Genomic DNA, 54964 nt, shown 5'->3' on the forward strand with positions numbered 1-54964 from the left:
AATACCATAGTGCACTTTGCTTGGGGTTATGATATAGGTGGCTCAGATATTTTGGGCTGCAAGCTGCCCTGTTTCTATTTTCCTTTCCATTTTGATGTGCATGATACGGTTCCTGTGTGAATCCTGTATTCCTGAGAGCAGCAAGCTGTTGTGTATTTTTATGGAACGCTTCGGAGGTGCTTTATTCCCCCCTGTGAACTGACAGCTCACTGGTACTGATGGCACATAAATTGGAAGTGAAATGATGTCGGTTCCTCTCGATATCACTGAGCCTGAATCAGTTGCAAGCTCTGCGCCTCAGATAACCAGCTAGTCGCTTGCTCATTGTCTTCTATGCTTTGCAGTTCTATTCATTTGTATTTATTTTTTTTCGGTTAGCATGTCCGCCTTTTGTACTATTTAATTTGAATGTCATAACATATCATCATCTATAACATACATTTGGAATCCCCCATCGGTTATTCTGCCTTCAACGTTGCTGTTCAATTTTCTCCAGTCAGAAAATGCATATGTTCCGTAAATGCGCATGTAATTAGTGAGTAACCTAGGGTAAAGAAACATGCTTGTATTTATCATAATACATTAGGCGTGCATGATTTATACATACAACTTGTGCATCCCAAATGAAAGCCGCACACATTTATATACATCAGAACATGGGTTGCCCTGGGTGGTGAGGCTACTGCATCTTTCAGCTTGTCCCCACTAGCAGAGCTCCAGGGGCATGTTGGGAGCGTTACGTCTTCCAAAGACTAATGCTTTTATAGATGTTATTGTAACTACTGCAAATATTTCAACAGAGAATGTATAGAATAGCCTGATCTTGCTATTTATGTAATTACATTATATTCCTATAATTGATCAGAATGTGTCAGCAGTCATTAGAAATGAAAGGCCACAGTCTTCTTTTTCTTCACATTTCCCAGCCCAGTGGTAGTTACCATCTCTGGGGTGGCTGAGGTGCCTTGGAGTTCTGCCACTTCCGTTGGTTCATTTTTGCTCCAACCAATGGAAGGACCACAGCACCATGTTCCCAGCATGACTGGTGGAAGCATCCCTCACTCCTGATCCTTTTGACTCATAAGTATCACTGGGCTGTGGAAAGTTCTATAGAAAAAGAAGTTTATGGTCCTTCATTCTAAAAAATACTGATATATTTGTATAAATAGAATATAAGCACTTAAATATGTACTCCACCCAGACACAACTTAAGTCTGCCCCCTGTTCTCCTGCTGATCTGGATGACTTCTTTAAAAGTAGTCTTCAGCTTGCATCCTCCAAATCCCACAATTCCCTGTACTTGTGATGACAATAAGGAAAGGAACATCACAGTGCAATGCATTGTGGGTTATGTAGTTTCTGCATGCTGTCTGTTAGATGTGGAGAAGTTGTTACAATGTGAAACATCAATGTTTTAGTCCCTCCTCCCCTGCCAGGATTTCAAATCATACATAAAAGGGAAGAACTGTTCTGCAGGTGGATTTCAGCATATAACAGTGGTATTTATTCATACTACTACTTTATTCAATTATTCATACTCCATACAGGGAGTACATACAAGGAGTACATACAGGGAGTACATACAGGGAGTACATACAGGGAGTACATACAGGGAGTACAACTAAGTACATTAGGGGTTTGGTTCGGAAGGCAGAGTTCCTCTTTAATTTTATATGGAGGCTTATCTATATATATACTAGCATTAGATGTGTTATATAGAGAAACTATTCTGCAAGAGTACAAGTAAACATGCAAGTTCGCAGGAAGAAAACTCTCTCACGTTTTGAATAGTTTGGTAACATGGAACATTTAAAAAGCAAAGTCACAGGATCCACTCTGTAGTAGGTAAAAATGAGGCTGCACACCTTGGCCCAGTTAACTGAAACCTTGTTGCATCCCAATATGGAGCCGGGTTTATCCACTGAGAATGCAGAGAGCAGCATAATTTAGCTAGCACTCTTTCTGAAGAATATTCCTGTAGCCAGGTTGCTGTAAGCAGTAGTGGGGTAACATATGCTCACCTGGCCATGCCCCTAACCACCTAGTCCCATGCCTAACCCATCAAAACTCTACCTCCGATATAACTGCTTTCCTACCTGGTACCTGGACTGAGATTCAAAATAGGCCCTGGCATTTCAAGTACACAGAGGCCCAAACAGCCCCCCACCAGCCCAATAAATAGTGACTGTCTATGGCATCTTACAGCAGCCCCTCTGGCATTTGCCAAAACCCACAGATTGCCAGTCCGGGCCTGCCTGTCACCCTTGAGTGAGAAGCACTGTAGAAGCTGAACAAATTAACCCATATCTGTAAAACTGCTGTAACCTTTATGTAAGTCCTAACATGATATATCCAGTATACATTCAGCAATCTGAGAAAGTGTTGCATGCATGACCTAGTTCATCTGGTTATAAAATATTGGTAAACCAGATGATCACAGTATAATTTGTTATATTCATTAAGCAGATATATCTATCCACTCCGTTCTGGCCCGGATTGACAATCTGTGTATTCTGGCAAATGCCAGAGGGGCTGCTGTAAGATGCCATAGACAGTTACTATTTATTGGGCTGGTAGGGGGCTGTTTGGGTCTCTGTGTACTTGAAATGCCAGGGCCTATTTTGAATCCCAGTCCAGGCCTGGCTCAGCTTTAAACCAAGAACATTGGCTCTTCTTCTGGTGTGGAACTACCATTGGTACTGTGTCTGCGATACTTGAATTTGAAGATGAAACAGACCATTTTCATTGGCACATTGTTACTATAGATGCACCTATTCACATATAGCAGGAATTTAGGGTGTACTAATGGTGCATTAAGGTCTGCTTTATTTGTACATTCCATATACTTTCTAGATTAGTAAACATAATAAGGTTAGAGTCTTGGCAAAAGAGTTAAGGTTGGCACTCCCAACCAGGGAGGCTCACAGTGTGGGATCAGTGGCATCTGGGCAAAAGAGAGAGCTGAAGAGGTCAAAACCACATGTGAGATGGTAAAGAATGTGATGAGGGGATCCAATGGGTTTGCCAGCAAGTTTGGCATGGTCTTTTAGTTCTGTTGTGGAATTATATGGCCAATAGTGATGATCTGATGCAGCACATTAGAATGAGTGACATTCACTAAGGGAAATGTGATTATAATCAATATAAATTAAGCTGCATAACTACTAGGAAAACTCAAGTGGCTTACATATCTGGTAATCTGTCTGGGAATCTTGTCTCCTTATTCTCAAGATATTGATACTACAGTCTATAAGATGACAAGTCGAAAGAACAAATAGTGACACAGGATTTAGTCCCTTTGGTAGTTGAGCAAAAATCTAAACATTAAGTCATCTATTGGGGACAATGATTTGAGTCTGAGCAATAATGAATATGCAAGATGTAAGGTTAATTCTTCCCAGGTAATGGATAGTGGTGATCAGATATTACATTTACCTAAATATGAGCTGGATTCAGATGAAATAGCAATTCTTAACAAAGGGTCAAATTTTTGTCCTTCTTAAAAAAATATTTTGCATAAAAAGATATGAAAAATGAAGATAATGGAGGTACTGAAAAAAGGGATCAGTCTGATGAATTATTGAATTCCGGTGAAACAATTTCTAATGTTAATACACAAGAAACTTATAAAGTATAAAAAAGTTGTGGAACAAGATTTGGCCAGAATGTTTGCTGATGGCAATTATATGTTGGTATTGGCAATGCTCAGTGTAACAAAGGGGTTGAACCTTTATTAAAATTAATACTTTGCATCAATTAACATTAATAACAAATATTAATACATGCAGACAGGGGCGGGCCAAGCCGACCGGGCGCCCCAGGCAACCCGGTCGGCCAACTCCGCCCACCTCCCGGCGGTTAGTCGGTCATTGCCTCCGCCTCTAATGACAAGTGGCGGAGGCAATGACAAAGTAGCACTAGGGGTAGGCAGGAGAGGCTCCTGCCTGGTGCCCCTAAATCGTTGCGCCCTAGGCAGCTGCCTCTTCTGCCTACCCCTAGTTCCGGCCCTGCATGCAGAATCAACGATAAAACATTCTGATAAACTGTTAATGAGCAATAACTTATACACACACACACAAATAATAATAGAATCAAATACATTTACTATCTTTGTATGATTATAGTTACAAGCATAGTCAGTTCTGCATCAATTCAGCACAGTTGGGGAGCCCCACAACCTTTGGTGCAAGACCTTCAGGTTTTCAATAACAATGAGTCGAAGCTACTGACACATAGGGGCAGATTTATCAAAACACGAGTTCGAATCCCGAATGGGAAAAATTCAGATTGGAAACTAAAATTTCTGAAGATCGCAAATGCTTACACGAAAATGCTGACGAAAAAATCATATTAGTCACGATAATATCTTATTGGCGATCCGAAAGTCACAAAATTTTCGTACCGAACGATTCTAAACAGCGGCAAAACCAATCCGATTTTTTTCGCGCAAAAAATACGAAAAAGTCGCGCAAGCATGAAAAAAGTCGAGAAAAATATGATTGGACCAATCGAACGAACGCTCGGAGCATTCGTGGATAAGTAAATGTGCCCCATAGTGGAGGCTCCTTTTTATACAAGAGTTCTTAGCAAAACCCCCAACACCAAGTGCTGAGTTGTGCAATATTGTGTGCAAACTTTTGTCATCTAACAAGAAAATTTATTAACTTGCTCAAATAATTTGTATATATATAGTTTATTCTCTATCTTCTGTCTGTCTGTTTATTCCAAGGATATTTGCTGGGTAACAATACCTGTGTTTCCTGTTTACCCAACAATATACCTAGAACAGAGACGTTGTACCTTGAACATTGGACAATCTGCTGCTTTTACTTGACTCAAACCTAAGATTTGATTCATGAAAGCAGATGTACTGTATATACTATAAAGCAAAATAAAATCAATTATAGAAAATCCACTATGCTACACACAGGTTAAATATATGTCTATGAAGATTCTCATTCATCCAGGTCATGATATACAGTATCTAGTAGAATTAAGTCTAAAACAACTGGAATTTTCTGAGTTTTTTTTCTTGAAAACGTTTCACCACTCATCCGAGTGGCTTCTTCAGTTCAAATGACTGGTAAGGAATTCCCCGGTATTTAAAATCTTGATGGTAGTAGAGTCACAGACATCCAATCACAATGGTTCCATTGAACTTGTTCAGTTAGGTGTTAGCTGAAACTGACAGGTGTAAGAAGGTATGATCCAATCACAATGGTACCATGATTCTCATTGATGAAGGTGGTAATCCTTCAAAGTACATGACTGGAAGTGTGAACTGTTGTGAAACTGCCGGGGTAAGGTTAAATATAAGTAAAAGACAAAAGAAAGCACTTAAAAAGTTACAAAGGAACAATCAAATATGTATTAAGAGAGCAGATAATGGTGGGACGTGGTTGTTCTTGATAGGAGTTATTACTGTATATATAAATAGGATGTTTTTGCCATATAAACTCATATTCTGCTTTATCCAATACAGCACTTTCTCTTGCACAAATCAACATAGCTTTCATTTCCTTTTTAAAGGACTCCAGGGGGGGGTTTTAGTTAAACACTCAAATATATATATACTTGTGTCATTAAGAATTTCCTTCACCATGCCTATATACTGTATATATTGAACATACTGTTTGGCAATTGAGAGGAAGAGGATAGTCCGACATATAAACATATTAGAGATGGGCATAATGGTGCAGTATTTCAATATGATTGGGATTGATATGATTTAAGACAAAGCTGCTAATAGTCAAATTGAATCTGTAAGTTGAAAAGGGTGATACCTGGGGGAATGAAGAGTCACTTTAAATTAAAACCTTTCCTCACCCCGTTATGGAAATAAGAGAAATCTGAATATATTATTTTAAATTCATTGTAATTTATAGAGGTCTGTAATATCTGAATCACATGTGAATATATAGTTCGAGGGGGATGTATGGTGCAGATTGGGTTGGAATTCTTATTTCACCTTTACTATTTCTATGAGCTTTATTTCCACTTTTGCCCTTAATGTAAAAAAGGTTTATCTGGGTTATTGTTATCTGGGTAATGCTCCTGTGTAATACTTTGTAATATATTATGTGTTACATTCTGTCTTTTTGTATTAATTCCTGCGTTTGGCCATTATGTTAATTTAATGGCCTGGTGGATATATTTTCAAGAGTATAGGATAAATAGATCATAGATGGGGTTATGTGCATCACCCTATAATAAGCTGTAGGAATAACTAGGGGGCCCAGGCATATGGGTAAATCATATGAAACTGAATTAAGAACCCCTCAGTATGTAGGTGGATGATTTTGTAGGTAAATAAGGGATGTGACCTAGCACAGCCACACCCCCTCTGATGATGCGCCCAATGGCGTTAGAAGGGATTGGCAGACATGAGGTATGCTGACTGAGGGAGGAACACTGCACTGCCGTATGTTTTATAAAGATTTTTTGATGTAATATGCTGTGATTTTTTTTTATTAATAAAACACTTTAAATTAGTTACTGTGCGCAATATATTTATTTCTATGTCCTACAAGACAGTGCTGGTAACCCACAAATTGACAGTGAATATCCAGATTGCTAATTGAGTTATTGACTATGTTACAGTCTTCTGGGAGCTGGACATTCCTAACATGAAAGAATCTCAGAAAATTGCCAATAGGTTTACCAATGGGATTACTGGGAAGAAGCACCTGCTTAGAGCACAATGGTGGTGGGGGGCGGGGGGATGCGCTGGACAGGTACCTCTTCCCCTAGTCCTGGCCCAGGCCTACAGTGAATCTTTGCCAGAACCCACAGATTGCCAGTCTGGGCCTCTCTGGGCTGATGGTCTCTCTGTTCTGTAATAAAATCTGCCCTCCTGCCATAATGACAGAAAAATCCAGTTAACCCAATAGCGAGGCACAGTGTGATGGATTTCACTATTTACTCCTCTGCAGCTGGGAGGGAAAGGGAAGAAGAAAAATGTCACCTTACAAATCCCCGTACAATGCAGATAAAAATAGACTTTTCTGGGGCATCTTCAGATTGCAAAGATGGAGATAAATATAACATGGAGAAAATTTATAATCACTCAATATAGGTCAGCGATCACTAGGGCTAGAATCGCACTGCTCAAAAACAGGACAGGCTACCTAAGGAATGATGATCTTTTTCTTGTATTTACTACCTGAATTGCATTATACCAACATGGCTGATTCAGGCTGCTAATAAATATATATATACTGTATATATATATATATATATATATATATAAATATATATATACACTTATTATAAAATAAAGGGCTGGAAGGGTTATTTATGAAGGTAACTGTGATGGGTACTTATGCCTATCCATGTTCCTTAGTATCTTCTTGTGTGTCCTCGTTCAGCCTGCTCTGAACTGCTTAGCATTTGAATGGGCAAAATCGGTAAAATTAGCTTTAAGTCAGTCCTAAATAGACTCAAGGCACCCAGGTCCAGGGGCAGCAAAGTAGTCCCAAACATCACAAAACCTCCTCAATTCAGGGAAGCACTTCATTGAGGTTGTGCTTTACCAAAATTACTTTAATTTTGTATTCTTTAATTTCTTCTCCTTAGTCCCCAGGACATTCACCCAGAAGGATTTTAGCATGTTCAGGTGTCTTTTGGCAAACTCCAGATGGGCTTTCTTATGTTTCTTTGTCAGCCGTTGAGTATTCGTGGGCCTTCTACCACTGGGTACCTTCTCATTGAATGGCAATGGATATTGACGTTGAAACTATTGAACCTTGTGTCTGAAGGCTTGTATCTGTATGGCAGTTGGTTGAGGTTCACACCCAGGGCTACAGGTCTCTGGAAATGGACTTGTAGTCTTGGGTTAGTACATGCTTTCTTTTATTTTCTTGCATAATCATTTCTCAGCATAATTACTTTTTAAATACCCTAAAGCTTTGGTTTGCTTCGTTGATATAAAATATAGTCAGAATTTCCAAGAGCAAAAGCCATTTCTGAGGACTTGATGCTGATCTCATCGGATAGGGTTATAAGAGCTGTTCTAAAAGCCTGTTACTCTGTGCAGGCACTGTTAGCCTGTAAATGGAGCAAGCCAACAGTGCTAGTGACTCTGCCCAGAAGGGCTCTTTCTGCCAAGATTGCCTTAAGAATAAACAGTAAAAGTGTCCACAAATGTTCAGAGAATCTCTTTGGTTCCTTAGACCTCTTTTCCTGGGGCTGATCAGAGAGTTCATCCATCATTTAGGGAAAAACTGCATTGGATATAAGCTAGGAAGGCACCACAGTTAGGGATAATTTGGCTTACAGCAAAATGTAGGGTGAAGCCTAAGTTTGTTATGGCCATGTCCCTTAATCAGACTCTTCATATAACGTCACTTTTTCTCCTCCCTCTTATAAATCTCCCTATGTGTTGGGATGAACTGGGTGCATCCCTGTATTACAGTCAGACAGCATTTGGGTTCTAGCATTGCCCTGAAGGCCATGGCACACTTGTTTGTGATTTGCTCTGTAGTGGATGGGAAATCATGCAAATCCTTCTGCCACTCTATCCATGCAGTTTCTATCTTTCTGTCTTGTTTCAAACAAGGTATTTAGCGGTAGTAAAGGGGCCATAGGTTTGTGGGGGGAGGGGTTATTCTTCCACTTTACAGAGCGCTGGTAAGGCCCCATCTAGAATATGCTGTTCAGTTTTGGTCTCCAGTGCTCAAACAGGACATTATTGAGTTGGAGAGGGTACAGAGAAGGGCAACTAAGCTGGTAAAGGGTATGGAAAGTCTCAGTTATGGGGAAAGATTAGCCAAGTTGGGTCTGTTTACACTGGAGAAGAGGCGCTTAAGAGGTGACATGATAACTATGTATAAATATATAAGGGGATCACATAATAACCTCTCTAATGTTTTATTTACCAGTAGGTCCTTCCAACGGACACGAGGGCACCCACTCCGTTTAGAAGAAGGGAGATTCTGTCTAAATATCTGGAAAGGGATATTTTACTGTGAGAGCTGTGAAGTTGTGGAATTCCCTCCCCGAATCAGTCGTACTGGCTGATACATTATATAGCTTCAAGAAGGGGCTGGATGGCTTTTTAGCAAGGGAGGGAATACATGAGTTGGAGTTATGCCGCAAATTTCAGAGGCTTCAGATGGAGTGTTTTGCCTTCCTCTGGATCAACTAGCAGTTAGGCAGGTTATATATAGGCATTAAGGTTGAACTTGATGGACGTGTGTCTTTTTTCAACCTAACTACAGTATGTTACTATGTTACATTCTGCCCAATGTCCATTATGCTTATGAATCCACACCAACCCTATTGATTCCTTCCTTTATAGGAGCTGTTACCACACACAGCACAGACAGGAGAATTTCTTTCTTTTTTTCCTAAGGTGCAACACTCACACAAACACACAATCAGAAATGGAGAGCGGTGGCTGGTTGTCATGACAACAACTAGACAGATTTGTAATACTGTGGCTCTCGTACACCCCCTCATACCTCTCCCTCCCCCACACAGACTGTAGCCCCCCTATCCACAAAGTCACTAGCTGCCTACCCGGAGCTGGCAGGAAGAGGCACTGGGAAGCTGCGCTCAATATAATGACACTGGGTACCTCTCAGGTACATGCACTGAGCTGATACATTCATCATGACACTGGGTATTTTTAGTAACCAGTAATGAGCAGGATGCTGTGTATAACAATACTGAGTACCTATGCTGCAGATTAGGAACATACGACACTAGGGCATAGTAGTTCTGCACAATGATAAATATCCAGGCTGTAACATGGTGCAGTGCTGCCGTATACATGTATAAAGCACATGGGAGTTGGTGCAAAGTTGCTGGTTCCTTCGGTATAGAAAATAAACATACTAGCATGTATCTGTGTGTGCCCAGTGCTCACTGTCTCTTATCCCTGGTACTGAGGTAAATTGGAAAAATACCCTGGGAAAGGGAATACAGCACTATAGGCAATGTTGGAGAACACTTTGCACTGGATACCATTCTCAGCATCTATACACAGCGAATCAACCTGCTATATTAGAGCTACACGGTCAGCTTTTTCTGAGTTGAAAGTTTTCTATTACCAAACAACTACCTTATGTTTCCATGGACTCACCTAGGTAATAGTCTGCCAACACAACTGCTACATCTCTGCATTTTCCTGTCAATGACTCCTTCAGGTTATATTCTAACCTTATGGCACACCTAAATAGTTACACAAGGTTGAAAAAAGACCAAAGTCCATCAAGTTAAACCCTTTCAAGTGAACCCAGCACCCACACAAACCTATACTGACCTATCTATCCACTCACTTCCAGACCCATACTGACCTATCTATCCACTCACATACAGACCCATACTGACCTATCTATCCACTCACATACAGACTCACACTGACCTATTTATCCACTCACATACAGACCCATACTGACCTATCTATCCACTCACATACAGACCCACACTGACCTATCTATCCACTCACATACAGACTCACACTGACCTATCTATCCACTCACATACAGACCCATACTGACCTATCTATCCACTCACATACAGACCCATACTGACCTATCTATCCACTCACATACAGACCCATACTGACCTATCTATCCACTCACATACAGACCCATACTGACCTATCTATCCACTCACATACAGACCCATACTGACCTATCTATCCACTCACATACAGACCCATACTGACCTATCTATCCACTCACATACAGACCCATACTGACCTATCTATCCACTCACATACAGACCCATACTGACCTATCTATCCACTCACATACAGACCCACACTGACCTATCTATCCGCTCACATACAGACCCACACTGACCTATCTATCCACTCACACACAAACCCATACTGACCTATCTATCCACTCACATACAGACCCATACTGACCTATCTATCCACTCACATACAGACCCATACTGACCTATCTATCCACTCACATACAGACCCATACTGACCTATCTATATACTCACATACAGACCCATACTGACCTATCTATCCACTCACATACAGACCCATACTGACCTATCTATATACTCACATACAGACCCATACTGACCTATCTATACACTCACATACAGACCCATACTGACCTATCTATACATTCACATACAGACCCACACTGACCTATCTATACATTCACATACAGACCCATACTGACCTATCTATCCACTCACACACAGACCCATACTGACCTATCTATCCACTCACATACAGACCCATACTGACCTATCTATCCACTCACATACAGACCCATACTGACCTATCTATCCACTCACATACAGACCCATACTGACCTATCTATCCACTCACATACAGACCCATACTGACCTATCTATCCACTCACATACAGACCCACACTGACCTATCTATCCACTCACATACAGACCCACACTGACCTATCTATCCACTCACATACAGACCCATACTGACCTATCTATATACTCACATACAGACCCATACTGACCTATCTATCCACTCACATACAGACCCACACTGACCTATCCACTCACATACATAAACCATATATACCAACATCAATACTAACTGTAGATTTTAGTATCACAATAGCTTTGGATACTATGCTTGTTCCCGAACTCCTCTTAATGGGATACTGTCATGTTTTTGTTTTTTTTTATGGTATACTTTTTATTATTTCTACCAAAGTGCATAACTTTGTGCTTGTCAACATTGAACCTCATTTTCCATTTTGCTGCCCAGTTTTGTCAAATCCCTTTGCAAAGTGGCAGCATCCTGCATGGAACGTATAGTTTTGCACAATTTAGTGTTGTCAGCAAAACTAGAAACAGTACTGTCTATGCCCACCTCCAGGTCATTAATAAACAAGTTAAACAGCAAAGGACCAAGGACATCTGGCGATTTATGTCCTGCAATAGGGAAAAACTGCAGCTGTCATAACACTCTTTATGCCTTATTGTTCTATTCAGATCAATAGGGAATATGCTGCCTATGGCAGGAAACAGATCGGGAGCAGTCGGTTCAGTGCTGGGCACCATGGTGGTCACATCTGCTCTAAAAGTGGCCATATACGGGCAGAATGAAAGGAATTGTTCACCTTTAAATGAACTTAGTATGATGTAGAGAGTGCTATTCAGCAACACTTTGCAATTGGCCTTTTTTATTATTTGTGGTTTTTCAATTATTTAGCTTTTTGTTCAGCAGCTCTCCCGTCTGGAATTTTGGAAGCTCTCTGGTTGCTAGGGTCCAATTTAACTTAGGAACCAGGCAGTGGTTTGAATGAGAGACTGGAAAATGAAGGGAGGAAGACCTGAATAGAAATATAAGTAATAAAAATAACAATACAATTGTAGCTTCACAGAGTAATACTTTTTGACCCCCCATTTGAAAGCTGAAGAAGAGTCAGAAGAGAAAGGAAAATAATTCAAAAACAATGAAAAATAAAAAATAATGGCCAATTGAAAAGTTGTTAAGGATAGCCTATTCTATAACTAAAATGTAACTCGTTGGTGAACCACCTTTTAGGGCTCTGGCACACGGGGAGATTAGCCTGAGACTAATCTCCCCGAAATGCCATCCCACTGGCGAAAATGTAAACTTCCGCGATTTACATTTTCGCCGGTGGGATGGCATTTCGGGGAGATTAGTCGCCCGCGAACAGGGAGATTTGTCGCAACTAATCTCCCCGTGTGCTAGAGCCCTTAAGCTGCCGATTTGGCCCTTCAGACCAAGCTTATCTGTCTATGTATGGGCCCCTCTGAGGGGGGTTTTCTTTGTTATTAGATTTTACTGTGTGTGGGTTTCTGTACAGAGATCAATTATATAGCAACGAATGCATTGTTTTCAGCATTTTCTGCCGTCCCAATGGGTACACAGCCGTAGCAATCAATGGTCCCTATTTTATCTCTTTTCAGGAGCTGCAACCTCTGCAACCAAACATTGTTGCTTCTCAGTTTCCTTAGAAAAAGCAGCTGACATTTGTAATTGGTCCCAAACCAGACTTGTAAAGACTATTTCACTGGTGGTGCCAAAATGTTAGGTTCTTTCCTAAAAGAAGCACCAGCCTGGAGGAAAAATTTGCGCTATATTTCACTAGGGGGTGCCTAATATTTTGGCACCCCCCGTGAAGTAGACTTTACATGTCCTATAATGTATTGAAAGTAGGTTATTCCCCAGACCCTGCACCCCTTAGGGCTCTGGCACACGGGGAGATTAGTCGCCCGCAAAATCGCGGAGGTTTCCTCTCAGGGCAACTAGCGTATACCATCCCACCGGCGATTTACATTCTCGCCGGTGGGATGGCATTTTGGGGAGATTTGTCGCGGGCGACTAATCTCCCTGTGTGCCAGAGCCCTTAGATTGTAAGAACCACTTGGCAGGAACTCTTGGGGATGAGTAACAATATAGCTGGCCATACACATGCCTGTTACACTGTATGAAGTGATTTTCAGCAAGGGTATGCTGGGCAATGTTTCCAACAGAAACAAAGATGGTGCTATGGCAGATAAGAAAAACTTCTTCACGTTGGACTAAACCAGTGTTTTTCAACCTTTTTTGGGCAAAGGCACACTTGTTTCATGAAAAAAATCATGAGGCACACCACCATTAGAAAATGTTAAAAAATTTAACTCTGTGCCCAGCAGCAGTGCCCCCCTAGTACATTGGTGCCAAGAGCAGTGCCCCCCTAGTACATTGGTGCCCAGCAGCAGTGCCCCCTAGTACATTGGTGCCCAGCAGCAGTGCCCCCCTAGTACATTGGTGCCCAGCAGCAGTGCCCCCCTAGTACATTGGTGCCCAGCAGCAGTGCCCCCCTAGTACATTGGTGCCCAGCAGCAGTGCCCCCTTAGTACATTGGTGCCAAGAGCAGTGCCCCCCTAGTACATTGGTGCCCAGCAGCAGTGCCCACCTAGTACATTGGTGCCAAGAGCAGTGCCCCCCTAGTACATTGGTGCCAAGAGCAGTGCCCCCCTAGTACATTGGTGCCAAGAGCAGTGCCCCCCTAGTACATTGGTGCCAAGAGCAGTGCCCCCCTAGTACATTGGTGCCCTGCCTACGGCACACCAGGCAACATCTCGCGGCACACTGGTTGAAAAACGCTGGACTAAACCAATGATCCCAAAGCAGTGGCTAGTGAGCAACATGCTGCTCTCCAACCCCTTGGATGTTTCACCCCGTGGCCTCAAAGCAGGTGCTTATTTTTGAATTCTTGGCTTGGTGGCAGGTTTTGGTTGCATATAGGGGCTATCAAATAGCCAATAACGACCCTTATTTGGCACCCCCAGGAACATTTTTCATGCTTGTGTTGCTCCCCAAGTCTTTTTACATTTGAATGTGGCTCACAAGTAAAAAAGATTGGGGATTCTTTAACTAAACAAAGGGAAGGAAAGACAGGTGACCAGTCGTACATGCTCCCTCATACAGTATCCAGCCATTTGACACTAAACAAGTAACATTTTTTCAGGTGTAAGTGGGATGAGCAATGTTATCCTTTGCTAAACAGGCATAGCCAGCCTGAATAGTGTCCTGTCCTTAGTCTGCTTTGTAGGGTCTTAGAATGCTGTGATTTATTATGGAGCATATTCTCCCATGTTAAATGGCTATAGGCTATAGGACACGGTTAGTTTGTGCTTCAGACATGACCAGCTTGCCCTTGCTACTCACTGCACAATACAGGATAGTACAGATTTCTATGTATGGGTGCTGGGCTGTATATATTCATAGCCATTACTTTACACTACTCACAGACATATTCCTGGCAGTTTTAAGGTTCATTTATTATCACTGTTTACATGCAAAGAAAAAAAAACAGATGCACCCCTGGCCTTAACCAGCAGCTGAATTGGCCAATAAAATCACTCACTCATAAGCTGTATGCCAGTGGCCTGCAGGACTTGGCACAGTACTGCGGCATTCCTAACTGGCAGCATTGCATGGCAGTTTGGCGCTAGTATACCCCAGTTTTACCAACTTGCATTTCTGAGTGTTATCATCATCCCCTCCAATTTTACTAAAATTTTGAAGGCTAGGAGGTCCTTTGCACAAATAATCCAGAGCTGAAATCCATCTACCATAGACCTGCAGCAGGCTGCCATCTTGGAAATGTATATTATGCTAATACGCTAGCCCAAAGGCATCCTGGGAGTCACAAGAAGCTGAGGAAAAATTCACTATACAAGAATGTGACCCAATAGGGCTCATTTATGAACAAACATAGGTACTGGGCTGCACAAGTACAGTTGCCAATAGCAACCAATAAGAAATGAGTTTGAACAGGTCTTCTACAAGTTAAAAAAAAGGAAAGCAACAATCTTATGGGTTGCCATGGGTATTTACGTTGGTGCAGTTTAGCAGCTATTTTTGTAAATCAGCCCACACTTGCACTAAGGAACCAAGAAGTGGGATTATCTATAAAATGAAACCGTTCACCATTTGTGCTGTTTAAAACAAATAACATTTTTTTTCTTTTTCTAATTAAAACAATAGGCAGAATACATTTCCAACGCAATTCTTATTTATTGACCCAAACTAAACAAAACTGTGGCTTTCCCCTTTAAATACATGTAAACACAATTTTAAACAATATGGTTCATATACTATGTTTATGGATACAATCTTACCCATAGAGAAAGCTTCAAACGATTTATAAATATGTTGTTTTATTCATGTCATGTGGGACGGACATCTGTAAACTGCTTTATGAGATCATTTTTGATCCAGTGCGCTCCCCATCTACCTGCTAAATATTACAATTAAAGGGGACATACACCCATCCATAAAACAATGTCAAATTCTGCTTCTGAGCATTTTTTTTTCATTTACATGAACTTTTTTATGTTAGTAGTTTGCACACTGCAAATATCATTATGTGTAAAGGGGTCACCCTCTACTGTTCTGCTCAGTTCTATTACTTAGTGTGACAGAAGCTACAGAACTGTGCAGAGAAGCATCAGGAAATACTTCTCGCTTCAGAAAAACAAGCTTTTTTGCTATTCTGTCTGCCCAGCACCCAGAGAGCACAGTAAAGGATGCTCCTGTTACACATTCATGATATAAGCAGTATAAAAACTGTGAAATAAACAGAAAAATTAAACAGATGGATATATGTCTCCTCTAAGGGAATAAAAGTTTAGCAAGTTTCATGCTAAGTGACATTACCAGTAGAAGAGGATGTAACCCCTGGAGCCAATGCATGGTATGGTTTGTTATGATTAATACAGATTGACCATATCCCTCCTCATACAGAGCAAATCATTTGCATGTGTAACTGCAAATGTGTAAATGTCGAGTTCACACAGAAATTCATCCAGTCTCAGCAAGCACCAAAGTCAAATGTTTACCAAAAGACATAAAACTTGGTTAATAAAAGGCATCGTATCCCAGCTGTGAATCAGCAAACTGAAGCCAGGGCACCGAGGATTTCCAGTGTGTGTCCATTGAGCTCAGAACTGAACAGCCCCTGGCGAGACGTTGAACATGCTTGGATCAAAATTCTGACCTTTGAATGGTGATCCCTCTGCATCCCATCCTTTCTTTAGCATTTCATGCACTTTCTGTCAGAAACAAACAGGAGGAGATACAATGTCAACAGGTATAGGCAAAATCTGTGTGCCGGCGGGACACCAGGAAAAACCCGGTGGGCCCCAGGGTTGGGGGTGGGCACGCCAGGAGGGAGGCCCTGATGACTGCAAAGGGGTGCCCTTCAAGTTGCAGCCTTGGTGGGCCACCACTGCCCCAGTTTGATGTGTGACTGTGTGCTTAGGAAGAGAGACTTATGGCCATCATTTCCAATGCACTAAAGCACAGAAACCAAATGAGTTGTTTGTGGCCACATCCAAACGTTAAAGAAATAGCTGTGATTAGGTCAACCTATATATTTAACTTCCTATCAGTTTGAGGAATCAGGTTTGTCTGTGTGGAAACGGAGTCTAGTGAACTTTAGAAATGTACAGTAACATGTGAATCAGTGTATGAACAGAAGGAGGGAAATGTGTGGATCATGATACTTTTGTTTTTAGGGCTTACCAACTCATGGCTTTGAGGCTTCCCCTGCAACTTCTGGTGATAATCAAATGTTAGTCGGTCCAAAACAGCATGTTCCTCATCATCCACAGTAGCCATGCTGCGTTCTTTGTTGATCTTGTCTATGTCAATCTTTTCTTCATCTTCCAATACGGCATTCCACCAAACCTCGCCACACTTACTCAAGCTGATCTGTGGAGAGTTCCCACTACACTTTAAATACAATGTACTAACAAAGTTTCATCACGTTCTGAATGATACATGGAGGGGTTGCAGCACTTTTGTTAATTGGCAGCCTAGAGAATTAAGGTTCATGAGCAACATCACCTATGTGTTTGTATATTTTCCCGTGTATGTATGGGTTTCCCCTGGGTAGTTTTCTCCACACTCCAAACAGGCAGGTTAATGGCTCCTGGTAAAACTGCCCATAGTGTGTGAATATGATAGGGATCTAATACTGTAAGTTCCACTGGGGCAGGGACTCATGTGAAGGATGTAACAGCCCTGCTCAATTTGTTGGCGCTTTATTAAGAATAATGATAATAGGTTTGTTGCAAACTTGCATATGGATTATTAATGAACAAAAAGGGGAAGAATGCAGGACTGATGAGACAATTTTGGACCCTGAAGCAGAACTGTTAGCTGCATACCAACATCCTGCGTTTTATAGTCCCATTTAGGAAAGCAATGGGTGAAATGTGGAGGCAAGTATTACAATGCACAAAGGGAAAAAGAGAGACGTAGAGCCCCTGAAGAAGTCTTGAAGGCATAATGGAGAAAGGTTGTAAAAGAAGCAGATCATGGGATGAACATAAACTCATGAAGTGGTGATTTACTGGAATGTAAAGAATTTGGGTAGGCATTGGGTTTATTTAGATATAATTCTAGAAGGACTCTTGAGGCACTGTCAGGGGAGGAGGAACAACTAGCAAGATGAATAAGCTTTGCAGCAGGATTTATTGTAGACAGTAAAGCAGACAGCCTGCAGAGTGAAAAACCAGACAGCAGGGGACTGCAGCAAATCAAGATGTGTCATGATAAGGGAGTGAATGAAAATTTGGTGGAATCTACCATATGACTACACACAAACTACATTGGAAGGATGAAAGATGCAAGAGAAGTTTCTGAAAATGAAATATGGGGAGCACGGAAATGCTATACAATGTTTATTCAGAGAGCTTAGGAGCTCAATGGACACTCATAGAATTAAAAATATCTAATATCTTAGCCATAAAGCAAGACAGGGATAAGGCGTTTAGGGGAACTTTGAGTCAATGCAAATAAACTTGAATAAACACCCGTGAATCAGAAATAGGATACAAGTTGAATATATACAAATTGAATACTACATAAACCAGAGAAGTAGTTATTAATACAGTATGGAAGGAATACAGATGCAAACTTGTATCATTATTAATAACAAAATCCATGAGATCAAATATGTTTCCAAAAGAAAACTAGCAGGGAGAGTAAAATTTAATGGCAGAACCATAAAGCACCCAAATGCCAGATGTACCAAGAATAGGAAACTTTAAATATGCAATAAGAGAGAAAACAAACGCTTTAGTGTATTTATAATGTATAAGTTCATTTTTCTTTAAAAACTGCTATACACCCACCTATAACCACAAAGTTTAGAGGAGTGGGTAGTAACCAAGGAGCTGGCCAGCAACTTGTTCTTATTAAGTGGTGAGATGAATGGAAGGAGTATGGCCAAGCTGACTATTGATCTAAGTGTAGAAATTATTTAGGAGTTCTATTGGGAGTATGGTCCTGCTAAGTCTCAATAAGCTGATAATAACTGAAGATTAAACCACAGGTTGTGGGTCTCTCAGACATGGCCCATGTGATCTATATGCAGGGTGCATGGTGGGACCATGCTGATGGCAGTAACAGAGGGCTTATTCTGTATAACAAAATTAATTACTGTCACCTAGCAAGGCACCCACCTCTACAACTGACCTAAAAAAATGGCAAGTGAGTGGCATGGAAGAACACATGGGAACGTGAATAATTCAGCTCATGATTGACACCAGTCTCAAAGGAAATAAAAGATCCTGATTATTCATAGTGATTATATATGCCTTAACAAGCTGCACACAAGTCAGATTCAGTATCTTATTAAAGAGTCTTACCACAATACACTTTCCAGGTTCCAGACTCCAGAGAGAGGTCTCTGCATTTATTTTGTGAGTAAAGCTTCCCTCCACCAGAACACGTTCCCCTCCTCCTTCTCTCACCGCCACACGAATACAGCTACTGCGCAGGTCCACTGACACCTGAGGAAGAGGGTGCAGACAAGGGAGTCATACGCCCATTAGAATCAAAGGTGCTCTGTCCTTTACTCAATACAGCAACAGTAGCACAGGTATCACAGAAGATACCGAATGGGGGCCATTTTGGAAAAGGTAATTTTGTGCAATGCAAGTCAGCAGCTAAGCACAGTGATACTGTGCAATGAGTTAGTAAACAATAATATGCAGCTTGTTCCCAACCTGATTCCATAAGCAGAGCTCCTTCTTAATCCCCATGATATCTGTGGTTGGATAGGACATCCTATTATTATCTATGTACAGTTTATAAGCTCATTGTTGGGGGCTGTAATATGAGATAATAATGTGAACCCAGGTTTTATTTGGTCAAAGTTCCATGCTAAAGCAAATGTATTGCCCACTCACAGTCACTTGTTTTAACTCTGTTAACTGGCCATAATTAAATTGAAAATGAACACGGCTGTATATTCTCTTTTCAATATACAGCCATTAATAGTGTTCTGTGGTTTTAAAGAAACAGTAATGCAAAAAAATTAAAGTGTATCAAAGTAATTCAAATATAATGTACTGTTGCCCTGTGTTTGCCCCTACCCTACTATAGTTTATGTAAATATAGCTGCTGTGTAGCCACAGGAATAGCCATTCAAACTGAAATAGGGCTAAATGGCACAGGTCATTTAGCAGATAACAGATAAGCTCTGTAAAACACCATTATATTTTACAGAGCTTATCTGTTATCTGCTATGTAACCTGTGCCTTTTCTCCTTTTTCCAGCTTGGCTGGCCCTATGGCTACACATCAGCTTATTTATATATACTATAGTATTGTTTCTCAAGCCAACACACTAGGTTTACCAGTGCAGGGCAAAAGTACATTACATTTTAAACACAATTTTTGGTGTTACAATTCATTTAAATTAATATGCAAAGATAACAGAACCTCCATAGAAAGGGATAAAACCCACTGTTCTTAATATCAATTATAGTTACAAGTAACTTTAAAAATACAAATTTATGTTTGGATGTTGCTTGGCATTATAATTTTTTCATTATGCAAACACAGAAAAAAACCCCCAAAAATAATGTTTGCCTAATAATAACAATAATAACAATAATAATAATAATAATTCTAAGCAATGTTCCAATATACATTCATTACAAATTTGTAATGGGAGCATCATGGTGTAAGGATGTTTTTTAGCATATGGTACTGGCAGACTTCATATAATTCTATAATTATAGAATCTGCTGCCATCCACCAGGATGATGAAGATGAAACGAGGCTGGACATTTCAGCAAGACAATGATCCCAAACACACAGCCAAGGAAACTCTCAGTTGGTTTCAGAGAAAGAAAATAAAGCTGCTAGAATTACCCAGTCAATCAACCAACTTGAATCCAACTGAAAATCTATGGAAGGAACTGAAGATCAGAGTTCATAGAAGAGGCCCCTGGAACCTTCAAGATTTGAACACAGTTTGTGTGGCAGAATGGGCCAAAGTCCCACCTGAACAATACACGCCACTAGTTTCTCCTACAGGAGGCGCCTTAATCCGTCATTCCCAACAAAGGCTTTTCTACTAAGTATTAAATACATTTCAGTGTTCAGCGTGTTTAATACTTATTCCCTGTGTCATTTCACTTTACTACACATAATGTATGGACTTATTTGTTTTGATTTCTTTGTACATGTGGATTACTTTGGTTGTTACAGACATCTGGTGTAAATTTCATGTCAATAGCCCCATTAGAAATATATTTACTAAGAAAAACATGTTCAATACTTATTTTCCCTGCTATACAAGCAGCACTATATAAATAAATATAAATATGCATACAAACATATCTCCCCAGGGTTCTCTGTCCCTACCACAACTATTGTCATGACATTCATGACAAATTGTGAGGTTATTTATGTATGTTGGTATTTATGTTACACGTAAGTACACTGTGACGGATGTGAACACATCTACATTGCAGATAGGTGTATCTTCATACGTGAGATAGTTCCTATTTTTCTATTTACTAAAATGCCTTTCTTTTTATTAAAAGTTTTCTTAAAATATCAATATGTATTTTTAAAATAGTTTTCATGGGTATCGATATCCTTTGTAACCTCTTAAATATTCTCCCATTTAAATGGAAAGTTCATCTTAAAAATAATTTTGACTTTAATGAAGTCAGTGATATCCTAAGACAGTTTTTTTTTATTAGTTGCTGAAGTATTGCCTTTGCATTGAGCTTGCCCTGTTTTTTGCCACTAATCCATTTGATGGCAGGAGGTCGTCCCTAGCTTTAGCATCGGGAACAGGTCACATATGATCCTAAGGACAGAGGCAGGCATGAGTGGCGTGTCTGGGTTCCACCAGGGGGCCACCGCTACATTAAGAGCCCCACACCCCAGCAGCAGAGGTCTCTCGAAGGGGCCCATAAGGTTCTGTCCCAGTATCCTGCTGGCCCAATATGATCCTGCCCAGCGAAGTTCTCTATCACACCACCTGGGGCTGCCCAGAATAGTAGCATGAAATACACAAGGATAAAAACACACAGACCTACTAGTAGCAGCTACTTTTTCATGGCTACTTAACTCCAGAAAATACCATGCCATAGACAATACTGAGAAGTGCCTCTGCTAAAACACACATAGAGACAATTACCAGTAAATGATCAGCACTGTCTATTTTAGCAGCCGTGACAAGTAGCTGCTACTAGTAGCTCGGTGTGTCTTCACCCTAACGCTGTAGCAGCATCTGTATACTTTCTCTCACTTGTACTACCACCCATACTGGGAAATAAATTGGCATTACAGCTGCACAGTTTAGTCTTATTGTTTACAAATGACAGATTCCAGTCTTTCACATGGGAAAATGATATAATCATATAACACATTACTGTCTGATAAAAGACTGTACAGGTATGGAATCTATTATCCAGCAGGATGTTTGGGAAGGTTTTGGTAATCGTTTTTCAGATTTTTCTGTATAATGGATTTCATACCTGGTATATGTTTTTAATATTTACTGTGATAAACTATATGCCAGACATGCAGAATTACACAGTTACACACTGCGGCATACCACTCTATTTACTTCCCTCCCCAAAGCAGTTTCTAGATCCTTCAATGTATTGATCTCTGTCACCCTCTGCTGGGAAAATGGCTCTATAAGGCAAACACCTTGCCAGTTAGCATCATAACCATACATTGCCTTACACTGCCCCCTTTAGGACACAAGTCTTTGGGACTTGTCTCTTCTCAGTTTTCTGTAATAAAACTACATCTGCCCGCCTGTATATCACAAGTTACTCAATAAATATGGTGTTGCTTACCTGCCGACCTTTTATTACAGATTTAGGCACTGGAACTTTAATTTCCACATCTGTGTAATCCTGAGACCAAACATAATTCTTTCTTATGGCTCCATTGTAACTGTCAGGGTCAGCTTGGTAGTCTTCTTGTTCCCTGAATGGATGCAAATATACATATACTTATATATAAGAGTTGGGGTTTAATCATTTCCAAAAACCAAATGATCTAACATAGAAAAAAAATTGCAATAACTCAAAGAGGATAAGGGAGTTCTCAAGCTATAAACATTAAAGGAACAGTAACACCAAAAAATTCAAGTGTATAAAAGAAATTCCAATATAATGTACTGCTGCCCTGCGATGGTACAACTGGTGTGTTTGCCTCTGAAACACTACTATGGTTTATATAAAGAATGCAGCTGTGTAGCCATGGGGGAAGCTGTTCAAAAGAGAAAAGGCACAGGCAGATAACAGATAAAACACTATTGTATTCTACAGAGCTTATCCGTTATCTGCTATGTAACCTGTGCCCTTTCTCCTTTTTTCCAGCTTGAATGGCTGCCCCCGGGCCTACACCAGCTTATTATATATAGCCTATAGTAGAGTTACTGTAGCAAACACACAACTTTTACCAGTGCAGGGCAACAGTACATTATATTTCATTTACTTTAAAACTCTTTAATTTTTTGCTGTTACTGTTCCTTTAATGAAGAAGAGGGCAACGATGGAGAGTAGGAACGGGCAAAATACAAGCCTACAGAAGTTAATGATGATCAAAGGGATGTAGTAGTTCAACAATCTCTGGTAGGCTTCAGGGAGACCATCTATGCTGTGCAGACAGATCCAGATGATAAAAAAAAAAGAAGAAGAGGAATGACTATGAAAAGGGAAAAATGAGAATGAATCAAAGATGTATGGAAAAGCAAGTAAAATGGATAAGATTCAGGGATACTGAAAAAGAGTACAAACAATGGAGGAACGCAAACAGCAAGTAAAATAGAACAGCAATATAGCAATACCCTTGCTTCCAGCTGTTTCAGGACTACAACTAAAATCATCTTTTGGGGATGATGGGAGTTTAGTTATCCAGCATCTAGTCTGCAGAGGGCTGGACATTTCATTGTTTATAAAGACACCACCAAACAAACATTTCCAGGGAAGAAATATTTTTACTTGGGCTCAGCAGCTGCTTGTCCTGCGCAGTCTTCACTGGTTTCTCGTCCTTCTGCTCTTCCTTTTGTATCTATTTGTTGTGGCTCTTCTTCTGCTTTGTCTTGTTCCAGTGTTGCCTCCTCTGCAGGAGTCTCAATGATGACTTCCTGGACTGGGGGTGGTGCAGCCTCAGTGTCTGCCTCCTTCTCTTCCTTCTTTTTCAGTTTCTCCTGCAGGTCACACACCCTCTGCTCATGGTCCTTCAGTGCCAGCCTCTCAAAGGTTTTAAAAGTCTGGGAGGGAGCATATGAGATTCACTGCCAGCACAAGGCCCACAAGGCCCCAACCCAGCAATGTAAATACTACAAGATACTTACCTGCATTACCATGGCCTGAGCAGCTCCTGGGGGGAATCCAAGGCGATCCTGAGGGTTGAGGAGGAGCCTGTAGAAGTCCGTCTTGCGATACAAGAAGCCAAAATAGATATTTAAAAAGTCCTGGATGTTCCCTACATGCTGCAAAATTCCCAGCAGAGCATGGTCATAGCGGTCTGAAAGCTCCGGCTCCATAACTGCAGCCTGAAAGGAAAACACAATGTACTTCCTTGCAGCGAGAGCACGCAAAAGCAGGGAAATATATATATATATATATATACACATATAAAAATAAAAAGTGTCGGCACTCACAGGGTTTCCACGAAAAGTCCTTATAGACAACACGTCATAGTTAGATGCAATAAGGTGAGGTTTATTGGTCCAACGTTTCGGTAATAAACCTCACCTTATTGCATCTAACTATGACATGTTGTCTATAAGGACTTTTCGTGGAAACCCTGTGAGTGCCGACACTTTTTATTTTTATTCAAAATTTACTGCTCTGGCACCCAGGTATCGCACTTAAATGGTGGCGTGCTCTTCACTCTGCAATTTATATATATATATATATATATATATATATATATATATCAAGTTTGTAGAAAGCACTCACGGCATCAAAATATAAAGAAAAAATTTATCTTGTTTATTTGATCATTGCGCATCAACGCGTTTCGATCCTCATAGGATCGTCATCAGGATGATATATTTTCATATGTATAGTTGCTTTTCCAAAATTGTATGTGCAGTATTCTGAATGTCTATAACGTGGCAGTAAAAGACATAGTACATATAAAAGGACTATACCTGACTGAGAGTTGGGCTCTGGAATGGCAGTGAAAGGGAAGGTGATAGGTTAAGACTGTAACTAGCTCCTTCCAACATGCATCATAACAATATAGCAACTGGAGCCCACTGTGCCTCAGGAGTCTATGAAGGAGAATAATAGTATGGCAGCTCCCTTAACCATAAATAAACACAAACCTCCAGACAAACTGAGCTTTCTACAATTTAATAAACATAAGAGGGAGCAGTGACCGTACCCCCAAGCGACGATACCCAAATGCGAGCCAAAACAGCAACCAAAGCACAACAACGAGCAGAGCTCCTTATAGTTATTATCTACCAATGTTTAACTTACTATTTTCCTCTCCTGTGTCTTCGCCCAAAAAGGCGCTTCCGGCGCGACGCTTGACAGCCAGCTTCCGCTTCCGGTACCAAGTCTCCGCTTCGGCTTAGCTTCAGATGAGAGGGAGCTGCTTGCCAGTAACAAACGTGGCTCCCTGACGTGCTGGACTCCATGTGCGCCGTAGGTTTCAGCGTCTCGTAACCATGGATACGGTATGACGTATGCACTGCTGGGAGCGCTCCCTGTGCTTTAGATTAGACAAGTATGAGCTGCCCAGTTCCACAGACGCTTTGTTCGTGTCATTTTTTTGGAGTGGAAATGTCAGAGTTGTGAAGGCAAAAATGCATACACAAATAGAGCATGCTTCAATACTTTATAGAGCTTTATATATATACATATATATATATATATATATATATATATATATATATATATATATACATACATACATACATACATACACACACACACAGTTCCTTGTGACTAGCAGAGCCCTAAGGGCACAGGAGCTTTTGACGCCCATAGTAAAGGAATCTTCTTCTCCAGGGAGGGTCACACAGCAGCTGACAAAGGAAAGTAGAGGGGAGACAAGTAACTTGCCCAGTGAGTTGCTCAGCTGTCCCCTTTCCTTTTACATAGTAACATAGTAAGTTGGGTTGAAAAAAGACATACGTCCATCAGGTTCAACCATAATGCCTATATATAACCTGCCTAACTTCTAGTTGATCCAGAGGAAGGCAAAAACCCCATCTGAAGCCTCTCTAATTTGCCGCAGAGGGGAAAAAATTCCTTCCTGACTCCAAGATGGCAATCGGACCAGTCCCTGGATCAACTAGTACTAAGAGCTATCTCCCATACCCCTGTATTCCCTCACTTGTACTGAGAGCTATCTCCCATACCCCTGTATTCCCTCACTTGTACTGAGAGCTATCTCCCCTACCCCTGTATTCCCTCACTTGTACTAAGAGCTATCTTCCCTACCCCTGTATTCCCTCACTTGTACTGAGAGCTATCTTCCCTACCCCTGTATTCCCTCACTTGTACTGAGAGCTATCTCCCCTACCCCTGTATTCCCTCACTTGTACTAAGAGCTATCTTCCCTACCCCTGTATTCCCTCACTTGTACTGAGAGCTATCTTCCCTACCCCTGTATTCCCTCACTTGTACTGAGAGCTATCTTCCCTACCCCTGTATTCCCTCACTTGTACTGAGAGCTATCTCCCCTACCCCTGTATTCCCTCACTTGTACTGAGAGCTATCTCCCATACCCCTGTATTCCCTCACTTGTACTGAGAGCTATCTCCCATAACCCTGTATTCCCTCACTTGTACTGAGAGCTATCTCCCATAACCCTGTATTCCCTCACTTGTACTGAGAGCTATCTCCCATAACCCTGTATTCCCTCACTTGTACTGAGAGCTATCTCCCCTACCCCTGTATTCCCTCACTTGTACTGAGAGCTATCTCCCCTACCCCTGTATTCCCTCACTTGTACTGAGAGCTATCTCCCATAACCCTGTATTCCCTCACTTGTACTGAGAGCTATCTCCCATAACCCTGTATTCCCTCACTTGTACTGAGAGCTATCTCCCCTACCCCTGTATTCCCTCACTTGTACTGAGAGCTATCTCCCATACCCCTGTATTCCCTCACTTGTACTGAGAGCTATCTCCCCTACCCCTGTATTCCCTCACTTGTACTAAGAGCTATCTCCCATACCCCTGTATTCCCTCACTTGTACTAAGAGCTATCTCCCATACCCCTGTATTCCCTCACTTGTACTAAGAGCTATCCCCCATAACCCTGTATTCCCTCACTTGCTAAGAATCCATCCAGCCCCTTCTTAAAGTTATATAATGTATCAGCCAGTACAACTGATTCGGGGAGGGAGACTGATTCGGGGAGGGAGCTGTGCCCAAGGCAGGTTTATCTGCTGGCACCTATTCATCTAACAGCTGGCACTTACCCACATAGCACCAATTTAGCCAGCTCTGATGGATTGTAGCCTCTTTAAAGAATTCACTTTAAATCCCACATCTCTCATCACTTAATGAATGAAAGACATTTTACTGGAGTTATCACTATTGATATTTTCTCTAGAAATGCCACACTACCTCTGCACCTGTAATGTCCTGCACTCCCAATTCTTGGCTGGCTGCATTTTAGAGTCTCCTGGCGTCACAACATAAATTGCATAGATTTTTGACCTGTGCATCCTGCAAATCCCAGGGTTTTTCTGAAGGTGCAGGAGAACATAATACAGCAAATGTGCATGCAGTGGCTGGGGGCAAGCGATGTGCAGAAATACAGCAAGTCAACCTACTGGAGTAGTGATAGGCAGAAATAACTGCTGCTACTACTACTCTGCTTCCTTTATTGTTACACTACTGGTTTCCATTCCCTTTATCATGGCTTTCTGTTAAAGGAGTCATATTGGATAAATGGGAAAACTCTTATTTTGTAGGCAATTATGAATAATATACGGTGCTGGTTTCCCTTTGGGCTAAAAATTAACCCTATCTGTAACAATGGCCCCTTTATCGGAGCTCCCTATAGATCCTATCACTTCTCCGTCCAGTGTGAAATGAAGAGTGGGCGTGTCCTAACGGTCCCTGCCAGAAGCACAGTAGGAGGGGGATAGCCAATCACAGCCCTGCCCTCACACAAGCAAAGACAGGCTTCAGTTCCCTATCAGGTCAGCCTAGCTGCTGATTGGTTCCTATTCTACAGTGCAGTGTACTGAGGGCCGCCGGCTCCCCAGCTTATCCAGAGAATTCAGCCAGCAGGAAGTGGAACAGATGGGCGGGACTAGTGGGGTTTTTGTGGAATTTCTCAATAAATAAGTCTGAAACACAACTTTTTTAAGCACAATCCTTCTATATCTAGAGGAGTATAATTCCCTGGTACATTCATAATTTTTATAGGATATGTCTCCTTTAAGCAATGGATGGCATTTAAAATCCTTCTGAAACCCTCTGCTTATCTCAGTGTATATTGTACTGAGTTTCTGGCACTGGAGGGCAGTATGTTTATATGTTAGGAGCCTGTACATTATCACATAAATGTTCAAAGAATACACCCAATTTAGTAAAGTTTATATATATAGTGTGCTAACACAGTTTAATTAAACAATTTCTAAAAAGGTATCAAAGTTAAAGACAAAAATCTTTACCTAAAACAGGTGTTGACCTGGGTGTATATACCCCAGGTCCCTCGCCAAATATTTCAAATGCTAGTACACATGCAGTGAAGATCACATAAATATACACGCACTCGCCGATGCCGAAATTTAGTTCGGGTGCTTGGAGCCCCGATCCCGTAGCCCAAGGGAGCAAACTCAAATCTCTGAAGAAAGCAGCTTGCAAAGCACTGGAATTTTAAGAATGTAAATAAAGTTCGAGTTTTATACATTTTCTCACTGACCATGGTGCTTTGCGAGCCGCTTTCTTCAGAGATGTACATTATCACATACTTTTCCTGCTCCGAAATGCTAGTCACCTCCCTAAATTATTAAATTATTCCTTATTTGTTTGCACTTTGGTCTAGACATAGTAAGTAATGGGCCTTTGGTTAGTGGACTGCAAGCAACAACTCCTGTACCAGCTCCTGTAGCAAGTGACTTCATTCCCCTGTTCCCCAACGGCCAGAAACAACTGGGCTCAGTGTGCTAAAATTGGTGGTTACAGCACCACTTAAAGTTAGTGTTAGAATAAATAAAGTTCAGTTTGTGGAAGGGGTGGAAGTTTGTTTTCCTATGAAATGTAATTTGAGCTTCAGCTGATGAAAATGAAGAATTTTCTGCTATACAATAAGAACTATACAATCCATCAAAAATTCTGTACTGTTTCTGAATTAAGCTAACCTTTAAAGGAGACATATCCTATAAAAATTAAGAATGTACCAGTGAATTATACTCCTCTTGATATAGAAGGATTGTGCTTAAAAAAGTTGTATTTCAGACTGAAATTCCACCAAAACCCCACTAGCCCCATCCATCCATTCCACTTGCTGGCTGAATTCTCTGGATGTGCAGGGGGGCCGGCGGCACTCAGTACCCTGCACTGTAGGATAGGAACCAATCAGCAGTTAGGCTGACCTGATAGGGAACTGAAGCCTGTCTTTGCTTGTGTGAGTGCAGGGCTGTAATTGGCTCTCCCCCTCCTTCTATGCTTCTGGAAAAGGTTTTGCGCATCAGGGCTATGGCTTAGCCTTTGTAGGACATTTACCTTTTGGTTCTTGTGCCGCTGCCGCTCTAGTGTTACTTTGGCTTTCCTTTTGGGATCATTTTTTTACCGAAATATTAATTTTCTCTCAGTTTTTTTACCTGTATTTTGTACCATCCATTCTTCATTTTATTTTAACTACAACCCAACAGCATGATGCCACCATCTTACTTCACTGTAGGTACAGTGTTGTTTGAGCTGTGGGGAAAGTTACATTAGTACCACACACATATTGCTTTTGTAGGCACACATATTGCTTTTGTAGGCATGAATCGCTTACCTCGTACCCCGGGCTGGTGCCGGGGTACCTAGGGCGATGCGCTTCCTCCTTCCACCTTCGTTTAGCTGCGACTCCGCATGACCTCTCTGTTAAAGTTCAGCTTTTAACTCTATTGCACATGCGCGCAAGGCGAAGAAGGAAGGAGGAAGCGCTGCAGGTACCCCGGGCTGGTGCTGTTCTCTCCATACAGGGGCACCAGCCCGGGGTAAAAGGTAAGCGATTCAAGTCACTTGGTGGTGCCTAACATTTTGGCACCCCCAAGTGACTTAGCTTTTCCTTCTCCTTTAAAAGTAGCTAGATGAGCAGCCTGAGGTTCCAAGCAAAAGAACTGAAGGGTTAGTGTCCTGGGTGTCACCTGGCAGAGTAGGGACTTATGTGTACATGTTTAGGTAAAGAGATGTTCCATTATGAGAGCCTTTGACACTTTCAAGCGGGTACTTTCCACAATTTGTAAGTATTTCCTTGCCTGGGCCAAATATCATCAGGAGAAGTAACACTGTGAGTAATTATATTTTTTTATTATTTTGAAATAACCTCCTAATGACTGTTCAAAGTTCCTTCTATTATTTAAGAACCCCCTGCCCCCAGTTATTGAGAGACCTGTACCTGTGTGTGATATCAGTGTGGTTAACCCTTCCTCTACCTACACTGTGAGAACCCATCTGACTGAGTCTTGTGTAACACAAACCTTTGACCAGTAGAAGCTACATCTTATTGGTCAGCAGTGTGGCTGTGCAGTAGAACTGGGGGCCAGGAGCTGTGGTGGCCCAGTTGGGCCTAAGGCTGGTTTGATTTTTATGTGTTTAATAAATAGTCTTTCTCCAAGGTCTTGTTCTGCTTCTGAAAGGAAGTTTTTGGATATTGCAGTAGATAGGGGTGGGGATGGGAGCTGCCAGTTGCAGTGTAGCGACCCTTCATCTGCCCTTCCCTGTTTGCGGCAAAAAATACTTTGGGTTTGAGATCCAATATAGCAGCTGTTTTCAGCTTATACCTGGACATGTTTTCATTAATTCCACTGGAAATTATTCCTTGACCTGAAATGGAAACTTGAGTTACATGCAAAGGGAACATCACTTGCCATGTTGTATCTGTGATTAAGAACTCTTTTTTACTCAAAGGCACAGCTAAAACAATCTTTTTATTTTGAGTATAGCTTATAACCACATGGCTGCCATCCAACATACAGATCATTATGTCTCTCCAAGTGTGTGATATAACATAGCCGGCAAAATATAACAGAACAGGACAATAAGAGACATCTCTGAAGCATTGGAATAATAAGGATATTGACATCTTATCCAAAATGTTTTCATCACCATTAAAATACTATAGATATTATTATTTTTCTTCCTTTTCTTTACTTTTTTATTTTTGCATACGGCTTATTGATAATAAATAGGATATATTCAGACCGAAAGGCAACCTTTCATAATGATAAATCAGTACAATCACCAACTGTCATAGAGTAATTATACCAAATGGAAGATGTTGAACCTGTATCATAAAGAGCCACTCAAAGTGAGGGAAACCTGAAACTCTGAGACCAGCCGAGTCACTCCATATCTCTTTCTGGCATAGCCTCACTCCTGCTTATTCTATAGCAGTTGCAGATGCAGATAGCAAAAGCAGCCCAACACAACTAGTAAAATATTTTAGAAATGATACTTTTCAGTTTCACCAAGAGGGGCTTACAGGACACTGCTCTCATCCCTTATGCCAGGGCTCAGTCTGGTGTTTTCAGTAACAGAGAAAGGAGGTGTCTCCAAGCTGATAGTCCTTCGCCGGTGCTGGGGGGCACAAATCCCACTCCCAGGAGGGCTGTTGATTGCAGAGTTGGGACCCTGTGGTGGATAGGCAGATACAGGCCAGAACCCAGCCCAGCGTCGGAAGAGAAATTGGCAGCACCTTCCGGAGTAGCCATAAAGACATACATGTGATTAGTATCATTAACAAGATGTATTACTCTGCTTTTTACACAAGAAGGGTGTATACATCAAAATTATAAATATAATACAGTGGCAACAGGGCCATATCTATCTATCATCTATCTATCTATCATCTCTCTATCTGTACACACACATCTATTTTATGCTGATACAGTCTGACATCAGATTTAATTAAAGATCATTCATTTGCTTTACAAAGCATTATAGGTTTCATTGAAATTCCATTAAATGTATTCAGAACAGCTGTTTACGTCCTACCCTGGCTCAAGATACTTACTCACATCTCGCCCCTCCTGTACCACAATAAACATAGCATTTCCTCTGTAGAAGAATTCCATTTTGCTGTATTCATTACTGATCCATAAACACTGCTTGCTCAGAGCTATTTCACAGCTTATGTTGCATCTTTTTCCCCTCATCTTACTGAATGTACATTTTTAAACCAGTTCCTGATTAGATTTATTATTTGCAGTAGACGGAAGAACATTCTGTGTAGATATCACCTTAGAGGCATAATGCTGAGAGTGAACATGGTTTAACTGCCTGGAAAGGCAGAAATAGTTACCAGCGTGCCCATGCCTTATGTGCAGTAATAACACCTCCGTGCATGTCAGCGTTTCATCATGGGAGATATACCTGACAAAGCTATTAGTAATTTCACGAGTGCCTGAAAATACTGGCACATCAAAGGGGAACTAAAGGCTGTTAAAGAATATGCAGGAACGTGCACCCTTGAGGAATTTTGCAAACTAAAAATGAGCCATTTTTGAGAATAAATTACTTTAAAAGCCTCTTTTCCTTTGTCACTTCCTTCAGAATTCAAAGCTACAAGTATGGTGATTTAGGGGTTATCTCCAGCCATAGGGAGCCTTCCCTCCCAGTATCACCAGTTCACTCGGCTCTGAGAGTGAGTGCAGTGTCCTCAAGACTAGTGTTTTGACAGGTCTTTGTGTCCTTGTCAGTGATCTGACAGTATCAAGAACCAAGGTGACATCAGTGGTCAGATGTTCTCAGGCAGGATTAATTTATATTACTTATTTTCCTTCATGTCCCAGTCAACAATACCATAATACCTATCTGGATGAGCTTGTATGCCTGTCTCAGAAGAGGCTTAAGTGTACAGCTTCCCAGTCTCTTTCACTGAGGCAATACTCTCATGCTACAAGGAGATGAATTCAGATGTCTTGCCGGGATGGCATTAAGGATCTTAATGTGGGCAAAGCATCATTTCTAGGGCTGGGTTCTCTCATGGACTTCTCATAGGTTTGTGATTTCGTATCAAGTAATTTTGGACAGCCTCATGAATCAGGATCCCAGTTTACAGTACTTCTAAAAGAATAGTAATATGATGCTAATATTTGTGTACAGTCTGTGACAGCTTGGACAAGATTTACCAGACAGATTTGGATTTTTGTAAGGATTCCAGTTCAGTGCAAGCCACGAGGAACAAGCTCTATGGCAAACTAAGTCATGATGGCAATGGCATACGGCCCAGCTGTAGCTTCAAAAATGTAACTCTGATTTGTAGCGCTCAAATTCATCTTAAGCTCAGCCATAAATATATTTTTGAATTTAGTTACTTGAGAGGTCTTAATCTTATGAGTCAAAAGCCTTTCTAAGTTTAAGGTTAGGGTGGTTACCTGAACATCCTTTAACCACAGGGCTAACTTTGTTTGTCACAACCTCCTAACCCCCTCAGATACTGGAACTATTGGCTGAGTTTCTAACACCTGCAAAACAACCTATTTGGAAGATCATGGCAAAGATGTACCCTGCTGCTGGTGATGGAGGAAGTACATTTGGAGCAATTAGCTGCCTCTATGACAGTCTAGGCTTTCCGATGCATGCTCTGGATCTTCAAACCATTTATCTCTACCTCAATAGGGTATGTTGACTGACAGGCTGCCTTGCAAACATAGGGAAACTGCAGCGTGTGAAGTTGAACCTCATTGCCGTATCTGTAGTCAAATGGAGAAAATGGCCCACCATATGGCCTATAGAAAGTATTTTTTTTTTTCTTTAACCGACAGATGGTTTGGAAATTATATTCTGTTTAGATTTTTTTAGGGTCTTATGCACAGGTTTTAGCTTTCTTTGATGGGGGCAGCTTTGGTTCTTAAGCCCCCATGTTCCTGTGACTCTAAATTAGAATATAAAACAGAAGAAAGGTTTAGGGTCTCTCCACCTGTTTAAAATCTTGTGAAAAAATTTTTTTTTACCAATTTTACCCTTGGTTATTCTCAGTGGTTGCACAGGTTGAAAATGAGTGGAAATGCACATTAGGTCCTCATCCATTGCTAGGGAAAGGACTGATCTGCCATTTCAGCTTCTAACCTATATATGTCACCTTCTTTTGGTCGGTGCATACCCCAATGCTCCTGTGCACTATAATGTCCTGTATATCTGAGCTAATGCAGAAAGCAGCAGAAGGCATTTAAGTCAATCCAACTTTAAGGTGGCCCTGCATAGCCCAACATTAGCTGCCTATTTGGCTATTCCTGAATGAGATGGCAGCTTATTGCCCAGTGTATTAGGATAGAAGTCCTGCATAACATCTTTATCCTTATCTCTGTCCATAAGAATGACTGGAAATGCAGCTTATGGCACACTTGCTTATCAATTAGGATCTTAGTCAGGGGTATTGGCTTCATTGTCATGTACATCACATGCTTTCTTGACAATAATATGATAGGATATGTCACAGTTCTGGGTATATTTTTAATGCCAGTTCCTTTCCCATGGGTGCAATTAAACACAATAACATCATTTAACAATCAGCCTGCTGAAACCTTCCTAGATTTACTGTATTTACAAATTAATACCTTTGTGAAATGGGATTTTCAGCAGGATAAAATATATCTGCTGTGAGTTTTTCATGTAAAATAGATTTATGTTCCTATTTATATTAAAGCATGTATTTTGATATACCCAGAACAGCAATTTTTAGTTTTGTTCAGTATGGCACAGGGGGCCCTTACATGAGGGCCTATATGACCCTTCTATACAAGAATTGTTTCAGATGGAAGCCCTGGTTGGGTCATTACATGAAATATGTACTCACCGTGCATGCGGCAGCCGCTCCCGGAAGCCCTCGGTACAGCAGATCACAAGCAGGGGGCTGACACAGCTGTGTGCATATCCCAGGCATATTGCTGCCTGGTTGAGGTAGAAGGCAGAGTTTGAGGGTGGCCCGGTGGAGATCAGATTGAGCAGCTGCACAACATGGAATGGGGCCCAGCACAAAAGAAAGGCGGCCACAATGGCCAGTGCCATACGGGTTACCCGACGGCTGCGCTGAGATGGAGCCCGCTGGACTCTCCTCATAACTCGGGAAAGGTGGTGCAGAGTGAGTGAGTAGAGCACCACTATAACTGACAATGGAAGGAGAAATGTCAGTAGACTGTGCACCAGTGTGTACCAGTACAAGGATGGTGGAGCTCCAGGAAGGTCCAACACACACAGAGCCACCCCCTCACCCCATCGCACCCCAGAGTATAGGAGCGCTGGTGTACTGAGCAGGAGGGAGCACACCCACACACAGCCTGTTACCAGCCACGTGCAGCGCACACTCCGACGCTGACCCATAGTAGCCGAATGCACAACCGCAACATATCTGTTGGTAGACAAAGGAAAGGATTGAAAGGAGACACATGCCACATAACTATGTACACTGGAGATGCACAATCTGTGTCCTACTAGCTGTTATTAAATTGAAAGTCAGATAGAAACAGAGCATGCTTGTGCCATTATTAAGTACCCTAAATGGCCATCAGGCTGAAACCTCCTGACACTGCCCTGAGCCCCATTAGGGAAGCTGGAATTAAAGTTTGAGAACCACTGTTCTAGATCTTGTTGAATCCCAAATACATTGTAACATAGTATGTTAGGTTATATAACATAATATGTCAAGTTCAACCATGTCTATGAAACCTGCCCAACTGTTGACCCAGAGGAAGGCAAAAAAAAATCTGAAGCCTCTCCAATTTGCCACAGAGGGGAAAAAAATTCTTCCTGCTCTAAGCTGGCAATTGGACCAGTCCCTGGGTCAACTTATACTAAGAGCTGTCGCCCATAACCCTGTATTCCCTCACTTGCTAAGAATCCATCCAACTCCTTCTTAAAGCTATCATATGTATTTGTTAGTACGACTGATTTGGGGAGGGAATTCCTCAACTTCACAGCTCTCACTGTAAAATAAACATTTCCGATATTTAGACAGAACCTCCTTTCTTCTAATTGGAATGGGTGCCCTTGTGTCTGCTGGAAGGACCTACTGGTAAATGAAGCATAAAGCTGGCCATACACGTGGCGATCTGACGATGTTTCGTGCGACACCATTCAGGGCTGAATCGGCAGGTAAGGAGGTAGAAACAATAGGATTTCTACCTCCTTCTGCCGATTCAGCTCTGAAGGGAGATTTTGATCAGGCGCCTTCTATAGCGCCCGATCAAAATTTTCCAACTGGTCCGATCGGCGAGTCAGCCGATATCAGCAGCTTCCTGTGATATCGGTCGACTCGCCGACATACCATACACGCACCGAATATCGTACGAAACGAGGTTTCGTACGATATTATCGGTGCGTGTATGGCCACCTTTAGAGAGATTGTTATATGATCCCCTTATATAAATTAATCTCATCCCCCTGACAGCCAACAGAGTTGCAGTGGTGCATCAGGGATGCAGGTTGCCTACCCTCAGTCTTACTTCTAACAATAGTTACTTCTAACTACTGATTCTCTCTTTCATCTGCAGGGGAAGGAGATTCCATTAAATAAGGGGGATGTATATGGGGCCTTAATTCTGAAAGGGTTGTGAACAGCTCCTCTATTGCCTGGTTTTTGGCAGTAGTGATTCCCTCGCCCACCGATTGTGGTACTGAGGTTTTACGCTAATGATGGACTTGTGTTCATTTGACCTAAGTCCCAGCAGAATGTGCCCAGTAATTATACCTTTTCTTGCCAGTTGGGAGGCACACTTGTACATGGTTGGTCTGTATATCTAATGCACCATGGGGGGTCATGCAGATACCCCACACTGGCATACTTTAGCAACCAATCAGATGTATGCCTTTAAAAGTCTAACTGCAATAGACCAGTAAACTTTAACTTATAATAGGTTGTTATTGGTTACTGCATCCAGGCAAACTTTGCCTCAGTTGCTACATAACCCTCTAACTGTTTATTTTTTATGTTATTCTGTTTGTGTGAGTAGCTCAATTGACTGAAGCTCTCTCCTAAATCCTTTCACCATGTAATGGTCATTTGATGCCGCATTGTACTTGTTGTAGAGATGATATCTATTAACACCCTAAATATTTGCTCTTCTCTGTAATAATGGCACCCTGCCACTTTGTGCCAGTTTCTAGGGTTACTAAAAGGGTCTCTGTCTTTGTGTTGGTACCTTCTATTAAGCTGCTTTTTTGTTGTTGTTGCCTTTCACATAAAAGGGCAACTCCTCCTCCTTGATCTTACCCTGTCTTTACTTAATAGCATGTAACCTAATATAGCAATATCTCACTCCTGATTTCCACTGTATGCACAATGACTCAGTATCCGCAATACCCAAATTAGCCATTGCCACCATTGTATTTAATTCTCTCATGCCGTTTCTGCACTGCCGAGAACTCTCTTTAATCAAATGAATGTGTTTAAAGCTCTATCAAATGTGTTTCACAGTTACATGTATTTGCTAAAATGAATCTAACCTTCAGTCTTCGGTTGTGAGTATATAGGAATGCAGAAGCCTGAGTTCATTTTTATGGAAGACAAATGCAAGGTTCTAGGTTAAGGTGCTAGGTTAAGGGGTTCAGGCTATTACATCCTTTTAATGCCTGGTTGGCTCTGTTCATTGCCCAGCCCTAGTCAGTTGGCTTGCATGCAAGATGGTGCAGGAGGTATCAAATTCCTGAAGCTGCTGGTTGGCGAACAAAGTGTTTTGTAGGTTCTTGGTGTTGCTTCCTTGTAGCCATGCTGGTAGGACAGCATCAGAAGCATAGAAACTACTTTTCACACACACAGCTGCAGGAGGGCATGAACCCCTGCCTTACCCTACATACAAGCCAAGTCACCAGAGCAGGTCTGGACTGGTAGTCAAAACAGGCCCTAACAGCCCCTACCAGCCCACTAAATAATGACTGTTTATGGCAACTTACTGCTCTCCCCTCTGGCATTTGCCAGAACCCACAGATTGCCAGTCTGGGCCAGCACCAGAGCAAGGGGCTCAATAGTGCAGCAGTGGAAAATAACCCAAAGCCAAGTGGGGCAACACATTTTGGGAAGACTTCCCCTTTCAGCAAAGCAATAGTGGGACATTCCAGAATTCTACAGCAGAAGCAGCCGGGACAACAGGAAAGTACCAAGATTTGCAGGGTAGTAACAATAATGGTAAAATTATAACTTTGCTTTGCCATTCAACTACTTGTATGAACATTATACTGGAACCATAAGTCCTGATTTACTGATAGATATTTTAAACTTTATATAATAAAAAATTATAACATAAATGGGCCCCAGAAGCCATAAAGAGTACTCTAAAAAAATATATGATTCCTTTTTGTGGGTAGCTGGCCCTTTAATGGGTAAGAATAATTCATAGAACTGCGAAGACCTACTAAAGGAATCATCCTTCTCTGCACTTAAAGTGATACTGACACTAAAAAAACTTCTCTTCAAAATATTAACGTCTATAAAAAGTTCCCTATAGGTCATTGTTTTCACTGATAGACCTGCTTTTGTAAGTAATTGTTACTCGGAGTTCCTAAACCTGTTTTGGCCACCTGACTGTCCCTTCTCAGCCTGTCAGTTATAGTTCTATTGCTATAACTGGCAGAAAGATAAATGATAAAATGTAACAATAAAAATCTAGCCTCACTAAGAATCAATCAGAATAATGAAGACAAGTAGGAAAGTTGCTAAGAGTGGTCCAATCTATAACATATTGAAAGTTACATTAAAGGTTAACTTCCCCTTTAAGCACCACATATAGAACTAGATAATTACCTGTCCACACAGAGAGCTGTGATGATTCCCACTCCTGTAATCTGGTTGTTGAGGTCCAGAGCAGTGACAGCGCGGCACAGGAGATCTCCGAACACCCACCCTCGGTCGTGGAGGAGCTGGTGAATAAGTAGGGGCATGCCAAGCAAAGACAACAGGTCGGCCAGTGCCAGATTTACCACATACAGGTCAGAGACCAAAGTGTGCCTGCAGCTAAGCAACACGGCTAGGACCAGCCCATTACACAGAACCCCACAGCCACAGATCACCCCATACACTACCCCCCAGCCTGGACCCCTAAGCGACAGTGTGGCCGAAGATGGTGGCAAAGTTGTGGGCATCCACGGGAGGGAGGGAGTCATGCTGGCATTAAAAGGATGGATGATAAAACCAGAGATTGGTAAATAGCTAGGAAATGAATATACTGCCTCCCCACATAGCTTATAAAGGTAGGCTGTAGGCTAGGCTAGTATGTAGGCTGTAGTAAGAAGTGGGTATCTTTTGTCCAGTATTGTAATTTTGTTCAAAAGGCAGAGCTTTGGGATGCTTGAACCATTAGAATAATAAAGAAATGTACATGCAAAGTGAGCCCCTCATTCTTCCTGCTGCCTCCTGTCTGCTTCTCTCAGGCTTTATTCAACACCCCTTTCCTATTGCCTCCCTTCTTCCTCTCTATGCTTTTTCTCCGTTGCTGAGTTCCCTATATACCATCCCTCTACCCTTCCTTTTCTATCCCTCACATTCTTTCAGCCTGTTGTTCTGACTCTCTAATCTTCTCTTTCTTCCTGTTCCTGTCCGTCAGTTCAGATCTGGTACCCCATCCACTTGCCCTCCAGTTGTTAGGGAAATGCAATTTCCACTTCCTTCCAGTGGTTTAGGAACTACAGCCTTTGCTGGCTCTTCAGTCTTTTAGGAACTGCAGCTTCCACCTGCCCTTCAGTAGTTTGGGAACTGCAGCTTCCGCTTGTCCTCCAATCATTTAGCGACTGCAGCCTCGAGTTGCAGTCATCCGGGACCTGCTGCCTACAAAGAGGACAGAGGAAAGGGTTAAAAATGCTTACCCGGCACATTGCAAAAAGTGCAACATCTACTTGGGGCTCAAAAAAGATCATTCAACAGCACATGGAGGTATATACTATGCCCAAATTCTATAAGCAGAGTACAGTATCCATAGGAACAATGTAAATGAATTTTACAGTACGGATGTAGACACTGCACTGCTGATTCAACTACATGCTTGCACATATAACCATAGCTATGACTTCTGCACACTCTAAATCTTCCCATATTTCAATGTATACACAGTAAAGCATGCCATATACTTTCAGACAAGGGATCTGCAGAGGCTTCTGTACTACAGAAAGAATATATATCACTTATTCTGCACTAAGAAGACTTATATATACACACACACACACATATATATACATATATATATATATATATACAAAGATGTACACTGCATTAATAGATGCAAATACTGCAGGGAATAAGCTTGGGAGTAGTGCATTATTCTAACTACTGGCACTGCCCAGCGTTGCTCAATTGACTGCATTAACACTGCATAATGGAACACTTTGACTTCACACAGTTCTTTGCCGCTATGCACACACGATGTGATACAGGGGGGCACTGATTCAGCAACAGTTTCCATGCAATATCTAGAGTTACCTGCTGCATAAATACAGCACTGTGCATGCATACATACAGTCTCACACAGACGGGGTCTGACACGGCCGCTTACCTCCTGCAGCAGTGTGTGTGTGTGTGTGTGTGGATGCCAGTGTTTGCTGCTCCCTCTCACACTTAATGTGACTTGTTGATTGGAAGCCAGTGAGAATAAAGACGGAAGATAGAGAGGGGGAAAAAGGGGGAATATGAAGAGAGGCAGGCAGAGGGAGATGATAGGTAAGATAGACTCCTAATTCCCGGCTATTCTCCACGTCTATATCCTCCCTCTTTTAGTAAATCCATCATCTCTTCCCTTCGGTCTCTCTATCTAAAAGCAAAGAGAACAGGCGATCGGTGAAATATTTAGCATCTGACTGTTGCAAATTGCTCACCACCATCATTCACAGACCTCCCGGCGCTATTACCAGAGGGCAGCTCAAAGGAACACAAATGCAGATGAATGAAGCTCTTAAAGGGAGGTGAAGACAATAAAAAGAATGCATGGGGGTAATTCAGTGGCATTGCTGCCCATGCATTTCTTCATTTTTCCATTCCATTTAGAGCACATAAGTTTTGTAGCTGGGCTCTCTAGCTAAAACTGTGAAATAAAATGCAGCTTGTCGATGTCTGGGGGCTTCGAGAAATGTTATTTAGGGGGTTCCAACCCCCAACCTTTTGTCTTCTTCCATTTTCCTCCATCTTATCTTCTCTTATTTCCTTTCCTTTGTTTTTTGTATTGCATATTATATAATACATATATATATTAAAATACTTTTATTGTTGAAAAAGTAATGCAGTTTTAATTAAACTCGCTCTTTCTTTTCCTTCCCTCACTGCTTAGTTTTTTGCTTTTTGTCTCTGCTTTCCTTTATACCCTCACTGACTCTATCCTCTCTACTAGGCCACTATTTTATTTCTTGGATCCCCTAAGTGTCTCTCTATCCCATCTTCTACTGTCAGCATTTACTCTCACAAATGCCCCAAGTGGCTCTTTAGCTCATGTTCTACTGTCACCATTTCCTCTCACAAATGCATTAAGTGACTCTCTATCCCATCTTCTACCATCACCATTTCCTCTCACAGATAGTGTCCTCTCAACCCATCTTCTACTGTCACCATTTACCATAACAGATGCCCTAAGTGTCTCTCAACCCATCTTCTACTGTCACCATTTACCCACACAAATACCCCAGGTGGCTTGCCATCTTATCTTTCACTGTCACCATTTTCTCTCACAGATGACTTAGGTGGCTCTTTATCCTTTATTCTGATGTCACCATTTTTCCTCACGGATCCCCTGACTCTCTATCCTTTCTAGTTTTCCACCATTTGTTTTCATAGATCTCCTAACTGACCCTCTATGCTGCCTTCTGCTGTCATCATTTCCTCTCACAGATGCCCTAAGTGGCTCTTTACAGGGTTGGAGTGGGCCATTAGGACACCAGGAAAAAACCTGGTGGGCCCTGTTGACCCAGAAAATGCAAGTACTCCACCTCATCCAACCACCAATTGTGGCAAAAGTAAAAGTGGGGTTGTGGCACCCGCTATGAAATGTTGAGGGGCTCATGACTGGGTCGGGGGACCCCTAAGGCCCACTATTATTGGCATTAAGGTTGTTAAAACATTGAGACATTAAGTACAGGGCTCCGTTGTGCCTCTGTGAGCTGCAGTGTGTACCCGATTTTTAATTCTACACAGAGGACAGCTTGCATCCATCTCTGGCACAGGTGCATGAACTCTAAAGGGTGCAGTTTTTTCCTTAGTGCTATAATTTATCTTTTTCTATAAGTATCTGTCTAGACCACTGCTAGAAATCTATTTTGGGTACCTGTGTACAGAAAACATTTCATTGAACTTGATAGAGTTCAGAGAAGGTCAAGGAAATTAATGAAGGGGTTGGAAAAAGTGAACTGTGAGGAAGAGCTTGTCACGTTCTGTTTGCTTTCATTAGCTATGATGCCTTGTAGAAATGCAGTCAGTTTGTACGAGGACAGTACAGGGAATTCTTATACATAATAATTCTTTATATTCAGGGCTACACAAGGCTGCCTCCATTATATTGGTGAATCACTTGTCTTAGCTGAAAGTCTTCTATTGATCTTTAGTGAATAGACAAATGACACACACATCTGGTTTTCTTGCTCTTTAAAGGACATGTCGAATCAAAGAGTTATTCTTTAGCTTGATATGTCCTTTAACTGCTCTGATTTGCTCTGAGGTTGTACCTTATTCTGCATGGAACCCCTCTACCTGGCAGGCTACCAAAATATTACCAGGCGGCTCTAGTCTTTGTTGTCTTTCTGTCTTATTAATTAACATTGTTAATGAGGCATTATTTTTACTGGCAGCATTGGATATAATGGATTTGGCATTCCCTAAAGATCTGTCATCTAAGGATCATTAAAGGGGTCTAGAATGTACACACATCCAAAATATCTACTGGCGGCCTGTACAAGGACTCTTTCCATTTTTCCTTCCAGAACAAAATGGGTTTCTCTGGTGGGGAATTATGTGTTTCGATCGCTTAACGACAACCCTTAGGCCAAGATTCTTCCCATGTTTGAATTGACTCTTGTAACCTTGATTACACTACTTTCTCAAATAGACACCTTTACAATGAGCAGCACTCCGCTTGATGGAGAATCGGATAATTCTCTGTTTTGACAGTCAAGAACCCTCTGAGTTTCTGAAGGTGAAATCTGCTTTCCTGTTGATCTGAGGCTACCTCTACTTCTTTTCAAAATACCTCTCCAGTGAGCTCCTTGTACTGAGCTTGAATTTATTTGACCATAGTTACCATTGCATTCTCTGAGTGCTCTTGTGTCCCTTATGTGTGCATACACAAGCCCATGGCTTTAGGGAAAGCATCTGCTTGTGAGCACTTCAGTTCTAGGGTTGATTGGGGATGGCTATTCTGACAGCTAATTGAGGTGTCCAATGTATTTATATGACAGTTTCTATTTATAAAATATGGTGAAATCAACACTCATTAGTATAGCTTTGTATCTTTTCTCACATAAAAAAGAGCTAGTGACCACCCTTTTATTAACTGAACGTTAATCTGAAGTAGGTCCAGACTGTTAGTCAAAATAGGCCCTGGCATTACAAGTACACAGAGGCCCAAACAGCACCCAGCAGCCCAATAAATAGTGACTGTCTATGGCATCTTACAGCAGCCCCTCTGGCATTTGCCAGAATCCACAGATTGCTAGTCCAAGCCTAATCTGAAGCAACCAAAATGGTTCTTTATGGTGAGGGCAGTGAGGCAGTGATAATGGCCTTTCGGAGGTTGTTGTTATGGCAAATTCTATTAATGCCTTGGATGATTTCTTGGACAAGCATTATATCCAAGGCTATAGTGATGGAAGGATATAGAGTTAGTTTAGTATAGGTATGTGTGTGTATATATTTATGTGAGTGCATTTATGGGTATATATAGAATGGGGTCTATTTGGAGGAGTTAATTTTTATGGATATTTTTTTTTCAACCGGAAATTAACAATGTAACAATGATAGTTGCTTTACCCATTAAAAGAAGGCAGAATGGGCACTGCCAGTCAAGGGAGTGTGGTATGACCTCAGTGGGGCCTTAGGCACCTGAGCAGGGCTGTTAATGGTACTTTCAGCGGTGTAATCAGATGTTACTGGGCCCCGCAGCTAATTCAGTTTAGGGCCCCCAAAACATTAGTAAATTGACCTGTTCTACCAAGATATATTTTGAAATTGCTCATTTATTTAGGACCCTTCTGGCCCTCCTATACTCCAGGGTCCCTCTGCAACCGCAGGGTCTGCTTACTCTTTAGTTACACCCCTGGGCACTTTGATTAGTATGGATGACTCTCCGGGATTACTTATAGTCAATATAGGTATTACACAGTATAACATATAGGGGTTATTGTATATAGTCAACCCTGTAATATATTTTAGTCAAAAACCAACAATACAAATTGACGTCATAGTGAATACAAAGCCTGGATTCACAGTAACCTCTTTATGTTTTTAGTTCTGCTGCATAATATACATTTCCATCCCATAAAACACATGCCTTCTATTTGCTCAGTCCACCATTTTTGCCTGAACCTTATGAATAGTATCAACTATCCTGTCAAATGCCCTTGTACAGTTCTGTGCCATGGCCAACACTCAGATGCTCCCCTTATTACAACACAATCATTTATGTTATTAAAGAATACATTAAAGCCCCGAGGTGCTCTTCCTACAGTACTGGCACAGATGGAAAATCACAGCCCTCTGCATTCTGCTTTTCAGCCAGATCTCTATTCAAATACAAATTATGGGCCCTAGACCAGCAAGGTTGCTATAATTAAAGCACCTTTAAATCAAGGTGTAAATGCAGGGGCTGGCTCTACAAACAGGTTTCTGCCACATGGCCCAAAATCCACACCAGACATGCCCAGTTAAGCCTTAACATTCCTCTAATACACCTGAAACCTGGATCCCATTCCCCCTACATTGGGACTATTAAAGGAACAGTAACACCAAAAAATGAAAGAGCTTTAAAGTAATAAATATATAATGCACTGTTGCCCTGCACTGGTAAAACTGGTGTGTTTGCTACAGTAACACTACTATAATTTATATAATAAGCTGCTGTGTAGCCATGGGGGCAGCCATTCAAGCTGGAAAAAAGGAGAAAAGGCACAGGTTACATAGCAGATAACAGATAAGTTCTGTAGAATACAATGGTGTTTTATCTGTTATCTGCTATGTGCCTGTGCCTTTTCTCCTTTGAATGGCTGCCTCCATGGCTACACAGCAGCTTATTTATATAAATTATAGTAGACTTTCTGAAGTAAACACACAACTTTTACCAGTGCAGGGCAGCAGCACATTATATTTTAGTTACTTTTATACACTTTCATTTTTTGGTGTTACTGTTCCTTTAAGAAGCATGTTTTACAAATTACTTTTGACTATGAATAAAAAAAGGGGGTTGTTCACCTTAAAAGAAACTTTTAGTATCATGTAGACAATAATATTCTGAGACAATTTTCAGCCGGTCTTCGTTTTTTATTATTTGGGTTTTTTTTAGCTATTAATTTTTTTGTTCAACTTTCCAGTTTGAAATTTCAGCACTTATCTGGTGGTTAGAGTCTAAAACCCCTAGTAACCAGGCAGTGGTTTGAATGAGACACTGGAATATGAACAGGAGAGGGTCTGAATAGAAAGATAAAAAAAAGTAACAATAGTAAAAAAAGTAACAATAACAATAGTTTTTGACTGCTGGGTTCAGTGAGCTCTATTTGAAGACCAGAGAGTCAGAAGAAGAAAATGTAAAACTATACAAAAAAGAGCTGTAAGAAGTCCCCCCACTCTTGCTCAGAAACCTACTGCTTAGAAGTTCCTTTTGTGGGGTGGGTCCAGCCCCATTGTTATGCCATTGCTCCTTATCAAGGAAAGAGGGAATAAACTTCACCTCAATTTGCTTATGAGTATATATTCAGTCAGAACCACTACTTGGTCCTCTATATTTGCAGACCCCCAGTAACCACTGGGTTTCTTTTGTTATGCCCTCGGGTTACAGGACCATGGCATTGTAAGGCATAGCCACATCAGTTCATAGAATGAGGCTTGGAACTTGCACCCAGGCACACAAGTAAGTTAGTTTTTACCCAAAGAAGAGACACAAGAGGGGTCATTTACAAAGACCCCAAGCAGAAGTGCAAGAGCACTTAGTGATCATGCCAAAAGTACTTCCGCCTGGGGTCTGGCAGCACTCTGTTCCTTATGCCAGATAAGAAATACAGTGCAGAGTGCAGCATCAGTGGGAACAGGCTTGCCATATCCTTAGTGTATGCCATAGGTTAGTTTTCACCCTAATTGGCACAAAAATGGCCATTTACAAAGGCACTAGGTAGAAGTGTAAGAGTGCGCCCCTTATTGCTCATGCAGAGAGCATTTCAATCTAGGGTCTCAATAAAAAATCTAGCACAAGGTGAGGAGTGCATCACTGGCAGGCACAGGCCAGCCTTGTCCTAACTGCCAGCATCAAGAACAGGCATTAAGCACAGGGCCATGTGACCTTTCACCAATCCCAACTTTCACTTTCCTTCTCTTCATTTCTTTGCCTATATCTCTTGCAGAGTAAAAGAAATGACGTACAGGCATAAACCAAAAGGTGTAGAAACAGAAAGAACCACTCTCCCCGGCCACACTGGCATGTTGGTCATGCCCAATACTGCCTTTATTTATGTAGTGCCAATAAGGTTACATTGCATTCATTAGTACATATCTGTGCCTGCTACAATACACACTGACACATACTCTTAACACAAAAATGTGGCCCTGACTTAGCAGCAAGGAAATATAAATACAGAAAGGCAGCCAGGTCTGGTTTTATTTCTTTATTTTGGATAAAAATACAGAATTAGTAAATTGGTGACTGTGAAAAGAACATTTAAAATCGTTTTAAAATGCTCACAAAAAAAAAAAATAACTGGATGACTGCATGTACATATATGATCAGATCAATGTGAATTTACTCTCATCACAAGGTGAGTGAGTGTGCTTGTGTGATCACTACATCATGGGGAGTGCATGCACACTACCTGTATGATAACAAGGTCACCAAGTCAGCATGTATGTGAGCTCATAATGTGACCCGTGAGTATTAAGACACTGGGTATTATATATAGCATTTGTACTTACACTAGAGGAGCATTCTCCCCTCTTTGTCCCAATGTTATTTCCCAGAATCTTATTTTCCATGCATGAAAACAGGCTTATAAGAATAACATGGGGACTAGGAAGTTTTTGTGTGTCCTACTACTACTCTCCTTTATCCTCTCTTTCTATAACCCAAACCCCTATTTGCCCATCTATTTTTTGACCTTTCCCTGAGCTGCCACTGCCTCCATGGCTTTTCGTACAGTTTCCTCATCCCCAAGGAAGCTCATGGGTTTGATTGGCTTCAGGTTATCATCTAGTTCATAAACAATGGGAATTCCAGTGGGTAGATTGAGTTCCATAATGGCAGCATCGGACATCCCTGCAGAGAGACAGAAACAATACCCGCGTTAAATACATTTGTGGCAATCATTTTTAATTTTGCTGCCTCTGGTAAAGTGCCCAAAGGGAGAACATACAAACCCCTTGTAGATAGTGCCCTGGCTGGAAGTGAACTTAGAACCCCAGTGCTATAACTATCTCTATTATTAGTTGCACTTTATAATATAAACAGATTTCATATGAGTTGGCTGTATTGTTTCTATAAAATGGCAAATTGCTCCAGTTTTCCTTTCTTTGAGCAACTACTAGCAGTATTATCCATAACAGCCACTGGAGGGCAGGGTAACGGAGAAGAACTTCAAAAAAAGGAAGCATATGTGATGAGAGTATACATAGAGAGAGAGTGCCACTGATATGTGTCTTAATATAATTAAACAGAATAACTGACAGCTCTTCAAATAGAGACTGTTAGAAGGAGAGAAATGGAGATACAAAGCGTGTTGATGATGGGGACCCTTCAATTCAAAAGCTAACTGAGAAGTGCTAATTATGGGCTAATTAATGATAGAGATGTAGAGGATGGAAAGAACAAAAGGTGCTTGAGAATAGAATGAGCTGATACAGAAGGAGACAGAGAGGGAGTAGTTTAGTGGAGCACACGGGGCTTATACACTGAGCTGGTATGAGATGATTAGAACACTCAATGACAGCAACAAAACCAGTGAAAACAGGGCCATCTCTCCCTACTATACCTGCTATCCCACAGCCACAGTCCCTTCCCAGAGGCTATTATCCCACTGCTACTATAGGCACCATCTCTCCCTACTATACCTGCTATCCCACAGCCACAGTCCCTTCCCAGAGGCTATTATCCCCCCACTGCTACTATAGGCACCATCTCTCCCTACTATACCTGCTATCCCACAGCCGCAGTCCCTTCCCAGAGGCCATTATCCCCCCACTGCTACTATAGGCACCATCTCTCCCTACTATACCTGCTATCCCACAGCCACAGTCCCTTCCCAGAGGCTATTATCCCCCCACTGCTACTATAGGCACCATCTCTCCCTACTATACCTGCTATCCCACAGCCTCAGTCCCTTCCCAGAGGGTATTATCCCACTGCTACTATAGGTACTATCTCTCCCTACTATACCTGCTATCCCACAGCCACAGTCCCTTCCCAGAGGCTATTATCTCCCCACTGCTACTATAGGCACCATCTCTCCCTACTATACCTGCTATCCCACAGCCCCAGTCCCTTCCCAGAGGCTATTATCCCACCACTGCTACTATAGGCACCATCTCTCCCTACTATACCTGCTATCCCACAGCCACAGTCCCTTCCCAGAGGCTATTATCCCCCCACTGCTACTATAGGCACCATCTCTCCCTACTATACCTGCTATCCCACAGCCGCAGTCCCTTCCCAGAGGCCATTATCCCCCCACTGCTACTATAGGCACCATCTCTCCCTACTATACCTGCTATCCCACAGCCACAGTCCCTTCCCAGAGGCTATTATCCCCCCACTGCTACTATAGGCACCATCTCTCCCTACTATACCTGCTATCCCTCAGCCACAGTCCCTTCCCAGAGGCTATTATCCCCCCACTGCTACTATAGGCACCATCTCTCCCTAATATACCTGCTATCCCACAGCCACAGTCCCTTCCCAGAGGCTATTATCCCCCCACTGCTACTATAGGCACCATCTCTCCCTACTATACCTGCTATCCCACAGCTACAGTCCCTTCCCAGAGGCTATTATCCCCCCACTGCTACTATAGGCACCATCTCTCCCTACTATACCTGCTATCCCACACCCACAGTCCCTTCCCAGAGGCTATTACCCCACTGCTACTATAGGCACCATCTCTCCCTACTATACCTGCTATCCCACAGCTACAGTCCCTTCCCAGAGGCTATTATCCCCCCACTGCTACTATAGGCACCATCTCTCCCTACTATACCTGCTATCCCACACCCACAGTCCCTTCCCAGAGGCTATTACCCCACTGCTACTATAGGCACCATCTCTCCCTACTATACCTGCTATCCCACAGCTACAGTCCCTTCCCAGAGGCTATTATCCCCCCACTGCTACTATAGGCACCATCTCTCCCTACTATACCTGCTATCCCACACCCACAGTCCCTTCCCAGAGGCTATTATCCCACTGCTACTATAGGCACCATCTCTCCCTACTATACCTGCCACAGCCACAGTCCCTTCCAGACTGCTATCCCTACTGCTAATAATGACACCATCCTCTTTTAAGGTGGCCATGCATACACCAATATTATCTAATCAGTGGGTATATAGTGGGAGACAACGAGACCAATATCTGTAAAACGTTTGTATATCAGTCGCCTTGTCGATCGCGCAGGACTGAAAATTTTGATTGGGTGCCCTGAACATCGGAACGTTAATGCTAAATCATCAGATAGGGGTAGAGAAGAGGGGTAAGAATTCCTTTTTTTTACCTACAATCTAACGATAAAGCTCTTAACATTAGTAAAGTAGACAAAGGAACCAATGATCGTAAAGAAAAAAGAAAGATCGGAATTGAAGTATGTATGGCCACCTTTACAGATTTATTATCTGTAAGGGAAATGTCTCACAGAGAGGTTAGTCGCCTGCGATAGATCTCTGCTAGCGCGGGTGACTAATTTCTCCAAAATGCCTTTCCACCAGCACCAAAGGGAATCGCCAGTGGAAAAGACTACTTTCTAAAGTTGCCTGCAGAAGGAAAATTTGCGTGGCTTCAAAAAATTGTAGCAATGCGTAGGCCTTTCCACCGGCGATTTCCTTTGTTGCTGGTGGAAAGGCATTTTGGAGAAATTAGTTGCGGGTGACTAAACTCTTTTTGGGACATTACCCTAATGCTTGGGATCTGACATTTAGATAAAGGATCCTTCTGTAATTTGAATCACTATATTACTACTGAAACCATTTAAACATGAATAAACCCAATAGGTTTGTTTTGCTGCCATTATGAATTCAAGCAGCTTAGTTAACGTTACGTACAAGGTACTTCTTTATAACAGAGATAAACAAGTCATGAAATAATTGTTTGCTAAAGGGGGCAGTATACCCCCTTGTTTAACGTGAGTGCAATGAATATGACTTATGCTGAAAATAAATTTTTACCTATTGTTTTCATGTCGAAAATTCTATGATATCTCCCTTACAAGGACCAAACATGGAGATGCTTCACCTTCCCTGTTTGCTCTATTTAGCTTAAAAAATAACAAAAAAACATTCTGGTTAATGTGTAAGTAGATTTTCTCTACTTGCAGCTGCTGTTCCCTGGGGCCCAAGACCACCCCCCCCCCTCCAAAGCCCAAAGACAGCTGTGAGTGAAGAGTTAAAGAGTAAAGTGTTAATGATCCCATATCTTACCCCTCCCTCACAGTGCACAGAAGGTCGAGCTGTTGAATTTATTTTGGGATAATGTCTCAAGTAGGTCCCATGGAAAGGTCAGTTACTTATATAGTAACAGGACAGTTAGAACAGACAGATGGGTCAGAAGGGACAGTATGAGGGCAAACAGACAAGGTACAGTAATCTCACGTAACACACGTCCAAGCAGGGATCTCAGGAATGTGGCAACTAACAATCATGGGGGCAAGTTAAAAAGCTGGTAAGACACCGGCTAGGAAGCCTGGCATTGCAATAGTCCAATGGGTTACTGTGACCACTGAAATAAAGGATCCATACTACCTTCTATGCAGGTAATGTAATAAAAGGTGTAAAGTTTGCTACTGGTCTAATTACCCATGGCAGTAGGGAGCAGTTACTGGACACCTATCTCAAAACAAGCAGTGCTTGCATTGAATTACTAGACCATAGCAAACTGTGCATCTTTTATTACATAACCACATTTATATACCATCCTTCTCTCTTCCATAGCTTCTCTACAAGGCTTCACTATGCACAGGGTGCAGGGCAGTTGTGCTTTGGAAGAACAAAAACACTCTGTAAGGTATTTCTTACCATCCAGGTGCTTGACAATGCCTCTCAAGCTGTTTCCATGTGCCGCTATCATTACGCGCTTTCCTGCCAGGATCTGGGGGGCAATCACTTCGTTCCAAAATGGGAGGGCACGGGCAATGGTGTCCTTCAGGCTCTCACAGGATGGCAGCTCTTTCTGAGTGAGATCTTTGTACCGACGGTCCTAGAGCAAGCAGTAGGAAAAATATTGTGAGGATACAGTAGGGTCACTAAGAACCTGAATGTGGAGGCTTGGAATGGAGCCAGGCCATTGTGCATAGATGATACATTAGCATGACTATGACCAAAGAGCCCTACAAAGTATTGGGATTAATATAAAATATCATTATAATCAAGTAAATGTGCACAGGGCATTTTGTTTTTGTGAAGGAATATGAGGAATATGCTGAACTGTGTTGAACTACAGAAATTGCGCTAATGTTAGCCCTGTGTCTCCATAATAAATGATCCCACTGTGGTATATGTAGGTTTAAGCACGTCCTCCCAGTCAGACTGTATCTGGACACTTCAGCCTGTTTCCTGCAGATGGATACCCCAATGATTTGCTAGTAGCTTGCCTGGGTCATAGCATTGGGCAAGTATCATATTTATAATTCAATTATTTTTAGTATCTGCATAGCCATAGCCCACAGACTGTTATTGAGCTTCCAGCATGCCATTGGCAATAAACTAAGGAGCCACACATTGATCATCTCTCTGATTTATAGAAACTTCACTTCTCCTCTTTTAATAAAGCCATTCTACAGTGATGTGTTTTCCGTAAACCCTTAAAACATATGAATATCAAATTGCTCAGAGCTCTCTTTTATGCAATTGAAATTACATTACAAGTTTTTCAAGATATTAGTAGTTTTTAAGCTGCTAACATAATGAATATGAAACAACAGCGCCACCTTCTGTTCAGTTGGCTAATAGCTGGCTAAATGTAATTTTGTGATGTTGCTTAGAAAATGAGTTTAGTAAGCAGAGAAAAGGCATCTGACATTTCTCTGACCAGCTCTAAGCAGAGCTCTTTGAGCAATTTTACATTAATTAATTGAGGGTTTACTTTTCCTATTTATGGCACAGGTAGCAATTTTGCGTGCTTTGCCCTTCCAGAACCAGAATGTGAATTATATATATATATATATATACACTAACCACCTATTTTTATATTTGAGAACTGGCATAACTGGTAATTTTATTGGGTGACCCCATGTAGGAAACACTTTGCTGGACCTTATCATCTCGTGGCAGCTGTAAAAGCTGCAGTTTTCTGCCCAGTGAGCATGAGGAATTAGAAACCTCTAGGAAGAATGTATTATAATGCACTAAATAGCTACTTAGTGCTTCAAGTGCAAAATGCCTGCATTGCCAGCAAGGTAGCCGGTTCTCTTAGAGGTGCCGATTTTGTCTCCATAGTAACAAGTAGTGGACCGTAGCAATACAGCATCTAGTTGCACAGCAACACAAATAAATACCCTGTCCATACATAGAGTATTAGGTGGAATTATGGAGAGAGATTAAATGTAACAATAGGAGATACAGCAAAGACTGTAAATGGGGGGGAGGGGCTATAAATGTGGTTATTGGGTGCTCAGTAAAAGGAATTATAGGAAGATATATGGAGCAGAAGTGAGGGTTAAAAGAAAGAGTTATTTGAAGTATTAGGAGCAGTTACAGAGTGAAATTATATGAAGTAATAAGTTAAGATAGAAGGAGAGGGTGTTTGGAGAAATGGGGAGGTAGAGGTTAGATGGAGATGTAGGAGTTATAAGCCACTTGGCAAAAAAAGAAAAGAGCAAGAGAGGGGTAAAGGGAAAATTTCACACGAGTAATCAATGTAAGAGGAAGCTCTCCTTACCTTACTTATAAGCTTATAGTATGAATGATCTTCTCCCATGACTGGTGGTGGGATGTCAAAAGATCTTCTCCATATCTTCACCTGCTCTTCCCCATGTTTCTCCGCCGTCTCTGCCTTGTTGAGGCCTGTCAGTCCCCCATAGTGGCGCTCATTGAGTCTCCAGGTCCTGACCACTGGCAGCCACATTTGGTCTATTCCATCCAAGATGTACCATAGTGTACGCACTGCCCTCTTCAGCACTGAGGTGTAGCAGATGTCAAACTCCATTCCGGCCTCCTTTATTGCCTGAGCTCCTCTGCGAGCCTCCTCTGCCCCTTTCTCACTCAGGTCGGCATCGAACCATCCACAGAATCTGTTCTCCTGATTCCATGAGCTTTCCCCATGGCGTACAATTACCAGACGGTGAGGCATGGTGGCTACAAGCAATTACAGATGACTAGTATAAGACTGACTTGTTGGATAGAACAGCCCTACCTGTATAGGCGTTTACTGAAGTTTATTGGGCAGAATGATCTTCAGCCTGAAGTCTGGTCCCTGTGATGTTCCAGATACTCATGGGATATCTGTCTCATATACCCAGTGCTGCTTTACATAGTAACCAATCAGGCAGCAGCAACAGGATGCCAACAGGAGCGATGGAGAGGCTGGGCACTCAAAATAGCTTCAAGCCCTTCATGCAGCCAGTGACAGCTGTGAGTGACCTTTACTTGAGTCACTGCAGGGTTATCTGTTAAAGGTCACTTTGACTCCTGGAATCTCTAAATATATTAATATATTGCTGTACCTTTTACTGTTCCAATGCTTAGAATGATATTACAAGTGTGCTTATTGCCATGACTCAGTGCATAGTTAGATAAAGGGTGAGTATGTTCACTGCCTGTCTTACAGAGAGAAATAGGAAATCATTTGTTAAAATTTGAATTATTAGATTATAATGGGGTCTGTGGGAGATGGCCTTCCTGTATGTCGGAAGTTGGTTCTCAGAATCTTCTGTGGGCCAAGAGTTAAAGAAATCTCTGATGACCGAAAAAATGATGACTCTCATGGGAACTAAGCCATAGGACTGCACTGTGCAGCCACTGAGCACGAGCATTTTGACAGGCAGTTTGAGGGTTGGGAATTGACTGAGCCATTGGCTCTCAGCAGTGTTATACAAGTATGGGATCTGTTATCCAGAATGCTTGGGACCTGGGATCTTTCTGTAGTTTGGATCTCCATGCTTTAAGTTTAGTAAAAAATAATTTAAACATTAAATAAACCCAATAGAATTGTTTTGCCTCCAATAAGGATTAATTATATCTTAGTTGGGATCAAGTACAGGTACTGTTTTATTATTACAGAGAAAAGGGAATCATTTAACCATTAAATAAACCCAATAGGGCTGTTCTGCCCCCAATAAGGGGTAATTATATCTTAGTTGGGATCAAGTACAGGTACTGTTTTATTATTACAGAGAAAAGGGAATCATTTAACCATTAAATAAACCCAATAGGGCTGTTCTGCCCCCAATAAGGGGTAATTATATCTTAGTTGGGATCAAGTACAGGTACTGTTTTATTATTACAGAGAAAAGGGAATCATTTAACCATTAAATAAACCCAATAGGGCTGTTCTGCCCCCAATAAGGATTAATTATATCTTAGTTGGGATCAAGTACAAGGTTCTGTTTTAATATTAAAGAGAAAAAGGTCTTCTGGATAAGGGATCTTTCTGTAGTTTGGATCTCCATGCTTTAAGTTTAGTAAAAAAATAATTTAAACATTAAATAAACCCAATAGAATTGTTTTGCCTCCAATAAGG

The 54964-nt window shown here is 41.6% G+C and overlaps 3 protein-coding genes across 6 annotated transcripts; all 3 read right to left on the reverse strand.

The window, feature by feature from the left end:
* Window positions 1-15455: 15455 nt before the first annotated feature.
* nudcd3 (NudC domain containing 3) lies at window positions 15456-25238 on the reverse strand. 3 transcript variants are annotated; one of them, NM_001015778.1, is made up of 7 exons: window positions 25231-25238; window positions 24093-24293; window positions 23737-24008; window positions 22585-22717; window positions 19121-19264; window positions 16989-17177; window positions 15456-16516 (listed from the first exon to the last, which is right to left on the reverse strand). In NM_001015778.1, exons 2-7 carry the CDS (start codon window positions 24282-24284, stop codon window positions 16406-16408), a joined length of 1041 nt encoding a protein of 346 aa, NP_001015778.1. In that variant the 5' UTR covers window positions 24285-24293; window positions 25231-25238; the 3' UTR covers window positions 15456-16405. The 3 variants fall into 3 exon arrangements, with proteins under 3 accessions (NP_001015778.1, XP_012814411.1, XP_012814410.1); XM_012958957.3 differs by lacking the exon at window positions 25231-25238 and adding an exon at window positions 25133-25212; XM_012958956.2 differs by lacking the exon at window positions 25231-25238 and adding an exon at window positions 24897-25159.
* Window positions 25239-30840: 5602 nt separating this feature from the next.
* LOC101734133 (melanin-concentrating hormone receptor 1-like) lies at window positions 30841-40739 on the reverse strand. 2 transcript variants are annotated; one of them, XM_031897762.1, is made up of 4 exons: window positions 40409-40739; window positions 38668-39687; window positions 34729-35280; window positions 30841-31626 (listed from the first exon to the last, which is right to left on the reverse strand). In XM_031897762.1, the coding sequence occupies exons 2-4, from the start codon at window positions 39024-39026 to the stop codon at window positions 31410-31412; spliced, it is 1128 nt and encodes a 375-aa protein (XP_031753622.1). In that variant the 5' UTR covers window positions 39027-39687; window positions 40409-40739; the 3' UTR covers window positions 30841-31409.
* Window positions 40740-46685: 5946 nt separating this feature from the next.
* On the reverse strand, window positions 46686-53662 carry pgam2 (phosphoglycerate mutase 2). Its single transcript, NM_001005665.1, is given in 3 exon segments — window positions 46686-47344; window positions 51304-51484; window positions 53165-53662. Coding segments are annotated over 3 exon segments (762 nt in total). The 5' UTR covers window positions 53576-53662; the 3' UTR covers window positions 46686-47174.
* Window positions 53663-54964: the final 1302 nt, after the last annotated feature.

This window comes from Xenopus tropicalis, chromosome 3, assembly GCF_000004195.4.
Source record: "Xenopus tropicalis strain Nigerian chromosome 3, UCB_Xtro_10.0, whole genome shotgun sequence".
Classification (NCBI taxonomy): domain Eukaryota; kingdom Metazoa; phylum Chordata; class Amphibia; order Anura; family Pipidae; genus Xenopus; species Xenopus tropicalis.

What these genes read in the sequence shown, in the direction of transcription:
- LOC101734133 (XM_031897762.1), bottom strand. Translation starts at nt 39,026, where the DNA reads ATGACTCCCTCCCTCCCGTGGATGCCCACAACTTTGCCACCATCTTCG. An exon ending in ACAGCTCTCTGTGTGGACAG is followed by an intron (nt 35,281 to 38,667) that starts GTAATTATCTAG and finishes GTCTACCAACAG; the next exon opens with ATATGTTGCGGTTGTGCATT. An exon ending in GAGCGGCTGCCGCATGCACG is followed by an intron (nt 31,627 to 34,728) that starts GTGAGTACATAT and finishes CTACTCCGGAAG; the next exon opens with GTGCTGCCAATTTCTCTTCC.
- nudcd3 (XM_012958956.2), bottom strand. Translation starts at nt 24,974, where the DNA reads ATGTTGGAAGGAGCTAGTTACAGTCTTAACCTATCACCTTCCCTTTCA. An exon ending in CTCAGGCCATGGTAATGCAG is followed by an intron (nt 24,009 to 24,092) that starts GTAAGTATCTTG and finishes GCTCCCTCCCAG; the next exon opens with ACTTTTAAAACCTTTGAGAG. An exon ending in CTGTAATAAAAGGTCGGCAG is followed by an intron (nt 19,265 to 22,584) that starts GTAAGCAACACC and finishes CCTCTTCCTCAG; the next exon opens with GTGTCAGTGGACCTGCGCAG.